The sequence below is a fragment of the Erinaceus europaeus genome, chromosome 18, assembly GCF_950295315.1.
Source record: "Erinaceus europaeus chromosome 18, mEriEur2.1, whole genome shotgun sequence".
NCBI lineage: Eukaryota > Metazoa > Chordata > Mammalia > Eulipotyphla > Erinaceidae > Erinaceus > Erinaceus europaeus.
In genome coordinates, this window is record NC_080179.1 from 63,713,712 (window position 1) to 63,785,800 (window position 72,089).

The following is a 72,089-nucleotide window of genomic DNA, read 5'->3' on the forward strand; positions in this document are numbered from 1 at the left end:
CATCTGTTCCACCCCGGTTCCATGGCTGCCAGTTCTTAGCAACATCGCCCCGCCAGATATTCGTCGGGATGCGGCGGCATCATCTAAGTTCATTTCCCACATCTACGCTCGACCGGACCTGCCAATATACGCGGATATCTTCGCCCACCCTGTCCAACGCTTGACGTCTCGTCACCCAATCTGGTCCCCTACGCCTACACTGAACTTCTCTGTTCCAGTCTCTTGGAAACAGAGTTGGCAGTCAGCTGAGGTCAAGAACAAACACCTCATCACAGACCCCTGCAAGCGTCAACCCGGCTTTGACCTAGCACGTTATGATCGGGCCCTCCTCAATCGCTATGGAACAGGCCATGGCCGGTGCGCCGCTATGTTCCATCGCTGGGGAGCCAGAGACGACCCGAACTGCCCCTGCGGCTCCAGACAGACTATGACCCACATAGTCAACGACTGCCACCTCTCCAGATTCAAAGGAGGTCTCGAAACTTTACATCAGGCTCAACCTGACGCTGTTGACTGGCTACGGAAGAAGGGCAAACGCTAGAAGAAGAAGTGGACCATTCACGTTTTCAACTACTGAAGGCTTACTTGGAATTCATAAGAAATGTCTAGTTGCTCCCTAGACTTGCTCCCAAGAATCCAGGAGGAGCTTCTTTCGTACAACAAAACTGTTTGAAAGGGAGTTTCCAGGGCCATAGAAGCAGAAAGAAAATTGTGTTTCTAAGAACTGGGGACTGTTGTCAGGACAGTTCTAACCTGGCAGAGAACACAACTTCATCTGTGAGGTTCTGGGCTTGAGACCAGGCACAAACAGGAGGCGCTGACAGAGTTCCATGGCCGGTGGAGCGATAGTGCAGTGGTGTTTTTGCTTTCTCTGTATCTGTCGCTCCCCCCCTTTTCTTCTCAAAGAAACAAAGACTAGAAAAGAAAAGAAAAAAAAAAGTGGAGTCTGCTAGGCAGTGGTATCCTGTGTGCATGAACCCCTAAGTTCATTCCCCAGACCTTTACAAAAAATAAAGAACCCTGGCTGGAAGCGACAAATTTCATTTCTCCTCAAGTCCATCGGTCAGAATTAATTATGCTCCCTGTCTCACAACACAAGAGAGACTGAAAGAAGTAAACTCTCCCCATAATGTTTGAAAACATTCTTACCACATCTTATCACTCCAAGTACAATCTATATTAAGCCAGTCCTTGTGCTTTGTGCCAGCAGCACTTAACCCGCTGCACTACCGTCCCACTGCATCAACTTATTTTTCTTTGCAAACTAACTACATTTCATTATCAGAAAACCTTCTGCCATATATATATATATATTTTTTTTTCTTTCTGTGTCATAATGCCACAAAGCGGTGTATATGTGCAATTTCATTGCTACCCAGCAACTTTTTTCATTTAATTTCTTTCTTTCTCTCTCTCTCTTCCTTCCCCCCTCCCTCCCTCCCATCCTTCCTTCCTTCCTTCCTTCCTTCCTTCCTTCCTTCCTTCCTTCCTTCCTTCCTTCCTTCCTTTCTTTTCCTTTTTTACCAGAGCACTGTTCAGCACTGGTTTATGGTAGTGCAGGGGACTGAACCTGGGACTTTGGAGCCTCAGGCATGAGATGAGAGTCTCTTAGCATAACTATTATGCTAGCTACCCTGTGCCCACACTAATTTAATTTCAGCAAGGGATACATAGAGAGATAGTCTAGCGCTAGAGCTTTCCCAGGTGCCTTGGCCCTCCCATATTGTACCAGAACTCAAACCTGGGTCTGGGTCTATGTCAGGGCACATGCCCTACCGGGATAATAATCTCCTGGCCCCATAAAAAGTGTTTTGTTATTCTAGCGAATCAGTTGAGGACGTCAAAGTCAGCTGAACATTTTGAATGTCAGAAATTGCTCTGATCTATTTGTGCTCTTGCCAAACTTACATTTGTTGAAATCCCAGTGTGATAGTATTATGAGGTATGAATTTTGAGAGGTGACTAGGTCATGAGAGCAGAGTCCTCAAGCATGAGATTTGTGCCCTCATAAAAGAGGTCCCACACATCTCCCAAGCCCCTTAGGTCCTGTGAACTTAAAACAGGAACTTTTGTTGTCATTGTTCTTAAGTGCTCCAGGATGACTTTTTTTTTCTTTTCCTTTTTTGTAGATAAAAAGAAAGAGGAGACAGCCATGACATAATGACATCACTTCCCCAGACAATAATCAGGATCCACCTGCATATCAGATTTCAGGCTCAGGAAAACAAACAAACAAAACACTAGTATAGCCACAGGCCCTTTAGAATATAGCTAAAATATGCCTACTAGCTATCTACAAAATGGAGGGCCCCCAACTCTTCATCTGCACTATTCCAGCCATTAGGTTCATGATTGTTCAACAATTTGTTTGGCTTTGTATGTTAACTCTCTTTTCAGCCACCAGGTTCCAGATGCTAGCATGATGCCAACCAGACTTCCCTGGACAGACAACCCCACCAATGTGTCCTGAAGCTCTGCTTCCCCAGAGCCCCACCCCACTAGGGAAAGAGAGAGACAGGCTGGGAGTATGGATCCACCAGTCAACGCCCATGTTCAGCGGGGAAACAATTACAGAAGCCAGACCTTCCACCTTCTGCAACCCACAATGCCCTTGGGTCCATACTCCCAGAGGGATAAAGAATAGAAAAGCTATCAGGGGAGGGGATGGGATACAGAGTTCTGGTGGTGGGAATTATGTGGAGTTGTTTCCTTTTTATAAATAAAAAATTAAATAAAAAAAAAGAAAGAAGAGACAAACATACAGAGAAAAATATCATTTCCTTTAATAAGGTGAGGGCTGGACTTGAATGTGGGTCACATGTGTGACAAAACAGGTGCATTATCAGAAACTTTTTTGGACTTGTGTCCCATGGACCTAACACGCTATTTCAGACTTCCAGTCTCTAGAACTGTGAGAAGCAAATTTCTGTTGTTTGAAAGTCACCCACTACAGTATTTTGTCACAGCAGCCCAAACAGACTGTAGCAGCAGCAATCACCCAGAAAATTTTTTATGATTTTTCAATTCCAGTTTTTGTTTCTAAGAATGTGTTCTATATTATTGTTTGAAAAGAGGGCTTTCTAATATATATATAGCCTTTTGTTTTTAGTATTAATGCTATGACAAAAGTTTTCTTGGGTGTTTTTTAAAATCATAATTTATATGGTTAAATACTAATATAATATATGGAATAATAAGAATATGCTATTTCATTATTCCCCTGCTGTTAATATTTAGGTCGCTGGTACCTTTTATTAATTATGATTTTTAAAATATACCTATTTACTTATGAAAGAGAGATATAGAAAGAAAGATAAAGAAAGATGAGAGAACACTGCTCATCTTTGGCTGATGGTGATGCTGGTGAATGAACCTTAGCTCCTCAGGCATGAAAATCTTTTATCTTTTATTTTTTAATTTCTTATTATATTTATTTACTTATTTATTGGATAGAGACAGCCAGAAATCATGAGGGAAAGGGGTGCTAGAGGGGGAGAGAGACAGAGAGACACCTACTTCAACTGCTTGCAAAGCTTTCCCCCTGCAAGTGGGGACCCAGGGTTTGAACCTGTATCCCTTACGTATTGTAACATGTACACTCAACCAGGGGTACTACCTCCCCCCCCCCGGCTCCTTGAAAATCTTTTTCTATAACCATTATGCTATTTGCACTGGCCACCTTTTATTCATTATAACTAACATTTTCATGAAGATTATTGTAAAGCAAATTTAAAGGATAATAATACATTCAAATATATGAATATTTTAAAGAGATTGGATACATTCTACATACTTTATTGAAAACGTGTAGCGTACTCTGTGCACACAAATTTTGCCTCATAGATTTGTGAACCCTAATTGGAGACTTGTTTTTTGTCTTGCCTTGTTACTTATAATCAATTGGCTATTTTCTTTCATAGTTAAGGCACACATAAAAATCTGTCGCAGTGCATTATGATATTTTAACTGCACAGCTTTTTGACTAATAACAGTAATTTTAATTAAATTATCCTATAGAATTTGAACGATGGGCAGTTTGTCTCATTGCATTTTCCCCAGTATCGTTAGCTTTTTTTCTCCATAACCAAAATGTAATCTTTATTAATTAAAATGCCAATTAAATAACCTACACGTCAATTTCCAAGTACTATTACAGTTTTTAGGGCAACTTTTTCTGAATTGAGGTGACAATGATTTATATCATTGTGTAAATGTTTAGGTTAGCGGCAGCATTATTATTCGACTTCTTTATAAATTACATAGTATGTTCACCATTGACAGACTGACTGCTTTTACCTGTCACCACACAATTGACTCTCTTTACCCTTTTACTTTCTCTCCACCATGCTCCTTCTCTGTTAACCACCAGTTTGCTTACTGTATCTATGCTTTTTAGTTCTGCTTATTCATTTTATAAATATTCCACCTGGGAGTATGGTCATATGCTATCTGTCAGTCTTTCTGACTTATCTGACTTAGCATAATCCCTTAAACATGAACTCTTCTGTGTTGTAAATGATCAGATTTCATTATTTTTTAATGCTGTGTAAAATTCCAGTGTGTGTGTGTGTGTGTGTGTGTGTGTGTGTAGCTTACCATGGGCATTTCATTTATTTCCATATCTTGACTGTTATAAGTAGTGCTACAATAAGCATATGGACACATGAACAGCAGCTATGCCTTCTTTAGACAAATATTCAGAAGTAAAATTACTGGATTATATGTAATTCTTATTTTTATTTTTTTGACTAATCCATTCTCCATAGTAATATCACCAATTTCTAGTCCTACCAGCAGTCTGTAACTGTCCCCCTTTCTCTAAATTCTCTCCAATACTTGCTCTTTTCTTTCTAAGAGTAATCATTCTAAAGGGCATGAAATGTTATGTCAGTGATTGCATTTTTCTGATAATTAGTGTTGAACATCTTTTCATATTCTTTTTTTTAAAGATATATATATATATATATTTACTCCAGGATTATTGCTGGGGCTTGGTGCCTACCCTTCGAATCCACTGCTTCCAGAGGCTATTTTTTTCCCTTTTGTTGCCCTTGTTGTTTTTTCATTACTGTGGTTATTATTATTGTTGTTATTGCTGGCGTTGTTGGATAGGACAGAGAGAAATGGAGAGAGGAGGGGAAGGCAGAAAGAGAGAGAGAAAGATAGACATCTGCAGACCTGCTTCACTGCTCATGAAGCAACTCCCCTGCAGGTGGGGAGTCAGGGGCTCGAACTGGGATCCTTATGCCCATCTTTGCACTTCTTGCCATGTGCACTTAACCTGATGGGCTACTGCCTGACTCCCGAAGATTTTATATATTTATGAGTGAGAAAGAGAGGAAGAGAGAGAGAAAGAACCAGACATCACTCTGGTACATGGGTTGCTGGGGATTGAACTTGAGACCTCATGATTGAAAATCCAGTGCCTTATGTACTACACCAACTCCCAGACCATCTTTTCATGTTCTTGTTGTTCATCAGTATGTTTTATTTGGAGAGATGTCTATTCAAATAGCTGTTTGTTTTTTTTTTAATTGTATTGTTTAGGAGTTTCTTTGATTTATATGTTTTGGTTAACAACCCCTAATTGGATGTATGATTTGCAAATATTCCATTGAATAGTTTGCCTGTTTGGCTTGGGAATGTTTTATTTTACTTGTACAGAAACTTTTTAACTTGATGTTAAACATTTATTTAATTTTGCTTTTGTTTCTCTTGCCATCAAAGGCAAATGCACCCAAAACATCACTAAGACCAATAGATATCCTGGAGCTAACTGCCTGTTTTATTTTGTGTATTTTATGGTTTCTCGTCTTAAATTCAAGTCCTTAATCCATTTTGATTAACTGCATATCTTGAATCCCATTAAAATTGCAATAAGTACAATTCATTTCTAGAGGAATTTTAAGGGGCATGGGGAAAAAGAAAGGGTTAGAAAAGACACTATTGGATGTAAAGAGAATATGGATTAGAAAATGATTAATTAATTACAAAGAACCAGAAAAATAGGCTAAAGTTACTTGTATTTTCTGATCTAATTTCAAAGGTGGAAAAAAAAAAGAATGCAAACATGGCCATTATGATTTGTTTAATTATTTGGTCCTTCCTATGTGGTAGATTGTCTTCCAAGATTATTCTTCACAATTATATTTTCAAACCAAGTATGTTTATTGAATGTCAAGTTTAATGGGCATGTTACAAATGGCATTTATATGAGAGAAACACATCATACATAGGCCTGAGTCTACAATTCATTTATTCCTTTTGTGTTGGGAAGCCCCCCCTGCTCTGCTCCATCAGTGATACTATGGTCTATTTACATAATCATTGTTTTGCCTGAGACCCACCCTGCCTGCAGGGCATTAATTAATTCCACCAGTTTAAACCTTTGCAACAGTTGCTATGGAAGCTTTCTAGCTTCATGCTCATTCCTTTTCTCCACCCCCTTTCCTAGTCATTTCCTTTTCTGACTTGCCATTTCCGGTTTTCTAAGATATAAAAGCGTTGTCTCTGATCAATAAAGAGGTATTGTGTTCTGCTCAGCCACAAGTTCCTGGTCTCTCTTTCGCGTCGCTGAGTAAGCAGCAGCCCAGGTTGGCTCAGTAGAGTTCTCTCCAACCCAGAGAGCACGTGCCCAAGAAGAAACACCTGCAACACTAGCCTGGCACATTTAAAATATTTATTGAGGACTGACTAACTGGGTGCTAAATTCATTTAAAGCATATGGGTCTGCCTAAGAGATAAAACCACTGGTTATCTTGAGACTTTATATTTTTGTAAAGGAAGACAATAAGTTCATTGCTTGTATTAATGTATTATGGAGGCATATATGTATATATGTATTTCAGAGCCAAATGTTACATGTCAGTGATTTCACTGTTCTAGGCTGCTTTTTAATTCAGTTAGAATGACAGGGCACCGGGACTTCCTCTGGTGCTGGAGTGTCTCCTTTTTGGTGTTGGGGCTGGTATGTGGATTGCCTATATAGCAAGGCATACTGCCTAACTAGTTGGTTATCTCCCATGTCTCCAGTGGTTAAACTTTTTAAATGGGTAGTCAAGAAGAGCCTCCCCGACAATATGACTTTTAAGGCAGACTTGGAGGAGCTGAAGAAATACACCAGACAGATAATCGGGACCAGTGGTTTTCAGTGTTTTCACCTATGGGGGTGGGGGGAGCTCAGGCTCATCTGGCCTACTACAGGATTAGTTTCATAAAAGTGTTTGTGAGGAGGGCTCAAGATATCTGAGAGAGAACAGATTCTTTTACTTTTTTTTTTTGAATATTTATTTATTTACTCCCTTTTGTTGCCCTTGTTTTATTGTTATATTTATTATTGTTGTTGATGTCATCAGTGTTGGATAGGACAGAGAGAAATGGAGAGAGGAAGGGAAGACAGAGGGGGAGAGAAAGACAGACACCTGCAGACCTACTTCATGCCTGTGAAGCAACTCCCCTGCAGGTGGGGAGCTAGGGGCATGAACCAGAATCCTTACATCGGTCCTTGCGCTTTGCACCATGTGCTCTTAACCTGCTGCACTACTGCCCAACTCCCGAGAGAACAGATTCTAAGGTAAGAGAACTCTGTACCTAATGAACTTGTTTCACAGTCCATTGTAGATGAGAAAGATTCTGCATGGTGGATCACATCTGAATATGGTCCTAGATAGTTTAGACAGAATGCTGCTATTTAAGCAATACTGAATTAGCACCAAGTGTATCACAGCAGGAAAAGACCCCTCTTCCCTCCTTTGCAAATATCAGAGCAGAACGTCTGAGCCATTTAAGTTCAAGGCAAGAAGTAGCAGTGGCCATGACATGGTGAGGAATCCTTCCCTTCCCACCCCCACAGATTTGACCCCTAGCACTTGGTATATAAATTGTGGCTATTGGTGGAACTTGTTATGTTTTGTGTGATAAAAACCACCAGGAATAAAGAACTGCTGCTCTTTATCAAGGGCTAAGACTTCTCAATTGTCAGGGTGACAAGAGTTTTAAGTTAGAGGCAGAATATGATAGAGACGTGAAAGGAAGCCATCCCATGGGAAGTCACAAACACAAGTGTGGGTGAGGAGTGAGTTGGGGGAGAGGAGCGTTAGAGAAACTCAAGGCCTGTCAGAATAATTTGTGTTAAAATTTATTCTAACCAATTTTTTTGTAGACAAATGTGTATATTATTAGATACTTTCTCAACACATTTTTGATAAACAAGGTTTTAGTTGAAGTGTTTTCTCATTAATGTTTTTCCCTCTTCAGGCCAATAATACTGACCACCTGCTTAGTAAGATAGCAACAGAAATGATCAACAGTGAAAGTGAGTACTAATCCCTATCACTGGGAGGTGTGGCTGATACCGCAAATCTGTAATTTAGCAAATTCAGTTGGTAAAGTGAGCATAAATGATCATACCTTTTATTCACTCTTATTTTTTCATGGTCATCTCAAAACTAGGTCAGCAAACGTGACTTAGGTCAGACACAGTGGATTTCATGGTTCTCAACTCAGCAAGCAGCAGGTGCAACAATATTTAGTGTCCTAACTGCCCTCTATCCCCCATTCTTAGAGAATAAGGCCTAGATACCTGGGTGATAACACTATATGCAGTTAAATGACATTACCTTGCTGGATTACTTGCAAGGAAGATACTATCTTTGTCTTCCAGGATTATTTACCAGATTAATATCTTTACAAGATTGTCTGAAACAAAAGAAACCAATCCTTCTGCTTGCAAGCTGTGTAGACAATGAGAAAGACCTTTGGATAAGTGTCTCCCTACACATGTAAAGTGATTCAACCCCTGTGGAGAGTAGTCTGGAGAACCCTAATAAGGCTAGAAGTAGACCTTCTCTGTGACCCTGCAATTCCCCTCCTGGAGACGTATCCTAAGGAACCAAATACACCTATCCAAAAAGATTTGTGTATACCTATGTTTGTAGTGGCACAACTTGTAATAGTTAAAACATGGAAATAACCCTGGTGCCCAACAACAGATGAGTGGCTAAGAAAGTTGTGGTATATATACACAGAGGAATATTACTCAGCTATTAAAATAGTAATTTCAATCTTTCACCTCATCTTGGATGGAGCTTGAAGGAATTATGTTAAGTGAGATAAGTCAAAGATAGACAAAAGTTGAAAAATACTACTATGATACCAACCTGACTTCCTTGGGCAGATGACCTCATCAGTGTGTCCTAGAACCTCACCTCCCCAGAGCCCTACCCCACTAGGGAAAGTTAGAGACAGGCTGGGGGTATGGAATGACTTGTCAACGCCCATGTCCAGCAGAAAAGCAATTACAGAAGTCAGACCTCCTACCTTTTGCACCCCATAGAGATCTTTGGTTCATACTCCCTCCCAGAGGGATAAAAATATAGGGAAGTTTCCAGTGGAGGGGATGGGATATAGCTCTCTGGTGGTGGGAATTATATGGATTTGTACCCTCTTATGCCACAATCTTGTCGATAATTATTAAATCACTAATAACAACAACAACAATAATAATAATAATAGCTGAGAAATAAGAAAACACAAAACAGAACTTGGACAGGAGTTGGTGTATTGCACCAAAGTAAAAGACTCTGAGGTGAGGGGGAAGGTTCAGGTCCTGGAACATGATGGCAGAGGAGGACCTAGAGGGGTTAGATTGTTATGTGGAAAACTAAGAAATGTTATATATGTACAAAACTGTATTTTACTGTTGACTGTAAACCATTAATCCCCCTAATAAAGAAAAAGAGAAAGAAAAGTGATGTACAATCATCTAATTTTCTCTGATGCGACACTTTATGTCTGAAGAGCAGGAAATTTTATTTTCTTGTTTTTCTAGTTGCCTTTATACTTGCTATAAGCGTCAAGACTTTAAAGGCATAAAGACTAGTACCGACAAAATCTCCAGGTAAGAACTGACTGTAGGTTTTGTGTATAAATATCGAGCTTTGTCGACATCTAAGATATGTTCTCAGAAGCTTATTTTGTTTTTCTAAGTTCTCATTGAAATGTGACCTACATTTGTTAAAATAAAATTCTTGCAAATATGACATAATAGAAATGTGGTAATGTAAAAGAGATTTGTCTTTTTAAAATGAAAATGGGTATTTGAAACATCAAAAAAATAATTGTCTCCCAACAACATTCATGTGAACAGCCTTGTCTGCTTAGAAAGACACGTAGATTACCAGATACTTTCTCAACACTGTCTCAGTTTGTAAAGGAGATAAGCCAAAAAGTTAACAGGTCTAACACCTTTTGCTTTTTGACTACATTTTGCAAGGGAGAAGCCACTACAACTAATAAATTTTTTAAAGAAATATTTATTTATTTATTCCCTTTGTTGCCCTTGTTGTAGTTATTGTTGTTGATGCCATTGTTGTTGGATAGGACAGAGAAATGGAGAGAGGAAGGGAAGGCAGAGAGGGTTCGAGAAAGATAGACACCTGTAGACCTGCTTCACCACCTGTGAACTCCCCTGCAGGTGGGGAGCCAGAGGCTCAAACCAGGATCCTTATGCCAGTCCTTGCGCTTTGCACCATGTACGCTACTGCCCGACTCCCATAAATTATTATTATTATTATTTTAAACATTTTTATTATCTTTATTTATTTATTGGATGGAGACAGTCAGAAATTGGGAGGGAAAGGGGTGATAGAGAGGGAGAAAGAAAGAGAGACACCGGCAGCCCTGCTTCAACACTTACAAATCTTTCCCCCTGCAGGTGGGGCCTGGGGACTCAAACCTGGATCCTTGGGCACTATAACATGTGTGCTCAACTAGGTCCTCTACCACCTGGCCTCCAACTAATAAATTCTTTAAAATTTTTTTTATTTACTTATTTTTGGATAGAGACAAAGAGAAATTGAGAGAGGAGGGGAGATAGGGAGGGAAAGAGACAGAGAGACACCTGCAGCCCTGCTTCACTTGTGAAAACATCCCACTGCAGGTGGGGATCTGACACTTGCACACTTTGTAATGTGAGCGCTTAACCAGATGCACCACCAACTGGACCCCCCCCGACTAATAAATTCTTAGATTGTATAACCTTTGCACATCTGGGGCAGCCTGGTCTTTCTTTGGTACTACTGAGGGAGAGAATCTGTGTGCATGTATCTCCAGTGTTCATCAGGAATGGTTACTGGAAGTAAATAACCTGTAAAGAGCAGACCTTCACTCATCTTATATTCTATCTCAGATTGTGTAAGGCCATTGACATTTGGTTCTCATCAGGTAATTTAACTATCTGGTTAACTAACTTCCTGGGGAGAAGAGATTTTCCTGATACAGAGAAATCTTATAAGGGAATTTGACACAATGGACAAATTATAAGCCATTACTCCATTAAGTCTTATTTCCATATTGAATAGGGAATGGAATTGTATTACCTGTCTGTACAATGGAAAGAAAAAAAAATCAATATATGCTGTTTTTTCATATAGTGAATGTCCTTCTCTATCTTTCCTGCTGTTGCTGCCCCCAACATTTTACATTAGCATTATAAGAGACATGGCAAATTGTGGGAAGGGCCTAGGTCTTTAGAATGTGATTTCTCATATCAGTCAGTGAATACAGTTTTTAAAGGACTATTTGTCATTATGTCTAAGAAAAAGTGCATACTCGGGTTAGGGTAAAGAATACTAACAAAGATTTCTTCTATCATCTCCAAAGATATCTGGGAATTATAACCAAGTGTGTGCTGTCTAATAGAAGAAGTTTCAGACCTAGAATTCACTTCAACTTCATGAAATTACTTAGAGAGTCTTAATCAAGTCACTTAACAATTCTGTCTCTCTTTTATTTATTTATTTATTATTTTTTATATTTATTTATTTGTTACCTTTTGTTGCCCTTGTTGTTTTATGATTGTAGTTATTATTGTTGTTGTTATTGCTGGTGTTGTTGTTGGATAGGACAGAGAGAAATGGCGAGAAGAAGGGAAGACAGACAGGGGGAGAGAAAGATAGACACCTGTAGACCTGCTTCACCGCCTGTGAAGCGACTGCCCTGCAGGTGGGGAGCTAGGGGGCTCGAACCAGGATCCTTAACACCAGTCCTTGTACTTTGCACCACATGTGCTTAACCCGCTGTGCTACCGTCCGACTCCCTCTGTCTCTCTTTTAGATGTCACTATGTCAAATGGAGAGGATAATCTTTGTTCTGTTCTTCTCACTGATTCATAAGTTATTAAAATTCAACAATCTATGTGCATATTAAGGTGCTTTGGTCATCAAGTCTAATGTAAATATAATGGCTTTGTAATTATAACAATAGATAAATTGAATCTTTTCATAATGTTTACATTGAAGAAAAAGTAATCTTTCTTTAAGTCTCCTTCCCTACTTCCTTCCTCTCTCTCTCACATTCTGTTCCTCCTCTTTTCAACATTGGGAATGCATTATGATCCATGAAGAGTCATCCATGTAAGTATGAATGGCATTCTAGAATATGTTGGGGCAATGTAAGTAACAACGTTTCAACATTGTTCTCACTTTTCACTAACACATTATTCTTAGCTGTACAATCCCCAAATATAACCAAGTGGAGAACAGAATCGAGTACTTTATTCAAATTTCCCAGAGTGCCTGCTACACTCATCTTAACCTTTCATGAGAATATCGTAGTACTCAATGTTTTCTCTTTTTGCAGTTGAGAAAATTTAAATAGAAATCAACAGAAATATTTGGGGTGGGTAGTAGAAAACAAGCTTGTCTCCATATACAGTGAGAGTGATTCATAAAACTGTGATCAATAAAGTAACCTATAACATCTGCTTTTGTTTATTTATTTATTTATTCCCTTTTGTTGCCCTTGTTGCTTTATTGTTGTAGTTATTCTTGTTTTTTGTCGTTGTTGGATAGGACAGAGAGAAATGGAGAGAGGAGGGGAAGACAGAGGGGGGGAGAGAAAGAGACACCTTCAGACCTGCTTCACCGCCTGTGATGCGACTGCCCTGCAGGTGGGGAGCCAGAGGCTCGACCAGGATCCTTAAACAGGTCCTTGTGCTTTGTGCCACATACATTTAACCCACTGTGCTACTGCCCAAATCAATGCTTTTGTTTTAAATTTGAAAATAAAACATAAAATTATGGTTGACTCCACAAATAGCCATTGATACTGGGAATCATTATAGACATGTAGTGGCTTAAAAACTAAAAAAAGGCAACTTACCGCTAACTTATGTAAGTTTTCATCCTGAAACTAGTGGTGGTGCAAAAATATTTCTAGGATCAAAACTGAAAGCAGGCAGATGAAGTACTTGTGTAGCTAAGAATATAAAATCTGCCTGAATTGAATGTAAATTGAGGCTCTGGAGATTTGACTCATTGAACAACTGGGTGAAGAATGTAATATTGTTCTGATATGACTACAGTTGGGATCTCTTTTAACAAGCTAACGCTTGGGTTGTTGGAAACTTATGATGCATTTTTTCTATGCAAACATGTCATAACTTTTCTAACAAACCAATAGTTGCTTTGCTCAAAGCAACTATTGATAGTTTTGTCAAACTATCCAGCATTGTTTAAAATTCTGGTGTTAGTTATTTTCTTGGACGCCAAGAAACACTAATCTTACTGGGGGTGAGTTGGGGGGTACCAGCTAAATTGGAGGCAATTGTGACCGTTCAAATGTAAGTTGCTTGGACCTGTCCTCAAAGTTTCCGTTTAGAAGATCAGAGGCACAACCTGATAATTTGAATTTTTAATAAATTCTTAGACAATGCACACAATGGGGGGGGGAGGTACATGTGCATGTATTTTATACTAATTCAAGTAAACTAATATGTATTCAAATCACTATAATGAGTTTACATGGCCACCAATAAAATAATTTAAAAAATTGGTATGAAGTCAAGTAAAACTGTTGAAAGTAGTCAGAGAAGTCATAGAAATAAAGTCCCTGCTCAGAAGGACCATGGAGCAATGACCTTGAAACACAAGATGATGACACTTCTATATAAGTCATCTCATGTTAGATGTATCATGTGGAATTAGGTGAGCCTGGAGACAGAGTTAAGAAGGGTCCTGCAAGACAAAGGTGAATGCTCAGATGATGGACAGCAGCATACACTGTCTCATTCTGTGGTAAACTGGCTCCAGAACTTTTCATTGGATCCATCCTTACACTCGTCCAGTGATGCATCAAGTGTCGTTGTGTGCCTATCATATGGCAACAATTATAACCGACTTCTATGTAGAAGTCATGCATGTGAGCCAGATAGACAAGAGTCTCTCCTTTCATGGGGCCTTGCCTCTTACTTTGAGTATGGGTAAAGAAGGAGAGGGAAGTGCAGAGAGGAAGGAGACAGAGATAAAGTGAGGAGGAAGAGAGGAAGAGAAACAGAACATGTGCAAGTAACTAAATTAATTCAGAAAATTCTATTTAGCCATAAATGCAGTGCAGAGATAGAATTGATATCAAGTGACAGGGGATAGGGTGGCTATTTTGGATTTGGGCGTTCAAAGAAATTAATCCACAGAAGTCATTTAATTTATTATTTGATTGAGAAGAAGAAGTCAATCCTGTGAAAGACCAACAATGAAGAGCAGCCCAAGCAAACTCAGCAGTGGGCACAGAAGCCTGAAGAGGGAGTTGAAACCTGCAGGTTTAAGGCATGGGTGATCAAAGTAGCTACAGCACTGGGAGCCAAAAAGTGAATGACACCAAGCAAGGTAAAGGACATGACAATTCATCCCATATTCATCCTTCTGTTTCTGACTTATTTCACTCAACATGATTTTTTCAAGGTCCATCCAAGATCGGCTGAAAACGGTGAAGTCACCATTTTTTACAGCTGAGTAGTATTCCATTGTGTATATATACCACAACTTGCTCAGCCACTCATCTGTTGTTGGACACCTGGGTTGCTTCCAATGAATATGAATATGGGATGATCTCACTCTCAGGCCTAAGTTGAAAAACAAGATTAGAAAAGAAAACACAAGTCGAACCTGAAATGGAATTGGAGAATTACACCAAAGTAAAAGACTCTGGGGTGGGTGGAAAAAAAAAAAAGGACATGACAGATCAATGAAGGAGTAACTGATAAAAATTAACCTCAAGTGTGATAGAAGATGCCATTGGCTAAGCACTGATCTGATACAATTGATAAGAAAACTGCTACGAAGAGATAATTGTACAGAACAGGGGGAATGAGACACGCTAGTGGGGAATCCATGAAGAGTATTACATGAGAACGATGCAGGTGGTACTAGCCTGGTGGTTTGAGCTGGAATATAGTGACATCCTAGTCATATGTGAGCAGTTAAGCATTGCTGATTGTTTGAACATGTGTGTGGAGATGTACACTGGGGGAAACCATGATACTCAGAATGTCTCCAGGGTCTTTGCCTTTCAATAATGTGCTTTAAGGATATATGACAGAATTGTATACTGTACCTCAGACCTGCTAAATTAGAAGCCCCCAGGTGATGCATGTTGCTTCTCTGCTAGGCATGGGCATTGGCGGTTGGACCCATATGCCCAGGCTGTTTCTCATTTCCCTTCTCTTCTCTTCTCTTCTCTTCTCTTCTCTTCTCTTCTCTTCTCTTCTCTTCTCTTCTCTTCTCTTCTCTTCTCTTCTCTCCCTTTCCTATCCTTTCTTTCCTTTCCTTTTCTTTTCTTAAATATTTTATTTATTTATTCATGAGAAAGATGGGAGGAGATAGAGAAAGAACCAAATATCACTCTATTACATGTGCTGCCAGGGATTGAACTCGGGACCTCATGCTTGAGAGTCCAATGTTTCATCCACTCACCACCTCCTGGACCATCCCCCCACCCAACCCCAACCTGTTTCTATCTTTCCGTAGTGAAGTAAGTCTCTGGAGAGGTGAGATTCTGGGACACATTGGTGAGTCTGTCTGTCCAGGGAAGTCAGAATACTTGCTCTCTATGTATAGTCTTCCTGGCTTGCAATCTACAGAACCAGCTGAGTAGATCCTTACTCAAAGGGACCACTAACCATACACAGGGTATAATATCCCGACCTCAGTGGTAGCTACCCCTTTATCTTCATCTCACACTTCCACTCCTTTCTTTGCTAAGGGTCCCTGAGGCTCACTTTCTTTCTGAAATTCCTGCTGGAGCTCTTTAGTATCTATGGGCCAGCTAGGGAATTTGCGTAACTGAGTCTCTAAGTAGGGAGCAAACTCCTAAGTCAAAAACAATTTATGATCATGTGACTTAATTTAAACTAAACAAAATAAACACATTCCTATCAAAATAAAATAAAAATTCTTTACCTTTCAAACCTGTTTGTTCATGACACTTTTTTTTTCTTCAAAGTTTAGATGTTTCAGGAGTCATCTGAAAACTCAATGAAAAATACCACTTAATTCAGACATAATTTGATATTTATTATTAACATAAGTCCCCCTTTAAAGATTGTTTATAATTTCTGTCTTTCCAGTTTTTTCACTGACTCTCTGGATAGTGCCTCATTTCTTTAGATGACTAATAGGCCCTTGTCTGTTTGAATAATGCAAATTTCTATCTTATGATTTTAACTAAGGGAATTTTCCCCAACCCTCTGTGATTCTTGCCTGGCTTTGGGAATTAATTCTCCTTCTCTGGAAATTGTCCTGGACATAGTGAGGAGCCATTGTCTTCCAAGTTTCATTCTTGGTAGAATAGAACAGCATATAATGTGACTTAATTTATTTCTTACAAAATTGAAGTATGAAACATAAGGGAGTCAATGATGAGGAGTGAAGCAGAGCTGGTGGACTCTCTGGAGTATCTTTCACATTTTCATTTGTCCATTATTTTACATTGGAAGCTAGAAGAAGGCAGTGATAACTGTTACAGTGATAAACACTGCTGAGTGTTTATCAAGTGAGGTTTGGCTTGAAAACTAACCTTAAGTAATTGTATTAGATCAGACAGGCTAGGCTATGTTGTAACAATAAGGCTGCACAATCTTAAAGGCTAAACAAAATCGTATTATTTTCAGTCATAAGAAACTTCTTTCGGTGCTGGCATATATGAGGTCCCATGCTAGGCTGCTTCTGTCTCATGCTACTTTTACTCAACATAGTGTTTAGAATTTGTCTAAGCATTAGGGACTATGCATTAGCTCTTATGCACTTCCTTCCAAAGAAAACTCTGTGTCCTAGTTCATTGGTTAGAGTAAGTTATAGTTTCATCCAACTATTAACAGCATTAGGAAACATAGTCCTCTGGGTGTCGAGAAATGGTAAGAAAACCAAAGGGGACAGTAACAGTGTGGGTTAAAGACACCTCTGGAAAATGTATCACTAAATCTCATTTCTTTGCTATTCGGATTCCTCAGGAACATGAAGTATGATGAGAGTATAGGTAAAGGGTGAGAACCTTGTCCCATCTTTAGGGAATTGACCAATGCCTTTATCCACAATCTAGGATAATGAACTTCAAGAAATGTTCTCAGATACAACCTTGGTACAGAAACCCTTACAGAAAAACAGAGTAATCTCCTCTTAGCCACGGGTAGATAAAGGCACTTTTACAAGATGTTTTATAGGGTAGTCAAAGACTTTGAATTGAGGGCCTAGAGTTGTATCTTCCTTGATACAAGATAATGAACCATGGGTTTATACATTTTTAGTTCAGTTTCTTCATGGTTTGTTGTAGAGATTAAAAATTAAGAGCGTTCAAGTAGCAATGATGAATAAGAATGGTAATGTGGGAAGTTCAGGCACATACAGAAAAGATAAATGAAAGTGGGCAGGAACGGGATCTTTCATTTAACACATCTTATTGGTTTGTTTTCGAGTAACAAGTTTGATGCCAGCTTCTCATTACAGAAACAGTGATCTGGGTTAGCTGCCTTATAAATGTCATACCTATGTGTATATAATCTCATCTTTTAAAATTCATGGTAATATAAAATAACCAAATAACATGGATAGTTAAAAACAAAGTACAAGTTAGAGACTTGTGCTTTAATGACTGCAAAGCGGCTACCAAAATGACAGGGTGTCTGGATGTGATTGTTGCACGCACTTAGATTAAATGAGTGCATTAGTTGATTGTTTCTGGTATGAAGATAAGCAGAGAAAAAGTATAATAATGTTGCCATTTAAGTGGACCTAATTAGGCTTCAAGTTTAACACTCCATTAAGATGAATGGGAAGGGGTCACCCCCTGTTTAAGCTGTGGCGTTGTCTTAGTGTGTCTGGATTTTACCTCCGAAGACAAGAGTCTGTCAGTGTGCAATTTCCCCATTCCCCTTGTAAAGCAGACTGGGAATTTAATTTTTTAAAAATTAAGTCTCAGGTTATGGAGGCCACAGTAAAATCTCCAGGGAAATCTTAAATCTTCCATTTCTACAGATTGACAAGTCATAAACAACAACAACAAGAACGATACTGCATTGCCTTGTCTCTAGGAAAGCCTTAGTGTAGAATTCAGTGTTTTCCTAATGTTCATAACCTCTAGTTTAGTACTGAAGGACCCTGGCATGTCACTGTTAAATCCAGAAATAACACGAAGGAACTGCTCATTTTTTGTGTTGCAGTAGTCTGTCTTCCATCAAGGAACAATCACCTCAGCTGCTAACATGGCTACACATGCATTTGAAAGGAATCAAAGGGTAGCACCAAACAGTAGACATGTTTACAGGGAGATGACTGGCTAAATCCTGGCATTCTCCATATGGAAATTTAACTCAGAAGTATGTGAGTAGAAGAAAAGTTTTGTTATGACAATGTCTACAGCATGAAAATGACCTGGAGAGATAGTATAGTGGTTAAGCAAAAAGACTTTTGTGCCTGAGGCTCAGAGATCTCAGGTTCAGTCTCCAGCACCATAAACCAGAGCTGAGAAGTTGAGGGAGGAGAAGGAAAGAAAAGGAAAAAAAAAGCATTTTAATGAAAAAAAATAAAGTACATAAATATAGACGAAAAATTATGATATTCTGGAGTCGCGTTTGTAATCATCATCCAAAGAGTCATAAGGATACTCATTGTCTTTTATTACTAGACTCAGAAATTAGATGTTTAGAGCTCACAGGAGAGCCACTTACATGCCTTAACCTGAGTGACTGAATAATAGTTGCTATGATTTTCTGATACTCTGGAAAGTGGTGTGGTTATATCTTCAATATGCAATCTCAGACTAGTTATTGATGCAGTATACATACCATCAGGCAAATAGCTTTCTCTTATTTATTTATTTATTTTTGAATGTGGTAAAATTTCAATATGACATACTTACCAAAATTCTAGGTGTTATGGAGTAACAGTCAGATAAAAGATCAAACTTTTGGTGTACAAATGGTATTTTCTTAGATCCATTACAATAGCCAATTCTTTTCTAAATGTGAAATTACTCTATATATGGGATGTTTAAATGAATTAAAATACAGTAAGATTATGGTTTTTTATAGGTCACTTTATTAGGGAATTATTATTATTATTTAACCAGAGCACTGTTTAGCTCTGGCTTATGGTGATGCTGGAGATTTAACCTGGGACTTTGGAGCCTCAGGCATGAGACTCTCTTTGAATAACCATTATGCTATCTACCTCTGCCCAGAAAATATTGTTTACAAGACTTATTACAGGTATATAATTTCACATGTCCTTATGATAAATATCAGCCTATTACACCCTCTACAAATTTGTCCTCTGTCTTCCCAACGTGACACTGGATTCCAACACCTTTTTATGTGCCCATCTCACCTTCATCCTTTAAAGTCTTTCTGTGGGAGTCGGGTGGTAGTGCAACAGGTTAAGCGCAGGTGGTGCAAACGCAAGGGCCAGTGTAAGTATCCCGGTTCGAGCCCCCCACTCCTCACCTGCAGGGGAGTCACTTCACAAGAGGTGAAGCAGGTCTGCAGGTGTCTATCTTTCTCTCCCCCTCCCTGTCTTCCCTCCTCTCTGCATTTCTCTCTGTTCTATCCAACAACAACATCAATAACAACAACAATAATGACAACAGTAAAACAACAAGGGCTACAAAAGGGAATAAATAAATATTGAAAAAAGTCTTTCTGCAATAGACTACTGTTAATTATTAACTTGTACCATCTATTTCCCCCTTTTTGTTTCTTAAACTCCACCTGTAAGAAGTGAGATCCTTCAAATTTTATCTACATTACAGCACAAGAGAAAATGGCATTGTTTATTGTCACTGAATAGTAGTACATTTGCTTACTTATACCACACTTTTCTTTTTTTTCTAAAGGGTGCATACTTTTTTTGTATTATTTTTTAATTTTTTACTAACTAGAGACTTCCAGAAGTTGAGAGAGAAGGGGGTCATAGAGAGGAAAAGAGACAGAGTCATCTTCAACACTGCTTTACCACTCATAGAGCTTTCCCCCTGCAGGTGGGGACTAGGGGCTCAAACCTGGGTCCTTACACATTGTACCATGTGTGTTCAACCAAATGTACCCCCACCAAGCCCCTGTACCACAATTTTCTTAACCACTCATCTGCCCTTGGACATTTGGGTTGCTTTAAAATTTGTGCTACTGGGTGGGGTAGGTAGCATAAAGGTTATATATAGAGACTCTCATGCCTTAGATTTCAAAATTTGAGCCACTACATATAATGCTATGATGAACATAGATGTGCTTACATCTCTGAGGATAAGTGTTTTTGTATTTTTTGGATACATCCCTAGGATATATAGGAAAAGAACAGCTAGAGTATATGGTAGGTCCATTTTTAATATTTTGAGGTGTCTCCAAACTGTTTTCTACAGGGGTGGGACCAATCCATACTTTGGCCAGTGGCGTAGGATAATTTTTTTTTTTTCACAGCATCTAGCACTTGTTGTGTCTGTTCTTTTTAATATATGACAGTCTTACAAGTATGTAGTGGTATTCTATTGTCCTGATTTGCATTTTTCTGATAATGAGTGACACTGAGTACTTTCCATATGCCTCTTGGCTCTCTAATTTTTTTTTTCTTTTTGCCTCCAGGGTTATTGCTGGGGCTTGGTGCCTGCACTACAAATCTACTGGAGGCCATTTTTGTTGCTCTTGTGGCTGTTATTATTTGTCATTGTTGTTGTTGCTGTTGGATAGAACAGAGAGAAATCGAGAGAGGAGAGGAAGACAGAGAGGGAGAGAGAAAGACACCTGCAGACCTGCTTCACTGCCTGTGAAGAAAACCCCCCTTGCAGGTGAGGAGCCGGGGGCTTGAACTGGGATCCTTGCACCAGTCCTTGTGCTTTGCACCATGTGCACTTAACCTGCTGGCTACCACCTGGCGCCCAACCCTCTACATATTTTTACTGGTGAAAAATCTGGATGCTTTTCCACCTTTTTAACAGTTCTTTTTGTTGTTGTTGAGTTTTGTGATCTTTTTATATATTTTGGTTTTTAGCTCTTTATCTGATGTGTGGTATGTAAATTATTTTTCTACTCACTAGGATGCATTTTTTTTCCTCCAGGGTTACTGCTGGGGCTCGGTGCCTGCACCACAAATCCACTGCTCCTGGAGGCTATTTTTCCCCCTTTTATTGCCCTTGTTTTTGTTTTTTTTTTAATCTTTGTTGTGGTTATTATTGTTGTTATTGATGTCATTGTTGTTGGATAGGACAGAGAGAAATGGAGAGAGGAGGGGAAGACAGAGAGGGGGAGAGAAAGATAGACACCTGCAGACCTGCTTCACTGCCTGTGAGGCGACTCCCCTGCAGGTGGGGAGCCGGGGGCTCGAACCAGGATCCTTACTCGGGTCCTTGCTCTTTGCACCAGGTGCGCTTAACCTGCTGTGCTACCGCCCGACCTCCATCACATTTTATTCTTTTATAATGCTCCTTTTTGCTGTGCAGATTTTCAATTTGATATCATCCCATTGGTTTATTTTTTACCTTTTAAATATTTGTATTTATGGCAATAGCCATTAAACTAGATTGCTAAAGAAGTTTCCAAAGCAGATATTTTGAAGTGTTCTGCTATTTTATTCTAGGTATTTTATGATTTCCATTCTGAAATCTAAGTCTGATTCACTTTTATGTGAACTATGTGCATGGTGACATGTAGTGGACCTGTTTTATTCTTTTGAGTATTGGCATCTGATTTTCCCAATACCATTTATTGGAAAAACTATTCCCTCTTCATTTAAAATTCTGTGTCTCACTGTTATATATAAACTATGTATATATGTGGATTTATTTACTTCTGAGCTCTAAATTCTTTTTTAATTTTTTATTTATAAAAAGGAAACATTGACTAAACCATAGGATAAGAAGGGTAAAACTTCACAGAATTCCCACCACCAGAACTCTGTATCCCATCCCCTCCCCTGATAGCTTTCCTGTTCTTTAACCCTTTGGGAGTATGGACCCAGGGTCATGGTGGGATGCAGCAGGTGGAAGGTCTGGCTTCTGTAATTGCTTCCCCGCTGAACATGGGCGTTGACAGGTCGATCCATACTCCCAACCTGTCTCTCTAATTCCCTAGTAGGGTGGGGCTCTGGGGAAGCAGAGCTCCAGGACATATTGGTGGGGTTGTCTGTCCAGGGAAGTCTGGTCGGCATCATGCTAGCATCTGGAACCTGGTGGTTGAAAAGAGAATTAACATACAAAGCCAAACAAATAGTTGACTAATCATGAACCTAATGGCTGGAATAGTGCAGATGAAGAGTTGGGGGCCCTCCATTTTGTAGATAGCTAGTTGACATATGTTAGCTATATTCCAAAGGGCCTGTGGCTATATGAGCTCTCAATTCTATTCCATGGATCTGTTTTGTTTCAGTGCCATGTGATTTTGATCATTATAGCTCTCTTTAGTGTAGCTTTAAGTTAGAAAGCATGCATAATATTTCCATTCTTTCCTTTTTTAATGTTTTTTCTTCAGGATTGTTTTGGCAGTTCCAGGTCTTTTCTGGTTCCAGATAAATTTCTGTATCATTTGCTCTATTGGTTCCAGATAAATTTCTGTATCATTTGCTCTATTTCCTTATAAAAACAAAGTAGAACTTTGATTGCATTGAATCTATATATTGTTCTGGATTGGATGGTAATTTTAGTGGTGTTAACTCTTTCAGTCTACAAACATAGAAAAAAATTTCCATTGTTTTGTATTCTTTCTATTTCCTTTAGTAATGACTCAGTTTTTAATCTATAAATCTTCATCTCATTTTTCAATTTAGTTATAAATATCTGATTCTCTTTGCTATTATTATAAATTAGATTTCTTCTTCCTCTTATTTATTGTTTGATAAAGGAATGCCACTGGGGTATGTGTGTTTTAATCTTATAGCCTGACACCCTACTATATTACTGAATTACTTTAGAGCACTTTCTATTGACTCTGTATTTTCTATATTTACTATTATACCATCTGCAAACAGTTTTCTTATCTCCCAGTTTAAATTATGTTACTTTATTTTTCTTGCCTAACTGCTATTGCTAGAGCTTCTAGAACTATGGTAAGTAGTAGCAGTGACAGTACACAACCTTGTCTTGTTCCTGATATGAGGGAAAGCTTTTCACTTTCCCACCACTGAGTATGACATTAGTTGTGGGTTTGTCATAAGTAGCCTTTACTAAACTGAAGAATATCCACTTAGTTTCCATTTGTTAGAGTTTTAATCATAAAGGATATTGAATCTTATAGAAAGCTTTCTCTGCAACTATTGAGAAAATCATGTGATTTTGGTTTTCTTGTTGTTGATGTTGTGAATTACATTAACTGATTCATGCATTTGAGTCATTCTTGGATTCCTGGTACAAATACTACTGGGTTATAATGTACAGTCTTTTTTTCCTTATATTTAAAAAGTAAACCATCTATAGAGTTAAACAAATTAAAAAAAATATTTATTTATTCCCTTTTGTTGCCCTTGTTTTATTGTTGTAGTTATTATTGTTGTTGTTGATGTCCTTGTTGTTGGATAGGACAGAAAGAAATGGAGAGAGGAGGGGAAGACAGAGAGGGGGAGAGAAAGAGAGACACCTGCAGACCTGCTTCACTGCTTGTGAAGTGACTCCCCTGTAGGTGGGGAGCCGGGGAGGAACCGATATCCTTAAGCTGGGCCCTTGTGTTTTGTGCCACGTGCGCTTAACCCGCTGTGCTACCGCCTGACTCCCTCTATAGTTTTTTTATATTAAGATTTTGGAATTGAATGAAAGGAAATATTGCTTGTGCTAAGTTATCACTAGATGCTGAAATTCATTATTTAAAACTCATGACTAATCTGTCATTGTTCAAATATTTTTAGTAACGGAGAATTGAATGTGGCATATCTTTTCCTGATGTTGTTAATCTTGGCTTGTTAATTCTTCTCATTTTTTCTTCTTATATTCTATACCAACTTTATACCATACCAAGACACTTGCAGTACAACTTCAAGTTCAGGAATCTTCCCCCATGCAGGTGGGGACCAGGGTCTTGAACCTGGGTCCTTGCTCACAATAGCATGTGCACTCAATCAGGAGCACTACTGCCAGCCCCTGAATATATTATTTTTAATAGAACATTTCATCTCATTATTATTTTGTCCTAGGGAAAATAAAATTAATTTGGCCTTATCCTGATTTAATAAGCACTTTTGTCCAGCTTGTTTTAGCTTAAAATAAAAAAATCATGAAAATGGTAAAAGGATATAAAATATAGAAGAATAAGAACTGGCACATGTTTAGTGCATATAATTGTAAAGTTACATATTTATAAGTGGTGGGTTCAGATTAATTCTGAACTCTTTTTTTCTTTTCTTCAAGAGTAGTTCACCACTCTGGGAAGACTTTTTTTTTTTAAGAGTTAGAGAGAGAAGGAGAGAGAGAGAGACAGAGAGAGAGAGAGAAAGAGAGACTGACAGAGAGAGAGAGACCTGTAGACCTGTGTCACCACTTGTGAAGTGTCCCCCCTGCAGGTTCCTTGAGAATGGTAATATGCCCACTTCACTAGGTGTACCAACACACAAAAGACATTATATTTCCCACAGCTTTTTAGTGCTTTATGCTGTATTAGCACACAATATTAAAAAATATCTTTGGGATTCAGATACTTAGTAAATTCTATTATATAGTTAATAATGCAAGGAAGATCCTGTCCCAATATGTTTATCATTATAAAAAGGAAATAAATATTGGGCTGTCAGAAAACTCATGAAGTATTTTTTTCATAGAAAACTGTCATAACTTTTCTTTCTCTTTTGTTTCTTCTTCTTCTTTTTTTTTTTTTTAATTTTTTTGTCTCCAGGCTTATTGCTGGGGCTTGGTGCCTACACTAGAGAAATCAAAAGAGGAAGGGAAGACAGAGATGGGGAGAAGAAAGACACCTGCAGACCTGCTGATCCTTCCTATGCTTCTGGCCATGTGCACTTCACCCACTATGCTACCGCCCCACCCCCTACTTTTTCAATAACCCAATAGTACAGTTGTTCTTTTTTTTTTAATTTATCATGTATTGGTGCTTTTGCAACTTTTCCACTCATTTTCTCAAAACACGAGCCATAACTTCAATCTTACCATTTTCAACTTTCTTCAAGAAGTCAAATATGGAATGATTCTTCTTTAAACATTGAGACAAGAAAGTGGAAACAAACAAACCCAAATAAGAAGTTATATTATGATTTTGACTGAAAGGCAGTCTACCAGAGTTTTTGGGCTAGTTTCAGTCTCTTGAATACTGGCCTCCCTCCTCCACCTGAAGGCAGTCATTTGCTAAGAGAAAGGCAGCAGGTTAACTTAGGGGTCATCTGCCCACCACAGACTATAAGAGCACACCAAGAAGATGAATGCTAAGCATGGCCCATTAGTTTGGGGAAGAAGGTTTCCATTCTATTTAAACTTAATATTTATTTGAAATTAAAAACAAAAACAAAAACAAAAACCTCTACTTCTGAGAGTCATCGAATTCCTCTGAATATTGATACCTTCCACTTAGAAAGCAGAGGTAAAGTCTTTCAAGTTTTCACTACAAGAGACAACATTTTGGGCCAGAAAAGAAGAAAATCAACCACACAATAGACAATAGGTGGTGGACGCTCGCGTATTTGTGAAAGTTTTTCTCTTTCTCATCTTTCTCATCTTTGCTAGATTTATCCCACCCGCAGTTCCACCCCGTGGAAAATATAATGGAACACTATCTCCAAGCTGCCCCGAGCTTGTAACATTCACAGGTTCTCTCTCCTCCCACCCCACCAAATTTGAGCTGAGGCACTTTCCTTTCTAAAGAGCAGCATCTGGCCTCTCTGTGCGCTCATTTGCATGCCAATACTGGATTGCTCTCCCAGCGCACAGCTATTTAATAGTGGTGCTGGTGTCCGAGCTCTGGGAACAAACCAAATGGTTTGGGTGTGCTTTTGTGTGCAGTGTGAGTCGTTGCTACAGTGTGCTTATTAAGAATAGTACACATTCATTATAACAAGATTGCTCTTTTGCTCAGGGGCCATCGCTGCGCATTCTGTAAATGAATTAACAGTAGCATGCATTTGTGTATTATAGGCCCAGAAGATGCATTTGTTTATTAAATAAATCTGCAACACAGAAAGTATAGTTGAAAAAAAAATCTAGAAAATAATTCGAGTGCGCATGTACAGTAGGTATTTAAAAAAAAAAAAACACCTCAATGTCTTGGCGAGTTTTCCTTCTTTGTTTCTTTTAAATAACCAGAGATCACAGGCCACACTATAGACTAAGAGACAGAAAAAAACTGCTCCTAAAAAAATAAAATAGAAGTCAATACTAAGTTATCTATGCAGACATAAAGCATAAAATAGCCCCCGAAGTAGTATTGTGAACCATTTCATACCATTCACATGATTTGATATTGTGAACATTTGTTTTCCTTGAACTTGTTTGCCTCTAAAAAAAAAAGGAAAAGAAACACTGCTTTTTAATTATTTTTGGTTAAAATTTAGCTTGTGCCATGTATATAATTTTTCATTTTGAACTTAGTTTCCTTTTTGAAATATAAACCCTGCCTCTGGGCAGTCAGTTAATATTGGCCTACTCCCAACCTTTTGAGTCAGGTATAAGTGTAAGTATATGCCTTAGTAAACATGAGTTAGTATGTTGCATTTTATTCCAGCTAAATGATATTTTTTGAGTCCACTGGCAGTTCACAATTATACTGAGAACTCAGAATGATTTTTTTTAGCTGTGAATCTTTTGTATTTCTCATATATATATATATATATATATATATATATATATATATATATATATATTTATCGTGCTATCTTTAAGATGTAAACTGATGCCATGCACTTAAAATAAAATGGAAAGTACAAATATTTTAAAGTATGGAATGCTAAAAGAGTACAAAGTCACAACAGGGGTAGTAGGAAATATATAAAATGCACTGAAAAGAAAAAGCAAATCATCCATATTTCTAAATGTTTGAAATTCTTAAATTATTAAAAGAAGGATGTGTTTTTCAAAAGATGCTGATTTTTTTTGAGACCTTTTTATCATCTCCAGAGATACTAAGTAAAATTCACCAAAATATGGTAAAAAGAAAATGTGGTAGAAAGAGTGGATTCAGATTTCATAGTTTTTAGCTTAGCACAAGCTCTATAACACTACTTAAAACATAACCAGTTAATTAGTAAAATCGTAATATTAAAATGTGTTTTGAAAGAAACACGGCAAGACTTATAAAAGACATTCCATATGTGATAAAAATACATAGCTGATGAAGCAGGATTACAGTTTTCTCCCACATGCAATTTTAAATACTTAGCATTTTTTACTTAACTAATAATCAACTCTTATTTATGGGGGGGGGGGGGTGGACCATACTTCCCACTATACTAATTAATTTGGTGATTATGTGAGAAAGAATATTTGAAATCTGTTTTTTTTTTCTCTTTTTTCCCCCCCAGAACATTCTATTTTCCACAGCATTGCATTTATTCCACTGCAGCTTTTATAGAGGCCGGCCAATCAGAAAGTCTGTTAGGGCCCAGGCCCAGGCTCAGTGCTGAGCTCCAAATGTGATTCCAGTCCTGACAGGGGGATTATAGGAAACAGATGACTTACGCTTCTAATTTGTGGCCTTAAATTGCAAACAGAATTTCAGGAGTCGAGCAGAGTAATAAATGGCAATAGAAAAAGCCACACACAGCCAAATCAGTATGTGGTGGTTGTAGGTTAAACTAAATGGGAAGAGACAGGTTATGATGGTTCAGTGTATTACAGAGAAGAAAGTCTTAAATTACCAGTGCTGAGAGGTATTGCTCCACGGCAGACAGCATTGCATTGTGCAGTCTACAGATATCCTAAGCAGAACAATAAAAAAGGCAGGTTTAACATAGAACCAACCTGTTGCTGGAGGAATCATTCCCCCCCCCTTTTAGAAATGGAAGCAGTGTTTTATGTTTGTTTTGACCTCTGCTGTATACTTGGCCCCTTAACATCTGTTTTCTACCGTTGCCGTTTTTCACACCAAATTAAATGTCGAAGAGTCAGATAAAATAAGTTCAAAATATGTCCAAATTATTTTTTGTTGACTTCCAACAAATGTCTCAGTAACTCTTTTCACATGAAACAATACCATTTAAATGCCAACATAGAAAATGATTTTCCTTTCAACATTTTAAGAGCTAAAGAGAGGAATTTCGAGGTGTATTTAAGCTTGGGAAATATTGCCTTGGTCTTTTTGGTAACTTGTATAGCCGTTCCACACTTGCTTTAAGGCTATTCTGTCATCTAAAGTTATGTGCATTTGTTGGATAAAAATTCCAGCAAAATTGTTGAGCAACAACATCTAAAAAGCCGGTATTAACACTATAAATACAGTTAGAGACAACAGTGAACCACTTTTTATCACGTGGAAACTTGCATGTATTTGTTTTCCTCCCTAATCTGTCTGTGTGTGCAAAGCTGAGAGGTAAGAAGATAATGACATGAATTTCCACCATCCGTAAGACATCTGACTGTCGTAAGAATAAACGCAACATTTCCCTTTTTTAATCTGATAAACATTTTAATACAAGTAAACTGTCTTCTATTGAAAATAACACTACCTTCTTTTAAGATCCAATATATCTGCATAGTGGAGATTGACAACTAATTAATGATAAATATTAATTAAAAATAATTACTCTAGCCGGTGCTATTTATTATATATATTAAAACAACACTTCCCTAATGAATGTGATAGAAACAGAGTGCACTGTAATTCAGGATGCTGTACTAGGCAGAGGCCAGATAGGATCTATGGTTTTCCATTTTCTTTATGAACAAATTATTCCATTGAAGTTCATATCTTATAGTCACCTTTAAATATGAACCTTTTGTTTTATAAATTGAAGGAAGGCTGTCATCAGACAGGTTTTTTTGGGGGCGGGGGGATAAGCTTTTTTTCATTGTCCTATCAAGCAAGTCTCTTGATAACCACTGAAGGTGATAGGCTCAGTAGGTTTTGATTAATCATTTGCAAAAATTTTATTTGCTAAAACCACTTTAGATTCTGTGTCATGGTTGTTGTGATTTCTTGAATGTGACTTTGTTGTTTTGTTTGTTTGCTTTTAAATCACCTGGCAAGAGAAAACAAACATTAGTTGGAAGCATTTGTCTCTTAACAGAAAACTCTTTTCATGCCTGTCTCCCCCCCTCCCCCAGAAACGTTCAATTATTATTTGTATCATAGTGAGAAGACTGGGTTTCTATAGGGCCTGAACCTTTTCAAACAGGAGATAACTTTTGTTTTTCTGGTACCCCATCAATACCGATCACCTAATTAAATCTGATATCTCTGGCTGAAACAAAATGATTTGTAATAGCTCTTTGGAGTTCACTTAATTAGTTTCAATGTCTTTTGTGTGGTAAATGGTTATATTTTATAAAAACAGAGGATTCAAAATGCAGTCATGGAAAGGGTTTGGGAGCAGGGCAGTGAGAGGCAGGCCAGATTGGAATGACCAGACCATGAAAACAAGGGATAGTTTCAACACAAGGGCTTGCAGACCAGAATCATTCATTAGTTAAGATCATCCAGCAGACCTGACCTGGAAAAAGGCTCACTGTCAAACGCAGTCTTGGGTATCTGTCAGAATTTGTATTCAGATTCTACACCTTGATCAGCCCATGACACTGTACTGTTTTCTTTAACAAACACAAACAGCCTTTTTTCTCCTTCATTTTAACATCTCTCAGGGGCTGGATTCCCTTTCTTCTTCTGCTCTGTAGAGAGTAAAGGGAGCTTGTTAACTTGCTTAGATATTTTGACTGTGGACGCTCTTTGGCCACTTGCCTGTGGTAACAGTGTCAAAGCATAACTTGGCATAATTGCTATATTTGCAGTCAAAAGAATGTTCTTTCTTTATAGTAAAGCTGCTGAATAAAAAAGAGGTCTCATTCTGGAAAATCCTACAAATCATTCTCAAAGTTAAGGCAAAATATAACGTGTGTGTGACATACCTGGTATGCTTGTGTTCATTGCCAAGACACAGATAAGAAAAAGTTTTTTTTTTCTTTTGCTTCTTTAAAATAAACTCTGTCAATTAAAAGTTGATGAATTCCTATTCTTATGTTGAGAGTAAATATCAGTAAAATAAAAGTAAACTTAAAAATTAGGTCAGAAGAACAGGGTTCTTTGTATTCTAAAAAGTAGGTGGAAAGCATTACAATCTTTCATTACCCATTGTATCATTATTTGCATATAGTTTGGATTAGAAATGGCAATCTTTGATAGACCTCCACTTAATAGAGACATGCATAATTTACAGACACTAGCAATATCTGTTGTGCAAAGGGAAATTAAGATTTTAATGGAACTTTATCTTATTGATAGGAAATAATCAATGGCAATCTAAAATCTAAAATATTTATTATGAAATATTCTTTCAAAGTGATAGTTGTATTCATTCTGTACTTTGTATGTTCTCAAAGAATTGGTATAGGAGGAAAAAGAAAACTATATCAAATGTTTTATGTATTTTTTTCTCTTAATGCCTAACAATGTTGGAGTTAAGGGAATGAGAGGTGAGTGCTAGGAGCCTGTGGTTATCCCTTTGGCCCAAGACACACCAAGACAATCCTTACAGAATGAGTGCCAATTAAACATGAGGTAAAACTGATAGGCACAGGGATGCCAAGGCTGGCTTTCTTTAGTCTGAGAAAAAAATGATCCTTCCAGTTAAATAGACCCTCCCTGTGTCTCACAGACTGTATGAAACTGCGAAACTGTGTGCTGCTGGCAGGTAATTGCTTGTAATTAGCATAGCAGGCAGGTAATGACTTGAAATCACCTGCCAGTTGTCTCTAGTGTTCGCTGTGTTTCAAAACTCTGGATGAGTGGGAAAGTCATGGGGCCTATGAGGATGCAAACAGAGGAAAGGGGAGGGGTGCAAGCCAGGAATCTCTGAACAGGATTTCTCTCCATTTGCTGCTTATTTTATCCCCAGTTCTTCTCTAAGTGATCGCAAAGAGGCGCTGAGAAGTGGCAGGTTGCTTTACCTGCCTGCTGCTGTTATGGAGAGAGGTGCTACCTGTTGAGAAATATTTGCTTTTTTTGGAATCCAACCAACTTGCTTAGTTTTATGCTCTGTACTTCTTCTTCTAGCGTTTGCCATGCTCTGTACTGAGAGGACGGAGAACTGAGAGAGTAATGGTAGCTCTGCTTGTTTGAAAGGAAGCACAAATGACTCAAAGCCTGATCTTACTTCTCCTTTACAACCTACTTCTTTCTCATTCATGAGTTTTCTGTAATTTCATGGAGAGCTTATGGTGTCGAAGCAAGAAGCTTCAAGCTGAGCAACATGTCAGCAAAAAGAAGATTGGATCGCTTGTCTGAGGATTTCACACGCACTTTAGACCAGTACTCACAAAAAATATATGTAGGCATCCAGTGAAAAATATAATTGAATATACTGAGAGTTGACTGGGGAGGTTAGAAAGTGATGGTGAGCCTTACACTAAGTGGCTTCTCTACACTTGAATGGCATCCATTCTCCTTCAGCTGATGGCTAGAGTGTGGGACTTGAGTAAAGATAGCAATCTGGCAAATATTCCAGTTTTTAAGACACTGAAACTAAATTTAGAAATCTGAAGTCTTTCTGTGGGTAAAACAAAACCAGTAACCCGATCTTGATGTTCTCTGTTTCAAATTGCATTTCTCAACTTGGTACCTATTCTTTCTGCAATCTTGTTAGATTAGTGAGAACAGAAACAAAAACAAATATACACCGAGAGCAAGTGTTACTTTGAATTCTGAAAGTTCCTCGTGATCGTTATGTGCAAACACTTGAAGATAGGTCTTTTGAGGAGGTGATCCCACCTGGTTTTGATTTATCCCTACAGACCAATCTTTTTAGCCAACCCTGTGAGAGTCTTTCAGACTTACTTTCAGAGAAGATATTTTCTGGGTACTAATGGGATCTAGTAAGTCTTTGTTAAGGAGATTCCACAAACTTCTACCAGGTTAGCAAACTCATAAGCCCCAAAGAATTTAGGAATGGGGAAGGACTGGATTTTACTGACTCTGGGTTTTCTCTACTTACCGCCATGATACCATGGCCAAGGCACTCCCATCCAATGCAGCCTCAGTGTTCTCGGTCGTAAAATAAGAGTAATGAACTTAACTGATAAAGCTTCAGTCACTATTATAAAAAAAATGCTTCTTTTATTCTTTTCATTAATCTTTCAGATAATATAGATGAGCAGATTGTGGTCATCAGACTCAATAAATAAAGAATTATTTATTAGTCAGAACAAGGGGAAGAGAGAGAATCACAACATTACTCTGGCACATGCAATTTCAGAAATTGAATTTGGACTTCTTGCTTGAGAGTCCTTTTTTTAAAAAAAAATATTTAGTTATTCATTCCCTTTTGTTGCCCTTTTTTTTTTTTTATTGTTGTAGCTATTATTGTTGTTGTCTTTGTTGGATAGGACAGAGAGAAATGGAGAGAGGAGGGGAAGACAGAGAGGAGGAGAGAAAGATAGACACCTGCAGACCTATTTCACCGCTTGTGAAGTGACTCCCCTGGAGCAGGTGGGGAGCCGGGGGCTCAAACCGGGATCCTTATGCCGGTCCTTGTGTTTGTGCCACATGCACTTAACCCGTTGCGCTACCGCCCGACTCCCTTTTTTTTTTTTTTTTTTTTAAAAAAAAACCAACTTATTTATAAAATAGAAACACTGACAATAAACATAGGAGAATTGGGGCACAACTCCCACCACTAGAACTCAGTATCCCATCTCCTCCCGATAGCTTTCCTATTCGGTATCCCTCTGAGAGTATGGACCCAGGGTCATCATGGGGAAGGTGGAAGGTCTGGCTTCTGTAATGGCTTCCCTGGTGAACATGGACATTGACAGGTCGATCCATACTCCCAGCCTGTAAGAGTCCATGGTTTTAAGCACTGTGCTTTGAAAGTGACTGGGATCCATGTGGATTCAGTCGGCTAGGAAGGATCGTCAGTTTCCCCAATGAATGGGTACTCATGGGATGCACCACGGGAAGGTCGATCCAATGCAACCTGTTTACCACACGGCCTCTTCGACCTTCTACGACTCCATTACTATTGGAACTATTCAGCTTGTCAACATATATAAGCCTCCCAGTGCCTCATGGGATAATAAGGTCCTGCCTAGCCCGAATCACCCAGTCGTTTACGTTGGAGACTTTAATAGTTCTCACCAAGACTGGGGATATTCCTCCACTCGTGCTGACGGCTCTATCTTAGCCGAGTGGGCTTCAGCGAATGACCTCTCCCTATTATACGATCCCAAACAGCCAGGCTCTTTTCACAGTGCTGGATTAGCACAGTCAACGGCCAAGCCTTTCCCACTACGAGACACGTTCTCAAGATCTTCCTGCACAGTCATCACCGCCCAGCTATTATCCACATTGGTCTCCAGCTGCCACTGATTCTGTGCTCGGAGAAACTAAGATGGAACTTTAGGAAAGCAAACTGGCGTCTGTTCAGTGATCTTACCAACAAATCTATTCCTGCAATTCCAATTAACTGTATCCCCTCTGAAGATTCCTACAGGCGCTTCCGCCAAGCCATCTTCAAAGCAGCTTCCCAAGCCATTCCTCGTGGGAGACATGCTAACTATACGCCTTGTCTTGATGCTGAATGCGAGCAACTACTAAAGCAGTATGATGAGTCGGGCGACCCAGATGTGGCTGACCATCTATCTCATTGCCTCCCTGGATGCAGCACTCCAAGCCCGTTGGCAACAACTCATGGAAAGTCTGAACTTCATCCTTCAAGTAGGAAGGCCTGGAAGCTTCTTCACAGACTGGGTGCTGGTAGCCAACCCCCTCCCGTCTCCCATCCTCCCGTATCTCCAAACTCAGTGGCCAGTCACCTAACTCAAGTTGGACGTACTAAGATCGACCCAGTCTGGAAAAGAGAAATTTCCCATGAGTGGTCATCCCACTTCCGGTTATCTTGTCCATCTCCAAAACTCTCTCCCTTTACACTGTCTGAACTGGAAGACGCTTTGAAGAGGGTTAAACCGGGAACAGCTGCTGCCTATGATAACATCACCCCAGAACTCATTCTTAACCTGGGTCCCGCGGCAAAGAAGTGGCTCGCTTCATTCCTGTCCCACATCTTGGAATCTGAGTCTATGCCCAAAGTTTGGTGTCGTACGAAGATTATAGCAGTTTTGAAACCAAAGAAAGACCCAACACTGGCCGCCAGCTATAGACCAATTTCTCTCCTCTCCATCTGTTACAAACTCCTTGAGAGGCTGTTTCTGTCACGTATTTCTCATCTTACAGAGAAATTCCTATCACCCGCCCAGGCTGGTTTCTGCCCAGGAAGATCTACCTGCGAACAAGCCCTGGCCCTCTCAACTTACATTGAAAATGGATTCCAGAAGAATTTAAAGACGGGTGCTGTCTTTGTTGATCTCACAGCAGCCTATGACACGGTCTGGCACCGTGGTCTCCTAGTCAAGATCTCAAGATGCCTGCCTCTATGCGTGGCCAACACTATATCGTTTCTTCTCCAAAACAGAAGATTCCGGGTGCATCTGGGTGACAAGTCTAGCAGATGGAGACTTGTTTCAAGTGGCCTCCCCCAGTGTTCTGGCTCCTACGCTATTTAATATTTACATCAATGACCTTCCAGAAACTTCTTCAAGGAAGTTCATCTATGCCGATGACATCTGCTGTGCAACTCAGGCATCCAAGTTCGACATCCTTGAGGAAACACTCACGAAAGACATTTCTCTGATATCTGATTACTGTAAAAAAAGTGGCGACTAATCCCTAGCACTGCAAAAACGGTATCATCTGTTTTCCATCTACACCATGCCTCGGCCTCGCGTGAGCTTAATGTGCAGCTTGGCAGTACGAGAATCCGGCATGAAGCCCAGCCAGTCTATCTTGGTGTTACTCTCGGTTGCACTCTGTCATTTCACAAACATCTCATAAAATCTGCAGCAAAGGTGGGCGCGAGGAATAACACCATTGCAAGACTGGCCAGCTCCTCATGGGGTGCGAGCGCTTCCACACTACGATCATCATCTCTGGCATTATGCTATTCCACTGCAGAATACTGTGCCCCAGGATGGTTCTGTAGCCCCCATGTTCACTTGGTCGATTCCAAATTATATTCTGTGCAGAAAACTGTGCCCCAGGATGGTTCCGTTATCTTTGAGGCCTGGTTCCTGCAGGATGAATCCACAGTTCCCAATAACTTTTTTTTTTTTTAACTTTTATCATTATCATTCCATTATTTAAAAATTATCTTTTATTTGATAGGGCAAAGACAATTTGAGAGGGGGAGAGTAGACAGACTGGGAGAAAGAGAGAGACACCTGTCGCAGGATTTCACTGTTTCTGAAGCGTTTCTCCCACAGGTGGTAGTTGGGGGTGAGGGCTGCTAAAGGGAGTCTTCGCACATACTAGTGTATATTCCCAACCAGATGCACCACTGCCTTGCCCTTCTTATGTATTTTTCATTGAAGTTATCAAGCTGCTTTAACATTATATAAGTTTGGGTTATATAGATCATATGATATACATGAAAAAATTCATGGGAAACTTCTTTTTTTTAATCACAGTGCTAGAAAAATTAATTCAGGGCCTCTTGCAGTTATGATATTGCTGCATAGTCTCCTGGACCCAATTTCTCCTTTTTCATTATAGAAAGAGAAGCAAAGAGAGAAAAGAGAGGGAGAGATATACAAAGAAAGGAAGATAACTTAGCCCTGTTCCAGCATCAGTGGAGCACGCCAAGTACATGTAGGAGATAGCAGGACTTGAACCCAGGGCTTCATAATGACAAGACATGCAATCTACTGGGTGGGCTATCTTCTGACCCCTCTGGTATCTTCCAACCTACTATCTGCTTTGTATGTAGAGTCTCTGTAAAAATGAAGATACTTAGCTACTAATGTCAATTTTTTCAGATTTCGATTGTTCAGTTGTATAGTTATTAAAATAAACTGTCCCTGAAGTCATGTGAAGATTTTTCCCCCCCTTGTATATTAAAAGTAGCCCAGAGGCTAAATTGTTTGACTATCCATTTCAATTTCAATTTATAAATGATAAAACCAAAATATTGATATATGGCATTATACATATTATTTGAATGTATATATCAAATTACCTGGGCTATCGGAAGACAAGAGAAGTTGTGTTTTTAGGACACTATTGCTATTTTTTTTCCTGAAATATCTGATTATGACAAAAAAAACCTTAATAACATACTGTGATATTCACATAGTCTGATGGTTACAGATTCTTGTGTATTACTCATCTTCCTCATCTGCTTACACTTCTGTGTACTTATCTCTATATTAAATAGACTATTAAGTGATAGATACAGTTTTCCATAAAGTAGGACTTAATAGAATTTAAACATTCTTTCCAAATACACACAGTGAACATCATGTATAAAAATGCAGTAAGTAGTTTATCAGCATGAAAATGAAAAGAGAGTACATCATAACTATGTACAACCATCAGGTCTGTTTTGCATTAGGGTAATATTCCCTTAAGCTCAGATTAAATATTTGGCTAAATAACTCAGTTTTTTAATTCTGATTTGTGAGAACATATAATGTAGCATTGAATAACACTTTCAAAAAATTAAATCATATACATCCACTTTTTCTTAATTTTCATCAAAGTTTGTGCATTTTTCCCAATCAAATTTTTTTCATAAGAAAAAAAAAACAGCTTCTATGGGTGGGAGGAAGTGGGTGGAGGGAGAGAGACACATACATAAATTGTCTTAATTTCAGAGAAATGTGGTTGACAATCACTTAAGACAATATAGTTGATATGGCTGTCAGGACTGACTCTTTTCAAAAGAATGTTTCTATAGAATATCATTGTGACACTTTGCTCAGATGGATGTCTTTAGCTGTCTTTGATTAATGTAATGTAATAAAAGAGATGCACAGCAAAGTGTCTGTACATGTCTTGTTAAGTATGTTTGATTCATTGTATGTGGTTCACAGCTCTCTCCTCTTTCTGCAGTTCATTTTTTATCATTTCAACAATATATCTATAAATATGAAAAAGTTGGCACTTTCAAAGTCTTTGACATATATGACTATTAATTCATAACTCTAAAAAATTATCTCTTTCAACCTGTCATTTTAAAGCTTATAGAGTTCATTACGGCAAGTAACCTGTGCTAGAAATTAGATTTTGAACTTTTGTGAGAAGATAAATAAGCTCGTGAACCTAAAAATTAAAACAAGGATACCTAGACATAGTTCTAAGATAGAATTGTTTGAAAGACATTTATTCAAGATTATAAACTTAAACTCCCCAAAGATGTTATGGAGGCCATAGGGATTTACTCACAAGTTGTACTATTTTGCATTTCTTTTATTTTAAATTTTTAAAAATATTTTATTTTATTTATTTATTCCCTTTTTGCTGCCCTTGTTGTTTTATTGTTGTAGTTATTATTGTTGTTGTCGTTGTCGTTGGATAGGACAGAGAGAAATGGAGAGAGGAGGGGAAGACAGAGAGGAGAAGAGAAAGACAGACACCTGCAGACCTGTTTCACCGCCTGTGAAGCGACTCCCCTGCAGGTGGGGAGCCGGGGGCTCGAACCGGGATTCTTATGCCGGTCCTTGTGCTTTGCGTCACCTACGCTTAACCTGCTGCGCTACAGCCCAACTCCCTTGCATTTATATATATATATACTGAGAAAGCTTGTCATTAACAAAATGATCTAAATTCAGTTTTGTGATCACCTTTTATTTTGCAGTGGTTAATGGGTTAAACTTCATGGTTGATACTGTTGACATAGATGGTTTTAAACCGAGGTATTCTTAAGGCAAAATAATATTTCTTTCTTTCTTTTTTGCTTCCAGGGTTATCACTAGGGCTCGCAGCGCCTGCACTATGAATCCACTGCTCCTGGAGGCAATTTTTTCCCCTTTTGTTGCCCTTGTTGTTTATTGTTGTTGTTATTATTGCTGTCATGGTTGTTCGATAGGACAGAGAGAAATGGAGAGAGGAGGGGAAGACAGATGGGGGAGAGAAAGATAGACACCTGCAGACCTGCTTCACCGCCTGTCCTTGGGCTTCGCGCCATGTACGCTTAACCTGCTACGCCACCGCCCAGCGCCCAAAATAATATTTCTATACATATTCCAGGTACAAACAGTTTAATAGGAGGAAGTCCTTAGAAGTAGAAGGCATTATTTTCCTCCTCTGCACTGAGAACAAAGCTGAGAGTAGCAATGCTTAAATCACATGTTTGGGCAGAGCAGGGTTTGCTCTCAGCCATTCTGCTACAGAGCTTTTGACCTCCACTAGGGAACGTGCAACTTGGAGATTTCCATTCTGGTGCCTTTGGTCCAGCTTCATATCTATTTACTGTAGGAACCTCGACTTTGCCCTCTCACTCTCACGTTCCCTTCTTTTGTTCAATTCAGAAAATAATGTCAAGGCTTTAGGATAGTTACGTCTGATGTGTTCCACATAATGAGCTCTGACTCACAGATGATTGGGGGGCTGTGGGTGCTAGGCTAGCACATCATGTGTGAATAAGCTTGTGGCAGGGACTGAGGGTGAGGTCTGAAGACATGGTTTATGTTGGAGCCTCCCCGTGTTCTGGGTGACTCATGTGCACTAAATAGTAGAGTCATGAACCATTTACACACACCCAGGATCAGGTTCATGGGGAGGCTATTCTCCCACAGCCATTTTGCAGCTCTTTCTAAAAATGCACAGTTTATTTTGGCCGTTTCACAGGAAGATCATGAAGGGGAATAAAATAACCAATTCATTGAGACTCTCTCTGATGGTTCTTTTCTGGGGACATTGCTCCCTCTTGCCCCAAGCTCTGAGAGACACTCAGATGGTACTTTCCTCTCTTGGGCTGCACTGACCAAGTAGAATTCAGGGTCAGTTAGATAGAGGCCTTGCTCTTGGCAATGTCCTAGCCACTACTGAGACCATGGGCAATTCACTTATTATTTTTGGGAATGGTTTTCTTGGAAAACTATAAAACTTAACTGGGATGAGAGAAATTTTATGCATTTATAAGGAATTAGTACCAAAGAAATTAGAGCATTATTTTCAATCATTATTTAGCCAATTGCTTCAGCTGGGGAATGACTAACTGGTGCCAGGGTACTGCTTAAGATGTTAGTTTTATTAATCTCTGTATCTGCCTAGTGTCAAGTGAGGAGAGGGTTCAAATGTGCACCAGTACTTTTTTGTTGTTGTTGTTGGAGTTCTATTCTATTTTATTTTTAATATTTTTATTTATAAAAAGGAAACACTGACAAAAAGCATAGGATAAGAGGGGTACAACTCCACACAATTCCCACCAACAGAACTCCGTATCCCATCCCCTCCCCTGATATGATCCTATTCTTTAACCCAACCCTCTGGGAGTATGGACCCAGGGTCATTATGGGGTGCACAAGGTGGAAGGTCTGGCTTCTGTAATTGCTTCCCCGCTGAACATGGGTGTTGGCAGGTGGATCCATACTCCCATCCTGCTTCTCTCTTTCCCTAGTGGGGCAAGGATCTGGGGAAACAGGGTTTCAGGACACATTGGTGGGGGTCCTCTGCACTTTTTTTTTTTTTACAAGATTTTGAAAGTGATTAAAGTCTAGAAACCTATGCAAGGAGTAAAAAAAAAAAAGGATTCAAAGTAAAATATCATATGTGAGGGGCTTGAAGCACACACGGCGTCTTCTGGGTGAGGAGAAAGCATGACCCACTCTTCCTTGATCACAAACCACCTTCAAGCTTAATATTCTCACTGTTATAATATATAGATCTGGGTAAAAGGAGTAGCTTTTGTGGACCTAATGACATTGCTGAGACTTGTAAATTTGAGGACACAGTGGTTAGAATGAACAATACACATCAGAGTTCTTAGTGAGCCACTATTCTCAAAGATCGGAATCTAGAGGGAAAGACTATGTCTGGCATTTTAGAGTGCTCATGTTTGGTTCTCCTCTTCACTCTGTGTCTTGAGCAAGTCCTGTCAATCTTTTGGAACCTAACTTAACTGCCCAAGGGAAACAAGAAGGGGGTGACCCCAAAGATCTCTAAGGCCTGAATAAAGTTTGCATGCCTGCAACTGTCAACTTTTCTTTTCTTTTTTTTTTTTTCCTCCTCCAGGGTTATTGCTGGGCTCGGTGCCTGCACCATGAATCCACCGCTCCTGGAGGCCATTTTTTCCCCCTTTTGTTCCCCTTGTTGTAGCTTCGTTGTGGTTATTATTATTGCCCTTGTTGACGCAATTCGTTGTTGGATAGGACAGAGAGCAATGGAGAGAGGAGGGGAAGACAGAGAAGGGCAGAGAAAGATAGACACCTGCAGACCTGCTTCACCGCCTGTGAAGCGACTCCCCTGCAGGTGGGGAGCTGGGGGCTCGTACCGGGATCCTTAGGCCGGTCCCTGCGCTTTGCGCCACATGCGCTTAACCCACTGCGCCACCGCCCGACCCCCAACTGTCAACTTTTCTATATAAACACAAAGTAAACTTACGGTAACTAAGGAGGACTATGTCCTTGCTGATAAATGCCCATGATGTCAAAATGCAGGACAGTAAAAAAAAGTGAAGTTGAAAAATGAGGAAGAGATGTGACAGGGTGTAATCTAAATGGTTTCGAAGGGTGTGGGCTGTTTTAGGCTGTCTATGGTCAGCACTGAACAAATATATCTATTATCCAAGCATGTTACAGAGCTGGCCCAACTGTCTTTGCATTAAAAGCTACCTTGTCCTGAAAAAAAAAAAGATAATTAGGGCCAGGATATTGCCCTTAACACACGTGGTCCTTTCCTTTGATGGAGAGAATTTTTGGATGGTTGTTTTTCTACTGAACCTTGAAGAGAGAATGCTACACTTAGCAAAGGGTCAAGAGCCTTTGTATAAAGAGTCAGAGAGAAAGAATCAAAAGATATTATTGCACTAATAAATTAGGTAAAATTTATTATTGAGATTCATGTGAGTTTCAACCATATGCAAAATGCCATCCAGAGCATAATGAATCTTCATGTTCCCATGCAGATTCCACAATCAATTCATAAGCAAATCTCATTTAATTTATATGTTCATTGGCTCTTGTTTTAATAAGATTATTTCAGGGAAATTTCTTCAGAAACATTTTGAAATACTGAAAAGTTAAGGACTCTATTTAAAAAGCCCTTTCAATATTATTAGTAAAGCTAACTTAAAAAAATTCTTAATATTATTCAACATCAAAATCAAGTCGAGATTTAGATTTCTCCACTTGTAACTTGCTTGAATCTAGATCCTAATAAGGTCCATAGCTGGCTACTTGCAGCTATGACTCTAAAGTGTCTTTTAATCTATAGGTTTCATTTTTCTTTTCTCTTAATTCTTTTTTGCCTCTTGATAGCTAGTTGGTAAAGAAATTGGGTCACTTTTCGTTTGAACTTTCTGATTTTAATGATTAAATTTCTCGATTACTTTTTGACATCTTCCTCAGTCTATTCTACTTCCTATAAAGTGGTACTTAAAGGCACAGCTGGTTTCAGGTTTGGGTTTGTTTTTTTTTGGCAATTACTTCATAGTGTCAATTTTATTTATAATAGAAGACAGTCTTTTTTTAATTTAAGATTTTATTTTATTTATGAGAAAGATAGGACGAGAGAGAAAGAACCAGACTTCACTCTGGTACATATGCTTCCGGGGTTATACTCGGGACCTCATGCTTGAGAGTCCAAAGCTTTATCACTGCGCCACCTCCCGGACCACCAGACAGTGTCTTGTTACCTCTCTTTTTGTATTATTAGTAGCCATTCTTAATCATTGCCTAGATTTCTTAATTCATTTGAGGCTGAAATATATCTTAATGGAATTTCTTTTTAACTTAAAAAGTGAAATATTTCTTTCTTCCTTTCTTATGGTGGTGTAGGGGATTGAACCTGGGACTTTTGGAGCCTCAGGCATGAGAGCCTCTTTGCGTAGCCATTATGCTATCTACCCCTCCCCTAAAAGTAAAGTATTTCTATTAAGAGAAACTTAATTACTCTGAAGAACTACATGCTCATAATTATTTGCATTTGAAACTTAGGATATATAGTGGGTTTAACCTTCTGTTTACCACTTCTCAACTTTTTTTTTTTTTTTGAAAGAACAGAGAATCAGAGAGTGTGAAAGAGATTACAGCACCAAAGTTTCCTTCAATGCTGGCCTTGAACCTGTGTTGTACACATGGAAAAGCAGAAAGCACTATTCAATTCAATGTAGTTTCTAGCATTCTTCAAAGGTATCCATGACATTTAATCCCACTGGATGTAGACTGAATCCTGGATCTACTGTTATACCATATAGAATTTCCTTACTTCCTCTTTTTCATCCTTTCTCCCTATGAGTAAGTCCTAGTTACTTTTGACTCTATTCTGCAACAGATGTTCTCTCACTTCTCCTGATCAGATTAAAGCCTACTAAATGCACAATTTCACACTCATTTGTCTGAGTAACGTTTGGTTTCTTCTTTTTTACTAGACTCTATGCTTCATTTGGTAATTGTTAATAATTAATTTATTATTATTATTATTTCTATTGTCACTAGGGTTATCGTTGGAGTTCAGTGCCTACATGATGAACTCACTGCTCTTAGTGGCTTCTTTTTAAAGGAATGAGAGAAATCAAAGAGGGAGAGACGTAGAAAGGGAGAGGCAGAGAGACAACTGCAGCACTGTTTCAACACTTGAGAAACTTCCCCCTGTAGGAGGAGACCAGAGACTTGGACTCTGGTCCTTGCACATGGTAATGTGTGTGAATGCACCTGGCTCCTATACATTGTTTTAGGTGAACATTGCATCCCTATTACATATGTACAGTACATAGCCAATTGACTGTGCCTGCAAATATCTATTTAATGACGGTGGGAAAACGTGGGCTGATTAATAGCTCTAAGTGTCAGTTTTCTCACCTATAAAATAGGGGCACCATTGTTGCTATGACATACTTGCAAAGATTAAATGAAATAATGAGTGCAGGACACCTGATGTACTGTAGACAGTTGTATTACAAGTTTATATTGAATGACCCTGGACGCTGAACATCTCCTCTGAATAATTTTGCTGTTATCCTTGTTTCAAAGTGTTGCCTGAGAAGCAGTTCTGAAAAATACCTACTTCTTCTATTCAGGAAATGCTAAGTTATATGACGAATTATCAGCATGCATAGAGCACTGACATGTTCGGAGATGGGAAAGTGAAAGAAATAATATTGGAGTTTCCTGCCTCCAGAGTGTTGGTGGGGAGATGAGGTAGCAGTTGAGAAAGATGATCTGTAACATTGCAGTTTATTATATATATATATATTATATATATATATAATATATATATACATATATATGTATATATACACACACACACATATATATATATATATAATGTTTTTCTCTCATTTCTGGCTTTAGCACAGGATTTATCAAAACCTTCACAAATGTCTAGAGGCGAGAGCTAAAGCATGTCTTTTGTGAGGTAAAGTGAGACTCCCTTAAAACTGTACATCAAATTGGGGGCTGGCTATCAGGATAGCAAGTAGGTAATTAGAGGAGTTTGGAACTTTTAGTCTAGGACAAGTGAAACAGCTTGCTTGGATAGTGCGCTGCTTTGCATGTATGTGACCCTGGTTCAAGCCCAGCCCGAACTCTGCCTTGAAGGGAACTGTGCACTCTTGGACTCTCTCATTCTCTTTCTCTTTCTCTTCTCTCTCTCTCTCTCTGCCGTTTGACATCTGAAGGAGGAAAATGGTCTGGAGCTTGAATCAATTCCCAGTGTGAACTCATCAGCTATGGTTATGTGATGAAGTCTCCTAAAAGCCTACAAGGACTGGGTTTGGGAACTTGCCCATTTGGTGAATATGTGGGGTGTATGGAAAGAGCTGGTAAGCTTTCCCCAGGCCTTGCCCCATACATCCCTTCAACCCAGTGGTCATCAATATCTTTTAATGTTCCTTTAAAATGAGTTGGTCACCTAGTGTGTAAACGTGCTTCTTCCTTCTGTAAGCTGCCCTAGTAAAGCAGTTAAACCCAAGAGATTGGGGAGAAGTGAAGGAGAGTCTCATAAGACTGAACCCTTAGTATGATGATTTTGATGCTTTCTTGGGTGGACCATGCCAAGAGAATTTATACAAATTCTAAAACACCAAGCTGGTGTCTGAAAATTGCTTGTTGTGGGGGGATCCCCTCCCACCCCAGTGGAATTAGGAGAACATTGATGATCAAGATCACCATGAAGAATTCTATGAACTAATAAATCTGATGGAATGGATGAGGGGATTGCATTTAAAGAAAGGTCTTCAGGTCCACTGATTCTGAAGGAGAGGAAGGACATAAATTTGAGGGAGTTTGTTGTCAGTAGAAGAGAAATTCTGAAATTAGGGCTGATCTAATTTCTTTAAAAAGGGAAGTAATTGCTATAAGAAGACTGACTAATTGTCCTCATAATGCACTAGAATTATCTCTTCCAGTGGCTAGAGATCATTAAAAGCAAAGTCTTCTTTGATGCAAATGCTAGAACTTTAGATATTTTCTGCCCACACTGTCCTTGGTACCACCTCCGTAATTTTGCTGGTCTGTTTTCTAGAATCTCTTTCTGCCTTTCTTTCTAACTTATAATTTAAATAAGTACGTATTTATTTTGTGAAAGACATGAGTGCAAGAGACAGAGAAACAAAATCAAAGCACTACTCCAAGATACTCAGTGCTAAGGGTTGAACCTAGATCCTCAAGCATGTGAGTCCTGTGCTCTGCTGATGAGCTTCCCCCTAACTGCATCCACACCATGGCAGGAGTTGCTACTTTAGTGGATTTTGTCAGGTCTTATCCCCTAGTCACTGGGCAGTGTAGAGATTTGCAATCGTCTTAGCAAGCTCCCTTTGTTAACAGTGTAGAGGCCAGAGGACCAATAGGAAGTATCCAGGATATAGTGGTCTCTAGTCTGGATGATGAGGGTCTAGACTGAGGCAGTGGGTTTGGAGGAAAGAAGGCAGATGAGGAACAGACTGAATAGCTGAAATGGAGGGCGCTAGAGCATAGTGTTTTGTTTGAATTGGCATGTAAGCATTCAACACCTGAATAAATCTGTTAGTCCCTCAGTGGTTCAGACTGTGTGATTCTTCGGCTATCTAGTGATTAAAATTACTCCCATTCCTGTTCCCTTCCCTGAAGATGTGTGACCTTGACTTTCCCCCCAATTTCTCAGAATATCCTGCATCTATCTATCTGTCTGTCTGTCTATCTAACTCATTCCTTTTTGCTACCATGATTGTTGCTGGGACTCAGTGTCTGCACAGTGAATCCACCACTGATAGCAGCCATTTTCTTATTCTTTATTTTATTTGGTGGGGCAGAAATAATTAAGGGGGGGTAGGGTAGAAGAAGACAGACAGGGGGGTGGGAGAAAGACACCTGCAGAACTCATGAAGCTTCTCCTCTGCAGCTGAGGACAGGGACTTTAACCTAGATCCATATGCGTAGTAAAGTCTATGTTCTACCAGAAGTGTCACCACTTGACCACCCTGTACATATTCCTGTGTTAGCATTTACCACGCTGTTTTTATATGTTGACTTTACTGAACTACAAGTTACTGAACTGAGTACCCCAAGAAAGAGCAAGGACTGTCTGATCAATCTCTGTAAACTTAGCAGTGCATTTGACACATACTTAGAGCGTAAGAAGCAACAGGTGGGGATGATTGATGGTTTACCTGACAGCTTGCACATTTAAATTTGAACAAACTAGTTCCTTGGAAGGTCAGATTGGTAAGGTGCCAACACATGGACCTAAGGTAGTTTATCTGATTGACCCTTTTGCAGGAGCAGGAGCAGAGTTCTGGCAAGTTGACATGAGTCTGCAAACTGATTTAGTGGCAGCTAAGTCATATAGGCTGTTTTTCAGCTCTGAGATGCAGAGAAAGAACAAAGGTAAATTGCTTAGTTTGTAATTTTTTTTCCCTCTCCTTAATGTGGATCCTGTGTTATAAGTAGGGGAAATCTAGTTGAGTTTGGGAATAGCAATCAGTCTTTTAGCCTTTCTTAACTGGATTGTAGAGTCTGAGCACACACTAATTATATTAGAGACTAGATGGGGCTGGGCAATTGTTGGGGAACTTTAAAACACAATTGGGTAATATGTACAATATCCAACATCGATTTGCGTAACAGTCTTTTCAGGGAAGAGTGACTACTCACAGTGTTTTGTGCATTTACAGATAGATTGCTCACTTATCTAAGTTCTTGAAACACTCACTTATCTGCAGGAGAGAGATGCTTTTTGACATAAACAACGATCTACCTGGTGTCAGAATTTCTCCACAGATAAGACACACTTGTACTCAGGAAGGAACTTCTGCTGCCAAGATAGCATAGTAGACTTTTATTGTTAATATGGGAAAAAAGGCATGCTTTAGAATAACAGGAAAACCCACTCCGGTGTATCTGAACCTGAGGTGGGGGAGGAACTGCCATCTTATCTGGTGTACTGAAAGCAGCAGTTCATATAGTGTCCAGAGCTGATTCTTTTTCCTGAAAAATTCAGTATTATGATAGAGATAAAGTAAAATCCAAGATTATTTCAGTGTTAGAAAGGAACAATAACATATTTATCATTTAGAATCACTTTGATCTTGTTGCATCTTATAGGATTTAACACTTGCCTGTGTTAGTCCTATTAAATGTTTTAACTAATAAAATGGAGTCCTTTCCTGGGTGGAAGGATGTACTTTTCTGAGAGACACATTTTTTTTCCCCATCATGTTTAAATATACAAAATTCTATAGTTAATTTTCAATAACTCTATATTGACTAAGCATGATTGTTTAAAGAGCTGTAAGTAACATTTTGACTTTTTTTTTAAAAAAGATTTTATTTATTAGAAATATAGGATGAGAGAGTGAAAGAACCAGACATCACTTTGGTACATATGCTGCCAGGGATTGAACTCAGGACCTTGTGCATGAGACCCCAATGCTTTATGCACTGTGCCACCTCCCGGACCACAACATTTTGACTTCTGACTTACCTGGGATGATAAGAAATTATAAATAAGTGTTTAAATTAAATAATTAAGATACCTGATGTGTTCTTTTAAAAAAGAAATATAGTTATTTTAAGTTCTTCTAAAAATGTCTTTCTACTTCACAAAAGCTCAGTCTTATGACCAGGAAGACACTTAAATACAATGCCAGTTTGAGGTAATTTTAATAGTTGAAAATTTCATATCCTAAAAATGCATAGGTAATTTCTGGAAAGCCTCACTTTCCTGACAAGTTAAATGTTTCTCATGTTTCTTGCAATTTCTATCCCCTCCTTTCATTTCCAAGTTTGATTGAACTGTTAAACCAGCTAGATCGTAATGGTGTTGATAAAGTCTTATTATTACTCCTTGTAATTATTGCTTAACCAGCAGGAAGTCTTCCAGTATTCAGCATGGCTTGAAACCTCAGTAAGATTAGTAATTTATAGAAATGCCAACTAAGGTTAAGACTAGAATAGGGTTATTCAAATATAATGGCTCTGGCCTCCTTTGCATTATGATGAATTTTTGTTTGCTTCCTCCTTACTGCTGGGAAGACTTCCCTCTGAGAAGTATAGATGGACAATTTCATGGAGGTGTTTTTTCCGGAAGACTCAGTGGCGCCATTGTGAAGAAGTCTTAGTGAAGTACAGGAGAGGTCATTGTAATGTGGCCTTGAGTCTCATAACTCTGGAGGAAGTAGGTAGGAGGTGGTGGCAGAAAGGGAGATACTGAGGTGTTTCTAACACAGACACAGGAATATGTGGCAATAATAGAGCGTTACCAAAGTTTTCCTCTAGAATGAGTCATTGGCAAATATATTTGAAGCTTTATGAGTCCCATGAAAATACTGAACTCTATGAATCTGCACTTGAAAGAGTTGGAAATTTATTAAAAAATAAATGCATAAATTAATGAATAAACACATGCATTCAGAATTTAGTTGAATCTCATATTGTGGCTTGAATTTAACTTGATGTACAAAAATTAGTGAGATATAAAAGATATATTTCCAAGGACGTGATTTGTTTAAAACAATATAGTGAAATAATCTGACATAACTACAAGAAGTCTAGGCTTCCCTGGGAGGCAAATTTGCATTAGTTCAAGAAGAGACAGTAGTTTTTTTCAAGCCCAAACCAAGAATCTAATAACCTTAAATAAATTAATTTCCTAGCAGTGGTGGGGGGGCTACTCCACTCTTCAGAGTATATCTGGGTCATTCTACTCTGCCACTCCAGGAAGACGGGTTCTGAAATTAATATAGCCTAGAACATTTCTAGCTGTGACTATGGACTGTGAGCTCAGTCTGACAGGGACTCAGAAGTTGTACAGGCTCTTATTCTAAATATGAATAGATATGGGCTCTGGGTTAGATCACTGTGGAAAAAAGTTCATTGCACTTATATATTTTCTTCAAGTTTGTGAGCAACTCTCTGCTCTAATCCTGCTTCCTAGTTATACACTTAACTCTGACACCGTCATCCCAGGCAATATTTCTAGTCCATCACAATGTTAGATATTAAGCATAAGCAAAGGCTCCTAGGAGCATTCCTAAAATAGATTCCCTAGCTTACTTCTATCCTAAAGACCCTACTTTTATCTGTTCTATTCTTACTTTTTGGTTCCTATTTGCCAAATATTTTGTCCTGCTTTCCATCTTACTGCACTTTAGCCACCATGTTCCAGATGCTACTATGATTTCATCCTGAATTCCCTGGGCACATGACTTCACCAATGTGTCCTGGAACCTCTCCAGAGCCCAGCCCCACTGGGGAAAGACAGAAAAAGACTGAGGGTATGGACTGACCTGCCAATAACCATGTCCCATGGAGAAACAATTAGGGAAGTCAGAACTCCTTTCTTCTTTTTTAATATTTATTTATTTATTCCCTTTAGTTGCCCTTATTTTTTTATTGTTGTAGTTATTATTGATGCTGTCATTGTTGGATAGGACAGAGAGAAATGGAGAGAGGAGGGTAAGGCAGAGAGGGGGAGAGAAAGACAGACACCTGCAGACCTGCTTCACCGCTTGTGAAACAACTCCCCTGCAGGTGGGGAGCCAGGGGTTCGAACCAGAATCCTTAGGCGGGTCCTTGCACTTCGAGCCACCTGCGCTTAACCCGCTGCTGCACTACTGCTCGACTCCCAGAACTCCTACCTTCTATACTTCAAAAAGAATTTTGGTCCATACTTCCAGAAGGATAAATAATAAGGATGTTTCTAGTGGAGGGGGTGGGGCACAGAACTCTGGTGATGGTAACTGTATAGAATTGTACCCCTAATATATCAATATCAAGTCACTAACACACACACACACACACACACACATACACACACACACACACACACACACACAGAGAGAGAGAAATGAATTTCACTGTGAAGTTGAAATTATTGAATACTATTTCCTTTAGAAGCAGTTATACCTCTGATCTAGTAAGCTTGTTAGCATTGCTGTCCATCTGTGTTCTCCAAGATCTGAGTACTACTTTATTGAAGCTGCAACATCATCTTACTATGCTCTCCCTTTTCCTTTCTCTCCCTTTCTTCTTTCTTTTCTACTCGCCTTTTCTTCCTGCCTTCTTTGCATCCTTCTTTCCATCATGTCTTTTGATGATAATCAGGGTGTGTGGAGGGTGTGAATTCAGAAGTTTGGGGCCTACTTTGTTACTTTGTATGTGCCTCCAAACAGTAATAATGAAACAGTAGAATTATAACCAGAGTTCTAGTCCTCATTTTTTCATATGTAGAAAGCTTTGCTACTTTAAAATCAGAACAAAGAGACTGATACCTGTCTCCACAATAATTATTTTTTCTTTCAATTGAAATTATGGTAAACTGACAAATGAATAAAATTTGAGTTAATTTTATAGCATCTTAATAGTGTAGGTGAACTTATAATCTATACTATACTGATTTGGTCAATAGGCTCTTAGAAAATGAGAGCAGATAGATATCTAAAGAGGACATAGCAATACATCTTATTGTATGGACAAATTCACAGATAGATATATTTCACAAAATTGGTGACCAAAATACCTTGCCCTACCCATTAGGTTCTGTTAATAAATATGATTTTATATTTCTCAGTCTTCTGAAATCATTGCAATTTCCTTCACCCTTATATATATCAACTCAAAGTAGTGCTACAATGGAGACATTCGGCTTTTTCCATTGGTGTTGCCTGTATCACATGACAAGTTTTGTCTCTTCCTAGAGGTTCCATTTACAACTAGTTCATAGAAGAATGGACCAACTATGATCCAATTCTCTTTATCTATGATTTTTCAGGAAGGCCCTGATCTCCATTTTTGAAAACTGAAACTAAAACCACAGATCTATGAAGGTTAAAGGGGGAAGTTAAGAAAGCTGTGATGATTGTTAAGACATGGAAACTTCTGGTTTAAATTTCATTAGCCTCACATACACTGACTCTCAGATACACACTCTAATGAGTTGTAATTTTGTTTGGTATTTTGTAAAGTACAGGAAAATGACAGACATTGTAAACATAGAGGTGAAGTCCAAGTTTCTGTACTGATAATTAGTTCTATAGAATAAAATGAAAATTTAGGGAATTTGATGGAATTGGAGTACAAATTTGAAAGACAAGGAAAGTGGACTGCACTTTAATGAGAACTTGCTGAATATTTGAATTTAGGAAACCCTAGATGTCTTCCTTCTTGAGTGGTCTAAATGGAGAAGAAAGTAAGAAGAATAATTCAGAAAGGCAGTTTGGAGAGTAAACTGAAGCTTTCCTTGGAAAGATGCTATTTTCTTCTTCTTTTTTTTTTTCCCCCACTTTTAAGCTATTGCTTTCAGTTTACTTCAATGCAGTCACTGAAGTAGCCTAGAAAGAAATCTTTGATATGCCAGATCAACCAAAAGTTTTAACATAACCTTTGTGTCTCCATTTATAATGCAAATATTAAGTTGGCATTTTGGGTTCATTTCACCATGGTCTCTGAAGTGGGCTAACATACACAGAGGGAGAAAGTGAAGGGAGTCCCACAAGAGAGTGCTCCTTTGATAGTTCAACAATAATGAAAAAAAAAATGTATTTATGTCTTTTTAAAATATCTTTTACCTCCCAAGAATATAAAGAATGAGTGGAAAAGATCTAAGAAGAATAAATTGTGGTTTCCTTCTATGTTAGCTGAATGGCTAAAGATACTGTTATATGGACTTATCCACCCCTAAAATATTCCCAAGTTTGGCCTTCAAGAGTCTGTTTAAAAAAAAAGCCTTTAGTTAAGTGTCTAAGGAATTCCATGTCTTTATATACTGTCAGGATAGAGCTAACATACTGTTTTAATATAAGTCTGAAAACCAGAAGATATTTTGTTATATATATTTTGTTTAAGGTGGTTAAGCAACCACCTTAAACCCACACTGACATTTCAGTTTTATTGTACATAAACATTCTCTAGCTGAAATAGTTCTAAAAAAAGTAGCAATCTGTATTTGAGAATGATGCAAAGAGACTAAATTTTGGTTGAAATTGCCCTTCCACTTTGGTATCGATTCATGAGAATCTCTAATCTTCTCTCAGTTATACTAAACTAGCCAACATTAATAAAGTTAGAAATACAGATGAGAGTCAGAAATGATCATATGTTCTTGCCAGGAGGAGAGAAGGTCAGCAGTCCTATACAGTATATAAACCTCAGAAACAACTTTCTCTTAAGAGTGCCTCTATAAAGCCTCTCACGCATTTCTAAACGTCACAGATTCTTCTAGGCAACTGATGTCAACATTCATTTTCTGACAAATCACCCCCCTCCTGCCCCCACTCCCAGCTCCCGCCTCACACCAGATGTAACCAAGGGCAATACTTCAGGAAGCCTCAGCTAAAGTGTTAGCAATAGGTATTGGTTACACAGAAGTTTTTTTTTTTACCTTCTTCTGTTTCATGACTGAGCTTTCCAAATGTAAACAATTTGTGAGGTAGAAGTGGGCCGTGTCAGATTCGCGTAACAGAGAAAAGCTTGACAGGAAAACCAGGGCTGTCCTTTATCAGGCGAGATGTGATTTTGAAGCGCTTAGCTATATTCTTCTCTTTGAAATCTTCATTCCTTCCCTTTTCTCTTCCACTTCCCTCTTGGGTTTCCCCTCTTCTCCTCCCATTCGCCTTCCTTTCCCCACCCCGTTCTTCCATTTGGCTGTTAAGGAGCAATTTCTCTCCTAGTGTTTTCATTTTTAGCTTTACTTAAGTCCCACATACATTGCAGATATGCTTTAGGATAGAGCAGTCTTTTTCTTGTCCTCTAACTTGTAGTTTTACAATTTGCTTAGATACAAATTCTCAGTTTCCCATGCTATCACACGCCTTTGCTGTCTCATTTAATACAGCAGGATCTAACAGTGATCAAGTCCTCAGACTGGCATATCAAGACCTATTTGGAGAAATGATGCTAAAATTCCATCAGAGTTAATGATGCTAAAATTCCATGTAGTGTAAGCCCTGTAGCACATGCAGTTGGTACCCTGCCGAGATTCCTGCACTGGCTGTTGTGCGCTCCCTCTGCTGCTTTCAGTGCTGGCAAGCTCACAGATCCCTTCTCTGGAAAGGGACTCACCAGGAAGAGGAAGATTAGAAAGGCATCTCTCGGCCTCAAGGTAGACCTAATGGCAAATGATGCAGTGCCGTTTGCCCATCAGACCTTCTTGGGGTCGGCTGAAGCTAAGCTCTAGATAAACACACTTTTTCTTCACATTCCCCCTACTTCTTCCTTGAACATTCCATCAAAAAACAAAAAACAAACAACAACAAAAAACCCCACAACATTTCAATAAAAGTCCCTATTAGTCTCTATTTCTAGAATAATTTACCTAAGACACACAACTTTAAAATGAAGAAAAATGTATCATTATCTGGCTAAATTTTTAGTAGAGAAGAAGTAACCACTTTTACGATGGACAGAGAAAGAAAAATGTCTTAAATTTGGAAAAAGAGAAAAGATACTTTCAGTAGCAACAAAAGCTCAGTAGTTACAGAGATGTTATCTTTTGCCTCATTAAAAAAAAAAAGAGGAAATACTTTTTTAAGGAGTTGCAAATATTTGAAATGGTATTGGACTAGAGAAATCACTTGAGTGGGACTACATCAAGTCTCCAAAGCTCTGACTAGCTCTATAGTTTCCAAAGCAGTTTCAAGAAGGCAAGCACAAGTTTATTTCCTAACAGGCAGGGATTATTACTTGTCTCCTATCCCACACAAGAAGACTGTCTTAGAGAAGTTAAATGACTCGACCCATATCTCAGACTTAGATGTCTGGCCCCTAACTAATAAGTACTCCCAGGTATCTGTGTGAAACTGGGGTGAGACTTGCTGATTAATTTAAGCTAATTCTGATCTTTATCCTAGATTTAATTTGCGTATTTTTCTACTGAATCTACTAGGATTATTTTACTGTTCGACCCAATTACCCGAACCAATCTTGGACGCAATTATCAAATTAATTTTAAATGTTTATTACTTAATCTATCGGTATCAAAAAATTACTCTAACATTTAGCACTGTATTTTGTTTTTGTTAGAGACATTTTTTTACCACATTAAAAAAATTATTAATGAGAGAAGTGGAGGGAAGAGGAGGACACCAGTGAGGAAGAAAGAAGCAGAGTATCATTCTGGTAACTCTGATACTGGGGACTGAGTTTAGAACCTGAGCAGAGCTTGAAAGTCCACAGCTTTATCCACTGTGCCACCTCTTGGACCATAACACATTTAAAAAATCTAATTCACCCATTGATGGGCCCTTGAATTCTTTCTACCTTTTGGCTACTGTGAACGGTACTGTTAGGCACATAGCTGCAGAAACTCCTCTCCAAGAACATGCTCTCAATTATTTGGTGTATCTTTTTATCAGTAATTTAACAGCGGTTGAGAAGGAATAGGTTTACATGGGAATAGGTCCACAGTGTAGCCAACACCGAAGTTCTAAGTTGAGTAGTTTAAAGCAATAAACATTCATTATCTCAACTTTCATGACTAAAAGATTTGACGGTTGCTTTTGCTTCTATGCTTCTTAAAGACTTTCAGAAAACTACAATGGCAGTCTTGGACAAGGGTATAGTGACATCTAAAGACTCAGAGGAGAGGGCCAGGCGGTGGTGCACCTGGTTAAGTACACATACTACAGTGTGCGGGGACTCAAGTTCAAGCCCTGGTCCCCACCTGCAGGAGGAAAGCTTCACAAGTGGTGAAGTAGAGTTGCAGGTGTCTCTCTCTCTCTCTCCCTTAACCCCTCTCAATTTCTCTCTGTTTCTATCCAATAATAGATAATTTTAAAACAAAGTTTAAAAAAAAGACTCAGAGGAGCAGGACTATTTCTCATATCACTTTGGTAGTTGGAAGGCCTATTTCCTTAGGAGATGCTTAAGTCTGACAGCACACGGCCCTTTGTGTAGGACGGCTCACAGTTCAACAGCAGGTATTTCACTGCATTAGCACATGAGACCACAAGAAAAGACAAGCAAAACAGAAACCAGAATTTTATTTTTTGTAACTTCATCTTGGAAGCGACATCCCTTTATTTTTACTTTATTCTTTGGGTTAGAGACGAGTTTAGAAATCCAACCTGGGGTCGGACGGTGGCGCAGCGGGTTAAGCGCATGTGGCGCAAAGCGCAGGGACCAGCGTAAGGATCCCAGTTCGAGCCCCCGGCTCCCCACCTGCAGGGGCGTCGCTTCACAGGCAGTGAAGCAGGTCTGCAGGTGTCTCTCTTTCTCTCCCCCTCTATGTCTTCCCCTCCTCTCTCCATTTCTCTCTGTCCTATCCAACAACGAACAACATCAACAATGGCAATAATAATAACCACAATGAGGCTACAACTTCAAGGGCAACAAAAAAGGGGGGGGGGGAATGGCCTCCAGGAGCAGTGGATTCATGGTGCAGGCACTGAGCCCAGCAATAACCCTGGAGGGAAAAAAAAAAAAAGAAAGAAAAAGAAATCCAACCTACACTCAGTATTAGGAAATCACACCAGAACACGAATATTGGGAGACAGGAATCGTTATAGAGGTTGTTTGATACAGTACGTCTCTAAATTTTCTTCTTTTTTTTTTTCTTTTTCTTCTGATTGTCTAATGCATGATGCCCTGTGACTTACTTGGTTTCTTGTCTTCTCTATGAGGAATCGGAAGTGCTGGGTAATCTTCAGTATGCTAATTTCAGAGGTTTAAGCGCATGTACCCTAGTTTAATGTCCTCACTTGTTTTCCTTCCTGCCTACTCTTCAATTTCTCTTCTCCTTTTTTCTTCCTTTCTTGCTTCCTCTGCTCTCTGCTTTAATCTTCCCTACACACTACTCTTTCAGGCACCTTGTTTCTCTCTCTCTCCTCCCTTCTCATCTGCTTAATGTCAGCTTCTTATCAGAATTCAAATCCTCTGCTGGCCTCACTGGAACTATAAAAAAAACCCCAGCAATTCCAGGTGCTGGCTTTAAATTTCCTAAATTAAATGATTCAAGTATTAGATCTTAGTTTTTCTACTGAATTCTTCTAGGAAATGACACCATGATGAAGTGTGACAACATGCCTTTTATAGAACACTGAAAAACCTATTTGGGAGGGTGAGGGAGATTTTTTTTTTCCCTTTTCCTATTTCTCCATTCACAATTAGGTGTCAGTCATCTCTAGTGTCCAATTCTGTATGTTTTATCCTAAGTTCTGTAAAAATACTGAGATGATTATGCTGGTTACATGTGATGGCGATGCAGACCAAAGTAAATCATTATAATACTTATCTAAAATAACCTTTCAACTCCTCTCGATGGCAGGACCATAAAGTTTACCTATGTTTCCAGTATCAAGCACTATCTGAATGAATAAATTAATATTGTAGTGTAGCAGACATACTGTCAGTTTCTAAAAATAGCTCAGAGGAGCAGAGAGAATCCCCCATATCTTATATGAAGCTTAATATAAAGGCTAACAGTCTCTCTATTTTGCAGCAACAGAAGAATCCAGCAAGTAGATTATTTGACTTGTAGAAAACATATTTCACAGGAGCTAGGCAGTAATGCAGTGGGTTAAGTGCACAAGGTGTGAAGCACAAAGACCGGCATAAGGATCCTGGTTCAAGCCCCCAGATCCTCACCTGCAGGGGAGTCCCTTTATAAGTGGTAAAGCAGCTCTGCAGGTGTCTTTCTCTCCCCCTCTCTGTCTTCCCTCCTTTCTTGATTTCTCTCTGTCCTATCCAACAACAATGACAATAATAACAAAATAATAACAATGATAAACAACAAGGGCAACAAAAGGAAAAAAAAATAGCCTCCAGGAGCAGATAACCCAGGAGGCAAAAAATTAAAAGGAAACATATTTTATATGTGGGAATGATGTGCAGTTTTAGCCTGTTTTGTTCTAAGATAATTGATTATGATTCCATGCTCCATTTTGAGATATTAAGCAAAGCAAAGGCTCTTAGGAAAAAATGGGTTTACAGTACACTCAGATGAGTGCTCTGCTTGTGAAGCCTATTGGTGTACAGGAGCCAATTTCTTTGCATGTTCCACTGTCTAGAAACTTTAAAACTGAAAGGCAAATAATTTAGAGAGCCGTTTTATAGTGAGTTTGGATGACTATAGTTCAATGAGAAATAGCATCAAATTCTGTCCTAGCTTGCTGCTAGTCAAGCCCTGTTCTCCATCTGGAATGCCCAAGGCACTCTTTCAGGACACTTGACCCATCAGTCATATTTCAGAAACCACTGATTTGGTGTTTGCTGATGGGAGCTTAGACTCCAAGGACTCCCACTGCTGGATTACATACAGACTAATGACCCATTAGATGCTAAGAGCAAGAGCATAAAGTGCACTAGTGAATTAAGCCAGAGTTTTGTCAGAAAGGAAGAATTTGTTATGTGATTAGGCCTAATATAGTGAGTTTTGCCTCTTCAGATCTACTGCACTAAAGGGAGAACTAGAAATTTAACACAAATGCTACTATCCTCCCCCCCCCCACCTCCCCATGTTCCTCTGTAGAGGATGTTTACATGAAATTAAAAGAGAATCCCATTGGGAGTGAAAGAAAACCATTAGAAATAATGAATAAATCATACAAACTGGGTATAATGTTTAGCCAGGTATGTCCTAAGACGAGAGATCATGTGCTTCAGTAATAAACACAGAGGAAAGCAGACTTGCCTGGTTTACTGATACCCTGGGTGAAGCTTTTGTGACTTTATATGAGATCTCCAAGACTCTTCGCCGCTAAAGTGTCAGTAGCCATCATGGCTGCTGGTTAGGGTTTCATATGGAGGTTAAACTGGGCACAAAATGAAAACTGAAAGGGAGACTTTTGCTTTAACTCTTGTAGAAAAACTTCCCTTAACCTAAAGATCACTATAAAACGTAAGAATGTAAAGCATTTGGCTTTGGACTTTTTTCTACAAATGTCTCATGGTTGCTTTATAGCAACAGATAAGATGTTTATAAATAGTAACTTAAAGATAAATGAGGAAATTGCAGAGTATTTCTATGTTTTGTTTATCAATCAAAATAATCTGGCAGTCCTCCCAGGAGTTCTAAACTGAATTCCAGCATTACAGAGGTAAATGGTTAAAGAAAGGGGGAAAAAAAAAAGAATTATCACAGACATATCACTAGATCAAATAATAGATTTTTAGTATTAATAGTCTAGGTAATGAAATATATTTTCTATTAGTGATTAGTACATAGTGGGATAAAAGAAAGAGTTCAAGTTCTCAAAAACAGATTCTGATCATTTTAACCAAATAAATTCCATAACAGATGGCTTATGTCAAATAAAAGAAAAAAGATTCTATGAGGTAGGTCTATGTCTAAGGGACTAAACATTATAATTTCATTAGAATTCTTTCCTGTCACAGGATATGCACCATTCAGTGCTTAAGGTAAATGTATATATAATAACCAATGGACTGCTTTTTTTCTTCTTTTATCCAGCCATTACTAAAGATGATATTTTAAAAAAGTTTTAAGTAGAATTTTACTATCAATCTGTTTGAGAATGTTCCTCTTTTATTTCTCTCTCCTTTCTTCCCACCCCCTCCCTTCATTTTTTTTCCTTCTCTCCTTCCTTTTTAAATTTCTTTTCATTCTTTCCTCTCTATCACTCTCTGACTTATGCTGGAATCATAGAAGTTTGTTTTGATTTTATACTTGAAATTATTTTAATTATGTGCCACTATCAGAATAACAGAAATCCTCCTCCAGTTATTCAATATTTAGTAATGTGAAGAATATATATTTTATACTCTCATTTATTTTTAGAATGTGTAGATTCATTTATTTTCCTTCCTGATGGAAATAGAATTTTAATAAAACCTAGGAGGAAACATAAGTCTATAATTTTTCAGATGGAAAGACAGAGTCAGAGAGAGAGCTTCTTTCTGTGTGATAGAAGGTTAGCTGCAACAGGTCGTGCACAGAAAAAAAAAAGCACCTGCACTATTCAAGTGAGCTGTCTTGCCAGCTGCACACTTATTTTAATTTTATTTATGTATTATCTGGATTGAGACAGAGAGCTAGAAAGCAATCACAGCACCTAAGCTTTCTTCAGTGTGGTAAAGGGCTGGTCTTGAACCTGGATCACACGTACACGCGACACACTATCTGAGTGAGCTATTTCACCAGCCTCATATGTTACTTTTAATTAAGTATACATGTTCCTTGATTATGCCTGATAAAATATTGATTTGCTTCCTATTTAAATTTGTTGGCTAGAAAGAGAATAATGGATTTTGAGTGAAAAAAAGGAGGTTGAAAATTTTTATGTGGGCTGGGTATATGGATCGACCTGCCAATGCCCATGTCCAGTAGAGAAGCAATTACAGAAGCCAGACCTACCTCCTGCACCCCATAATGATTTTGGGTTCATACTTCCAGAGGGATGAATAGGAGGGCTTCCTATGGAGGGGAAGGGATATGGAACTCTGGTGGTGGGAATTTTGTGGAATTGTACCCCTCTTACCATACAGTCTTGTTGATCATTATTAAATCAGTAAAAAAACAAATAAATAAAAAAAATAAAAAACAAAGTTTGTTCTATGGGTATTTTGCTTAACATTTTATTTTTCTGGCTTTAAGTGGAAAAGGAGCAATGACTTTTGTCCTAGAACATGAAGAAAAATGAAAGTAGGGAGTATTTTAAACTAAAAACTCAGAGTTTATAAACTCCATGGGCTGCAAAACTGACAAGCCTTTTTGAGTTAATAATTACCCTGTACCTTGGTACCTTTAGAGGAAAGGTACTACATGAATATCAAGCACTGTGAACTCTGTGGAATTTTCATTTCTTCTAATTTGCTAACAACATGCTACTCAGTGGCTTATTATGGGAAGTATCCCTTTTGCAGGACAAGAGTACTGTCCCTCAGTCCCTGTGCCTTCACACACATGCCATTTCACAGCTCAGGGCTAAGTTTTTCATTCTCATGTCAGACCTAGGTGATAGGTAGATAGATAGATAGATAGATAGATAGACAGACAGACAGATAGATAGATAGACAGATGATAGATAGATGGATAGATAATAGATATACTCCACTGTGGTCCAGGAGTCTGAATCTAGGCCTCAAGCATGACAAAGAATGTATCATCTATCTTCCAGCTCAGTAGAACTGATATGAGTTAGTGTCTAAAGCCAGTAGTAAAATTCCTGTTCTCAGCTATTTTCTTCCTCAGACTCTTTCTGAGTTTTAGGATGACCAACAATGCAGGCTGATTTTTTTCATATGAAATATTTTGATAGAAACTTAAGGTCTGAATAGTCAAGAGTGTAGAACATATTTGAAGTCATATCAGACAGCTTCTGTACAAAGTATACATTCTACTTGATGTTGGTTACAAAGAAACTCAGGGTCTTGCATTGTACTTGGTACTAGTTCTAGTAGTCTGGTGACCTCTGAGGTGGGCTCCTAAGGTGTGCAACCCAACAGGGTTTTGACTAAGTGAATTTATTGGGAATGAGATATGAATTTACATTTTCTTGCTTTATTGGAAGGTCTTCCATCATGTACAACACTCTTCAGAAGGCAAAATAACACATTAAAATGTTTTTGTTCTCCTGAAACTTTTGGAACTTGTTTTACAGGAGATTTGCATTAGTTATGTTTATTTATTTATTTATTTATTTATTTATTCATTCTAGAAACTCAACATTTGAAAAATCACAAATCTAGTGGACTGGAAATAGTCCATGAAAACTAAGTCAATGAGTTCTGATATCATGCTCAATAAAATTATTAGAATTATCTGATAACTGTACTAAGCAGAATGAACCAACCAGATACTGGCACACACCACTGAGTCATGCTCTTAGTCACTTATACACACACACACATACACACACACACACACACACACAACTACACACATGATCACAAACACAGTGGTTCTTATCCGAAATGCACAGAAAAGAAAAAGTTCAAATGCTTATGAAAAATCACTGAGTTTTACACAGGTTCCTGTGGTTAAGTGTGGGTCAGATCAATGTGGTAAACAGTTAATTCTATTTATCTACTTTCTTTAAATTTGGGAGCTATTTTTTAAAAATCCTAATCCAATTTTCTGGTCCTACTCTCAACTCTGACTACATCTTCCCAGACTGTTTCTAGTCTACCTATATGTTATCTATCAAACTCAAACAAACAAAAATTATTAAAGTAATGGGCCCCTAGAAACATACCTAAAGTACTTCCCAGCTTCTCTCCACCACAAAATCCCTATTCTCATGTGCTCTATTCTTACTTTTTGGTTGCAGTTTATTGCTTTACTGTTTTGTCTTGCTCTGTATCTTGCTACCTTTCAACCACCCAGTTGCAGATGCTATTATGATTTCATCCTGACTTCCTTGGGCAGAGGACCTCACCAATGTGTCCTGGAATTTCACCTCTCCAGAGGCCTACCATACTAGGGAAAGATAGAAATATGATGAAGGTATGGATTGACCTGCCAACATCTATGCCCAGCAATTGCAGTAGTTACAGCTCCAATTTTCTGCATGTTTAAAAGAATGCTGGTCCATACCTCCAGATGGGGGGAAGAGGACCAGAGGACTCTGAACTCCAATTTCATCAAGACCTCAAGACCCAGAGAGAGGAGATAAAAAAGAGGAACATTTGGCAGTATCAGTAGGTGTAGGTGTAACTCAGAAAGGAAGGGAAGGCAGGACCATAGAGTTAATGGGCAAATATATAGATAAATATAGATAGTTATAGAAATAATAGTCAACCCTTATCTGTGACCTTGGGAGAATTACTGCAGTTTCCAGTGAATGGAATGTCACAGGACTCATGATGGGAATGGTATTTAATTATACCACTGTTGTCTCATAGTTATGTAAATCAATATTAAATTACTAATAGAAAAAGAAAAATGACTAATTTTTGAGAAAAAGTAAATTAGGAATATAAGGAACTGACACATAGTAGGAGAGTTTTAAAAAGTGCTTTTATAAATAGAGAGGTTTAGGGCTGGGAATATAGCATAAGGTTATGCAAAACATTTTTGTGTCTGAGACTCTAAGATCCTGAATTCAATCCTGACCACCAATATAAGTCAGAGTTAAATAGTGCTTTGGTCTTTCTTTCTTTCTTTCTTTCTTTCTTTCTTTCTTTCTTTCTTTCTTTCTTTCTTTGTCTTTCTTTCTTACTTAGTCTCAGTATCCTTCTCTGTCTCTTACCCATAAACAAAGACAAGTAAATAAATGAATAAAATATTAAAACAATAATATATTTATGGTCTAGACTCTAGTCCGAAAGGTAAAGCCTAGATTCCTACTGTGTTTCTGTTCCCTACCCCATCCATCCCAGAAGCTGAATTATTTTTTACTCTTCAGATATGAAAACTGCAAGCTCTTAGGAAGAACAGTTGTTGAATTAGTAAATATGGCAGTTAAATTAACATATGCTGCAAATTCTGCCCCCTTCACCCCATCTCCTGCATGTTGTTCCCCACCCCCTCAGCTGACACCACACACATATCAATTCAGAAAGTTTTCTTTGTCTTCATTTGAGTGTATTTCCCTTGTCATGATGAGACTATATATATATATTTGAAATGTTAAGGTAATTTTTAGTGTTTTTTTCTGAAGATTTTTCTGTAAGCAACAATATTTGAGAGTTTTTAGCCTTTCAGTGTGTGTGTGTGTGTGTGTGTGTGTGTGTGTTTGTGTGGATTTGTCCTGAAATCTGCAAACATTGTAATGTTAGTTGTTGAAGCTTGAAGTTGCCCAGGTGGTAGTTATTAAACTGATGTGTCATGGTTCATGGTGAACAAGTTAGGTCAACAAACTTGTTTTTCATCATGGCTGGTTTTAATTTGAAAAGGAGCTTGTTACCTATTTGATAATGCTTCACTGCAGTTCACCTATTTCAGGTAGATTAATAGCTTGTTTCAGAGATGAGGAGCCTTGGGGCCCTCTTGTAACTGTGAACTCTAGGTTCAAGGTTCAAACTTCATAAAGTATCAAAATCCTTGTTTTTCTTCTTCGTATTTGCCAGTGCATGCCTCTGAGAACTTTCATACTTGGGAACACTTGAGGAATCAGAGGTCTAGGAACTTGTATGGTAATTCTAGGAACTGTATCAGATAATTAAGAAAGAAGTATGATGTTGTAATGATTTCATTGTTATACTCTCTAACGTTCAAAAATATTAGAAGATTTCAGTATTTTTCATTGTAATTGTTATTACCTTAAATATTTTATTAGGGGTTAATGGTTTACAGTATAGTTGTTGACATATGGGTGCAATTTTACATTTCCTCATGATAGATGTCTCCAAAACACACCCATCCCCAACTTAGGTCCTTGCCACCATCATGAACCGGGACCCTACCCTCACCATCCCACTGAGTTCTCTTTCCCCAGAGTCTTTCACTTTGTTGCAATACACTAAAACCAGACCAAATTGTGCTCAGTGTTTTCCTTTTCTACACTTATTTCTTAAATCTCACCTATGGCTGAGATACTTTAATATTCATCCTTAATTGTACACTGAAAAATTCTCTTTTTATAAAGAGGAGCTTTTATCATGTTTCATTGCTTTGAGGCTTTCATGAGACAGATGAGTGGACACAAAAGGTGTATCACTTGGCTCCATATGTCTTGAAAAGAAAAGATTCAAGCTGCAGTTTTTCACATCATGATCCTGAATGAATCTAAATGCGGCTGAAGTTCCCACTCAGATTTTGTCCCTGAAATTTTCAATTCAACACATATCTGGAGATTAAAACCACAATGGAAATACTAATGATGTCTCTGTACTGAAAACATCTTGGCAATCCTATAACTTGAACCATTTCTAAAGAAATTCGCCGTTTCCAATAGGGGTTTATTATTTGGATCTCCTAACCGGTCTGAAACGTAGTTTACCTACATAGATTGGCTATCTAGGAGCTTGTAAACAAATTCATAAATTTGTCATGCTGATCATAGTGTTGGCAAACACAATGGCTGATCATGTTATAAATGTTTATCAACACCCGCACTCACCCACCTGCTAAGAGGTGCTACGCTTTAATGAAATTGTTTGAATATCAAGGCTGGTTGCTAAGATACAATGTTCTTGTTACTAGGGATGTGATGCCTGCAGATTTCTGTTATCAAATAATGATTAGAGATGTGCTAACCTCAAGGTGCTCAGTGCAGTGAAAGGTTTACTGAGCTACAAATTAGTAAACTGTCTGCTTGAGCAGGCACTGGCAGAAAAACATGCACTGCATCCATACACAACTGACATTTTAAAAGAAAAAGAGAGGACAGGATGCACAGTCATAAATGGCAGGTCCTTGAAAGTTTGCCATGGAAGGTTTATCTACTCTGTTGGCCAGCATGATACATCTTCAGCCAGTTGGGGAATTTGTGGAAATCCATTGCCAATAGCTTCTTCCTTTCATATGAGAAATCCATTCTTTATATCTCCTTTTAACCAGTGTCCTACAGAATTATTAAATACGTCATTTTTTTTAAAATGAGAGAGTCACCCAGCATATACCGGTGCTCTGGTGTATGCTGGGGATCAAACCCAGAACCTTTTATATGCAACTCTTGCACTCTTATCTGCTAAGCTGCCTCCTCCCCCTCCCAAATATTTCTTTTTTTTTTTTGAGAAAAATAAAATTAAATAAAGATGCAGTCTTAAAAAACAGAGATATGTTTAGATATGAATATGTTTTATGTTAATGCCAGTTTGGGAATCCCATGTCTTATGGTATTTTTTTATATATAATGCTAATAAATTTTAAATACAGAAAATTTTGATCCTTTGCATTATTTAATATAGTCTTGAGATGTTTTACTTTATTTTCCTATAGTTAGTGATTTAATACGGTGTATAAGATTGTAAGTTTATATCAAATAGTACAGTAGAGACTAGCAAAGCATCCCGTCTACTCTAATCTGCTTGCACATTTTGTGAAAGTGGAGTCTGAGTTGCCATATTCCACCAAGATCAGGAATACATCAAGCGTAATACTTTAAAATGGGTTTTAAAATATATTTTATTTGTTTCATTTTAATGAGATATAGATGGAGATAGATTAGAGAGAGATAGAGATAGAAAGAGAGTCCAGAGCACTGCTCAGCTCTGATTGATTGTGGTGCAGGGGATTAAACCTGGGACTCGGGAGGCTCAGGCCTGAAGGTCTTTTTGCTTAACCATTACACTCTGTCCTCTGCCCCTGAACACACTTTAATGTTGAGAAAATTTTCACGATTTTATCATGATTTGTGGAATTCCCAAATGCTTTTTAGTCAAGACTAGCAATATCTCAGAAACATGTGGGCATCTGTACTCCCATTGTCTCACATAATCTCTGCTCTTGTTACGTTAAAGAAATTTCAGTTTAGGGGGCTGGGCTGTAGTGCAGTGGATTAAGCTCACATGGCGCAAAGCGCAAGGACCAGAGGAAGGATCCTGGTTTGAGCACCCCAGCTCCCCACTTTGTTTCACAAGCAGTGAAGAAGGTCTGCAAGTGTTTATCTTTCTCTCCCTCTCTCTGTCTTCCCGTCCTCTCTCGATTTCTCTCTGTCCTATCCAGCAACAATAACAACAATGACAGTAATAACAAGGGCAACAAAAATGGCCTCCAGGAGCAGTGGATTCCTAGTGTAGGCACTAAAAGCCCCAGCAACAATAACCCTGGAGGTAAAAAAAAAAAAAAAAAGAAAAAAGAAAAAGAAAAAAAAAGACATTTCAGTTTATATGGACCACAGATTAGATGGATATCAAATTGATCCTTGAAATTTTCCCCCAATAAAAATTGCAAATGTAGTTTAGCACAGGAAATGTTTAATAAAATGACATTCAGATATAGTATTTGGTTTGTCATTAGATCTCAAGAGAAGAACCCAAGTCTGTTTTGGCTCCCCACTCTTTTTTTAAAAAAATTTTTTAAAAATTTATTTTCCCTTTTGTTGCCCTTGTTTTATGGGATGAGTATGGGATGATCCCACTCATCAACAGAAGCTGACTTAGAAGATCTGAAAGGGAAACTAAAAGCAGGACCTGATCAAATTGTAAGTAGGGCACCAAAGTAAAAACCCAGTGGTGAGGGGTAGACATGTAACTTCCTGGGCCAGTGGGGGGTGGGAGTGGGCGGGAGGGATGGGTCACAGCCCTTTGGTGGTGGGAATGGTGTTTATGTACACTCCTAGTACATATATGTAGACATATAAATCAGTAGTTAATTAATATGAGAGGGGGAAATCAGTTGTATGTCTCAAAGTTTCTCAAAAGACAAACTGAATCTTTTTAATATATAGGCTACGTATTTGATATGCGGACTCTCTCAAAAGCCTAGACCAAGTAGATTAGAAGCTTCCAATAGCACAGCTATATACAAGATACTGGGTACTGTACAGCAAAACATAACAAAGGGACTTTTCAAAGTTAACCCAATTAACAAATAATGTGATAATAATATTAACTATTGATTGTCTTTTTGAACCCTAAGACAGCAGGAACCTCACATCTTCACTATAGAGCCCCTACTTCCCCCAGTCCTGGCACCCTTGGATAGGGCCCACTTTCCCGTATGCATCTCCCAATCCAAACCAAATAATATTGCATCCGCCGATCACAACCTAACCAAAGCAACGATTGCCATCTCAACATGCTTCACCTCAGACTGTATCCAGAGACTTCACGTGTGGAATGATAACCCTTCAGCTTCATTACTCGGGTGAGACCTTTCCTTTAATAGTACACTCTAATTTCATCTCAGGTAGTTCACTTTCTAACAAAGTCCCATAACCTAGATATACACCAGTTTCTGTGAGAGAGAGCTTATGTGCACACGTATCCATAAACTACTGCAAAATATATACCTGAAAGCAGGATTACACTAGAGTTTGCAGTGAGTACCTCCCTAACACTTCCTCTCCACTATTCCAAGCTTGGGATCCATGATTGCTCAACAAATTGTTTGGCTTCATATGTTAACTCTCTTTTCAATCACCAGGTTCCAGATGCCACCAGGATGCTGGCTAGGCTTCCCTGGATTGAAGACCCCACCAATGTGTCCTGGAGCTCAGCTTCCCCAGAGACACAGCTTACTAGGGAAAGAGAGAGGCAGACTGGGAGTATGGACCGACCAGTCAACGCCCATGTTCAGCGGGGAAGCAATTACAGAAGCCAGACCTTCTACCTTCTGCAACCCTCAACGACCCTGGGTCCATGCTCCCAGAGGGCTAGAGAATGGGAAGGCTATCATGGGAGGGGGTGGGTTATAGGGATTGGGTGGTGGGAATTGTGTGGAGTTGTACCCCTCCTACCTTATGCTTTTGTTCACTAATCCTTTCTTAAATAAAAAATTAAAAAAATTTTTTTTTAAATTAATTTTCCCTTTTGTTGCCCTTGTTTTATTGTTGTCATTATTTTTATTGCAGTTGTTGATGTCATCATTGTTGGACAGGACAGAGAGAAATGGAGAGGGGGGAAGACATAGAGAGGGAGAGAAAGATAGACACCCTCAGACCTACTTCACCACTCGTGAAGTGACTCCCCTGCAGGTGTGGAGCCAGGGGCTCAAACCGGGATCCTTACACCGGTCCTTGCACTTCGGGCTAACCCTCTGTGCTACCACCGGACTCCCTTTTCCCCACTCTTTTAAGCTGTCTCTTAAGCACAGAAGAGTACCTACACAGAGGAGACACTTCATGAATGAATGATTTTGAGATCAGAAACATTTTGGTAACATCTATGACAGATACTTAGGAATTTGTTCCTGCATTTGTATAGAGGATGACAGAGCTACAGAACAATGCGACATTATTTTACCTTTGTGAAAAACATTTTACATACGCTGCTTTTGCCAGTGAGGAAAGCAAGATTCAAGGGGAAAACATAATCAATTCTTAGTGCCACACAATCTCTGAGGCAAACCTGGATTCGAAATTCTTTCATCAGTCTGATTATAGTGCTAGAACCCTCACTACCTCCCTGATATTGATATTGTTCATGTTAACTGGAGAAGACAGGACTAACAGTAAAGTAGTTACTGTTGGATGAGGATATATTTAAACGTAGCAAGGAATATATGCCCACTTGTGCCTAGTATACAAGATTAAAAAGAAAGAATTTTATTTGCATTTCTCTGACAATGACTAACTTGGAGCATTACAAATAAAGACACTTAATGGGATACCAGTTCACTCCTGTGAGAGAATGTCATATATCAGAAAGGATAGTAATAATAAATGGTGTGTGTATATATTTTCAAAAATATTGCTTGGGGGCTAGGCGGTGGCACACCTGGTTAAGTACACACATTAAGTTGTACAAGGACCTAAGTTCAAGCCCTTGGTCCTCAACTGCAAGGAGAAAGCTTCATAAGTAGTGAAGCAGGGCTGAACGTGTCTCTCTGTCTCTCTCCCTCTATATCTCCCCCTCCCCTCTGTATTTCTCTCTGTCTCTATTCAATGGTAAATAAATAAATAAAATAAAAAAATGAAATAAATACTTCTCAATTCTGGCTTATGGTGGTGCTGGCATTTAACCTGGGAGCTTTGGTGCCTCAGGCATGAAAGTCTTTTTGCATATCCATTATGCTATCTCCCCAACCACACATTAGTTATTTATGAGACATACTTATTGTGACCTACAGAGTACAGTTCTGTTATACTTGTTCTAACTCAATTATTGTTTCTGAAGCATACATATCACTGTTTTAGTGAGATATTTGATTTTATGCTATCCAAAGATTGGTTCAATGAAGCTGATTCATATTAATTGGTGGATATGGAATAGATGTTGTAGGGGAAAAAAAAAGCCAAAACATCTCCATGTCCTTAAAATTTGTGTGGTTCCATTAGCTGTCAAGCCAGGGCAAAAATTAGTAAGCACGGACCTGTGAGAATATAACTAAAATAGACTTCCTAGCTTCTTCCAACATGAAGACCCCAAATCTCATCTGCTATATCTTTACCTTTAGCTTCCTGATTATCAAACAATTTGTTCTGCTTTATATCTCAATGCTTTTTCAGCTACCAAGTTGCAGATGCTACCCTGACGCCATCCTGACTTCCCTGGGAAGGTGACCTCACCAATGAGTCCTGAAACCCCACCTCCCCAGAGCCCTACCCCACTAGGGAAAGATAGAAACAGGCTGGGAGTTTGGATCGACCTGCTAATGCCTATATTCAACAGAGAAGCAATTATAGAACCCAGACCTTCCATCTTCTGCACTGTGTAAGGATCCTGGGTCCATGTTCCCAGAGGGATAAAGAATAGGGAAGCCTCCAAGGGAGAACAGGATACAGAACTCTGGTGGTGGGAATTATACCCCTCCTATTCACAATCTCATCGATCATTATTAAGTCACTAATTAAACAAATTAAAAGAAAAAAACTCATGTGGTTCAAAGAGTAGATTGACAAACCAGGAATGGTGAATTATAGATGTACATAGACATATGAAAGTGATTCTTGAGCTCATGAGAATTGACATGATGGGAAGGATGAGTGTGGGGCGGGTTATCTGGACAGGATTTATTCTGTTCCTACTCAAATAATTCCTAGGAGCCTTAACTAAGAAGCTAAGTGGTATCCAAAATTATGAATATTCAAAGTATGATGTTCCTTGCACCCTATTCCAAGAAGGAATGGGTAGATTAATAAACAACAACAACAAAACTCTATACATCTTAATGTCTCAGGACTACAAAGCTTCACAGTGACACCATATGTGCACTCACTTGTATTGGCAATTAGCTGCTGTATTCAACAACCCATCTCTCTACTCCCCCACTTCTTGTTATATCATAATTCAATGCTACTTCTTTTTTTAATTCAAAGCCTTCTTAGTGCCTTGACTTGCACAGCATTTTGTCTTTAGTCTAAATACGAATACTAAATATTTGGCCTACTGGCTCAGAAGCCAGCTTGTCTATGCCAAAAAAAAAATATTGTTTCTGCTGTCTAGTTTTTAAGGCTGTGTTTTAAAAATGATTATTATTCATCACGAACTACAAAATGGACTCTTAAAACAACATGAGGTTTGTGCCATTTTGGAAAAGTATCATATGAACCCAAACACTCATTATTCATATTTGGAGATGCCCCTAAATATAGATGTACTGAACTACCTACATATAATTCAGATCATGTCAAAGCTTAAAACCCTCTCAGTGTGGGGTAGTGTGGGCATTTTGTTATCTCCAGCAGCTGTTGCCTCTTTTTGAGGGGGAAAAGAACCTCCTCCTTTTAAAATTTATGTTGCACTGAGCAGGTTGCATTGCATGTGATTACAGCAGGCTCAGCTGTGTCACGTGGCATGACCTACTATAACCTGACTTAATGCAGTCCACATGTTGGACTGAACGACACACATTAAAACATTCCAGTTCTCCAAGGAACAGTGTGAGCAGGTGATTTCTCTAAATGGCAGACACTCCCATGCTTGTATGCTAAACCTCCACCACTTTAGCTAAAAATATCTTCAAAAGCCCACCCCAAACATATTTTCCTTGGTTATTTTTGAAAACTGTTGGGTGACTTAGAGCAGGGAGAAAGGCACAAGGGGATGTTTTGAATCGTCTACATAACTTGATAGGGTGCTATACCCTTAAAAAAACACAGAGTCCAGGGGTAGTGCAGTGGGTTAAGTGCACATGGCACAAAGCGCAAGGACCAGCTTAAGGATCCTGGTTTGAGCCCCTGGTTCCCCACCTGGAGGGGAGTCACTTTACAAGTGTTGAAACAGGTCTGCAGGTGTCTTTCTTCCCCCCCTTTGTCTTCCCCTCCTCTCTCTATTTCTTTCTGTCCTACCCAACAACAATGACATCAACAATAACAACAATAATAACTACAACAACAAAAAATAACAAGGGCAACAAAAGGGAATAAATAAATATTTAAACAAACAAACAAACAAAACCCTTGTGATGAGGTCTAACATCTATTTACATTATGAGAGTCCAGACAAGGGACAAAAATCCCTGATTATTAGCTTGTTGTTTTTTGGAGTCCAGGAAGTTGATGATAATATTTTTTATCATCTAAATTTTTTTTAAAAATGAAGATTATTATATTGTAGTGAATTGACCCCACAGGAATATATCCTATTTTTTTTAAAAAATAATATATGTGTTGCTTTCCTGTGAGGACAATAAGCAACTTTGGTCATGAATTAATCTTGAAATATTCGGCCATTAGCAATAAAACTTATAATTTTTCACCTGGATCCTTGCATGACCAGTGGAACACATCTGTAGTACATACTAAGAAGAATCCCCCTTTTTTAGTTAGCAAACAAATCTTTATTTTTTAAATATTTATTTACTTATTTATTCCCTTTTTTGTTGTCCTTGTTTTATTGTTGTAGTTATTATTGTTGTTGTTGGATAGGACAGAGAGAAATGGAGAGAGGAGGGGAAGACAGAGAGGGGAGAGAAAGTAGACACCTGAAGACCTGCTTCACCGCTTGTGAATGGACTCCCCTGCAGGTGGGGAGCTGGGGCTTGAACCGGGATCCTTATGCTAGTCCTTGCATTTTGCGCCACCTGCGCTACAGCCCGACTCCCTTAGCAAACGAATCTACTGAGCACCTAAGAGAAAGTCTTACTTTTGTCAGCATTGTGGTTTAACAAGTGAGACAAGGACCTAGGTGTTTGACTCAGAAGAGATCCTCAGGGCACACATCTTAACATTGTACATACTGCCTTCAATGCAGCTCTCACTGATACTGAGTGACCTTGAGCATGTCACTAGTCTCTCTGAACTTTCTCGCTTCTATAAAATGAGATGATAATACTATGCACATTATAGGGCTCTTTTACAGAGGAAACTAAGATATGTGAAGTGCCCAGTAAAATACTTTCTAGTTCAAAAAGTTGTTTATATGGACTGATGAGATAGCATAATGGCTATGCAAAAAACTTTCATTCCTGAGGCTCTGAGGTCCCACAATCAGTCCCCAGCTGAGCAGTCCTCTGGCCTCTGTACATCTTTGTTTTTGTACATCTCTCATTAAAATAAATGAAATATTTTAAAAAACTGTTTAAAGTATTTAAAAAACAGAAGACAATAAGTATAACAGTATTTAGCAAAGTCTAGAAATAGAACATTTTCTTATTCAAGATATTAGTTGTGTATATTTGAGTGTGTATATTTTTAACCTACTGTTATCAAGATCTCCAACACTGTTTGACTCTCTGAAGACAAAATAATTAGGTTAGTTGATCCTTTCAAGAAAGGTAGTGCTTTCTCAACAGAATATCTGTTAATTATTGAGTAATTTATTGCTGTAAAGTGCATTTGTATTAAGATTTATCC

At 38.6% G+C, this 72,089-nt stretch overlaps 1 long non-coding RNA gene across 1 annotated transcript; it reads right to left on the reverse strand.

Moving 5' to 3' along the window:
* Window positions 1-28,092: 28,092 nt before the first annotated feature.
* LOC132534339 (uncharacterized) lies at window positions 28,093-52,371 on the reverse strand. The gene is made up of 3 exons (XR_009546066.1): window positions 52,232-52,371; window positions 32,379-32,477; window positions 28,093-28,154 (listed from the first exon to the last, which is right to left on the reverse strand). It is a non-coding gene; the product is annotated as an uncharacterized LOC132534339 (long non-coding RNA).
* Between the last annotated feature and the right edge of the window lie 19,718 nt (window positions 52,372-72,089).